This window comes from Pseudophryne corroboree, chromosome 12, assembly GCF_028390025.1.
Source record: "Pseudophryne corroboree isolate aPseCor3 chromosome 12, aPseCor3.hap2, whole genome shotgun sequence".
In the NCBI taxonomy this organism is placed as follows: Eukaryota; Metazoa; Chordata; class Amphibia; order Anura; family Myobatrachidae; genus Pseudophryne; species Pseudophryne corroboree.
Window position 1 is genome coordinate 19,848,314 of NC_086455.1, and position 61,987 is coordinate 19,910,300.

At 47.0% G+C, this 61,987-nt stretch overlaps 1 protein-coding gene across 2 annotated transcripts; it reads left to right on the forward strand.

Annotated features, from left to right (window-relative positions):
* The first annotated feature begins 6,564 nt into the window (after window positions 1-6,564).
* On the forward strand, window positions 6,565-31,752 carry ECM1 (extracellular matrix protein 1). Of its 2 annotated transcripts, none has more exons than XM_063947157.1 (7): window positions 6,565-6,700; window positions 20,733-20,813; window positions 21,770-22,059; window positions 23,120-23,590; window positions 24,391-24,608; window positions 25,330-25,417; window positions 30,578-31,752. In XM_063947157.1, the coding sequence occupies exons 1-7, from the start codon at window positions 6,631-6,633 to the stop codon at window positions 30,734-30,736; spliced, it is 1,377 nt and encodes a 458-aa protein (XP_063803227.1). In that variant the 5' UTR covers window positions 6,565-6,630; the 3' UTR covers window positions 30,737-31,752. The 2 variants fall into 2 exon arrangements, with proteins under 2 accessions (XP_063803227.1, XP_063803228.1); XM_063947158.1 differs by having other exon boundaries at window positions 20,736-20,813.
* The last annotated feature ends 30,235 nt before the right edge of the window (window positions 31,753-61,987 follow it).

Genomic DNA, 61,987 nt, shown 5'->3' on the forward strand with positions numbered 1-61,987 from the left:
GCCTGCACTGACACTCCCATAACACGCCCACTGACCGCACCGTGTCTGCGCACACCGCTAGTCACCACCCATCACTTTTCTGACACCGTCTGACCCAATCACAGCTCTGTAGCGCATGCCCTGTAGAGGCTTCCTGACATTATTGCACATGCGCCGCTGTAAATCGCACAAGCTATCAGCAACGCATGCAGCCCTGATTCATGCGCTAAGTGTCTGGATCCATTGTTTTATTGGTCACAGTGAAAGTGGTCGGATGTGTCGGTGGGCCGTGGTCTATAGAGCAGTGATCTACCACATGCAGCTAGCAATTGCCTGCAGGGCGGATACAGGGGGACCTGGGGCAGTAGCACTGCCTTATTATTCTGTCCTTAGTCTCCCTGTTCTGTCTGTCATTGGCCGGGGCGGAGCCACTGAGCGGTTACTGAGGTCAGTCTGGCAGGGAATGACTGAGTGCTGCCAGTCTGTGTGTACAACGGCTGCACTTAGACCTGTACGTACTGTGCGGGGACTCGGGGCCTGATTCTGAGATGTACAGAGACACGCCCACCAGCTGCCCCTCTAATCCGCTGCTTGCGCACAGAGACGCACCATCAATCTTCACAGCAGTCCTATGGGCCTGTGCAACTGCGAATGAAGATAGAGTCTCTGGCTGCGACACACCCAGAAAATGCTTGTGGTACGCCCACTTTTGACAGGCCACTCCCCCTTTTACCTCCACACAGTGACTGCAAATAAATCCTCTCTACCACTGATTAATGGCTGTGCGTGCGCTGTGTCACTCATACACGTGCAAAGTACAAAAGAACAACACTCACTCAGCTGGGCGAACGTTGGCATTGCGCCCGCCTCTGCGTCCGGCCCAGTGTTACGGGGGGGTGTAATTTTTTGCTTCCTGGGGAGGGTAGAATTATATTATTATCAAAGGCAGCGAAATGTGTAAGCCAGAGGTTCTCAAATGTGGTTCTCAAGGCACCCCAACAGTCCAGGTTTTAAGTTTATCCGTGCTTGGCCACAGGTGACTTAATTAGCATCTCAGTGAATTTGATTTAGCCTTTCGGGTGCCTTGAGGACTGTGTTTGACAACCTCTGGTGTAGACCTATATAAGCGACTAAGGACTAGATTCCGCATCTAGGCAGGATTGGCCAATCAAACTGGGGAAAAGACATTGCTGCAGTGCTGCTGGGAGAGGGGATTATGGGGAACGGTATATCCTTACTCTCAAATCCAGTCACATGATATATCCTGTGAATCGTATCGACTGAGATATTGTACTGGGAAATCAATTAGTTTAAAATAGAAATCTGTGCCCATCCCTACACCAGTTACAGTCATGACTAATACCAGGGGGAGACACGTCACCCGACTTACCAATGCAATACATGTCATGTCAGTGTAATTATTTCTTAAAGGCTTCCCCTGTTTTAATGAGCAATTTCCCCTTTTCAGTGATTCCGTGAGTGGATAGCTGCAATGTAATACATAACCTTGGACTTAACACTTTTTATTGAAATGTAACATTACTATTAAAAGCTCTATTGTGTTCCCCTGTTAGGATTATCAGTGCCAGCAGTGTGTGGAATTTGTGTGGTATGTATGTGTGTGTGTGTGTGTGTGTGTGTGTGTATATATATATATATATATATATATTATATAGAGAGAGAGAGAGCTTTGTTTTTCCCTCTAAAGTCTTGAACTTGTTCCACACTTAATTGGTTTTCATGCTCGCTAAGACTTGTCTACGCTGGTATTTGCCCACCATAGATCAGCCCCTGCAGCTAGTAACCCTGCTAAAATATGGCCAGCACAGGGATCACTTCTCCATGTTCCTTTCTGTACCTGTCTACAACACAAGCCCTGTGCCCCCTCATACAGTATGAGGCCATTGCAGTAATCCTATACAATACTCAGAAGCGTGAGACTTGGAACTGACCAGGACCCAACATAAACATTGTACCTGGCACCATGGCATAGGATGCCATTGGGTAAGATCCATTGTTACGGGTAATATGGCACAATGACCTGTCCTTCCTGGCATCTCATTACGTAGGATGTTATCCCGGGGTTCCTGGAAAGAATGTATCACAGCGGCTAAGGTTACAAACCTGTTCTGCGGTTACCTAGTACAGATGCCTGGCTACATACTCTGTTTGTATACAGACATATGTTTATATACACTGTATAATGAGACAATCATTGGCAAGTGAAGAGGATCTCTCCTACCTTTTGTGGCTGCTTTGTGTCATTTACCCAAACTAGCGATCTCTGGGAAATCCCAGCCATTGTCTGGTAAAGAGGCTCATCTGTTGTCTTGTCTGCTCTCCTGGATAACAGATGCAGTGTAACAGTGTGCTTTATTGTACAATGTTTTATACACATTGTGCTGCTGCTTGAGTTTTATTCCCTTTATATGTTTTCTTTCATAGTAAAATGCCCTGTAATTTTTTATAGACACAGCAGGGATGCAAATAGTCCCTTAAACAGTGTTCTTCAGCATATGTAATGGAAACTGCTACGTCTCTTGATAAATATCAACCAGATGCTGTAATAGACCAGCGCCACCTGGTGGCCCAAATATCATGAAGTGTCCGTTTGCTGGTGCTCGATAACGTCTGTACAGACAGCTTTCAGAAATGATTACATCTGGCCTTGCCATAAAGAGACATACAGATCCGTCCATTTGTGGCTTCATTTTCAGCTTAATGGGGGTCATTCTGACCCAATGGCACGTTGCAGTTTTTTGGGTCAGAACTGCGCATGCGCTGCAGTGCACCGGCGCATGGCCGCCCGTCGCTGCGCTACGATCACCTCTGCCTGATTGACAGGCAGGGGCAGGAGGGGGCGAAACGGTGGCGTTTGGCCCCCTCCTGGGGGGGGGGGGGGGCGGCACTGACATGTGGGGCGGACTATCCCTGTGCTGGGCGTCCCCCTGCATGTCAGTGTGACTGATCGTAGCTGGGCTAAATTTAGCACAGCTACTATCAACTCAGAATGACCCCCAATATCCATCGGGGAGCTACATGTGATATAATCAGACATAACTAGTCAATAAGCCAATGTGTGACAATGTGTGTGCCACGGCTGTACACCCGGGCACAACAGAAATTGTCATACAGTATGTTCTATCATAACTGGTCATGCTGTATACTGGAGGGTAGCAGGGTTTCCCAAACTCTGTCAGCAGGGCCGTAACCACGTGGCAACGCAAGGCAGGGGGCGCGGTTCTTCGGCACCTGTCAGTTTTCTGTTTTAATCAATCTCACCTGCAACTTCCTTCTCTCTAATCATCTGGCTTCCCCCATCTCCCCTCGCCCCTGAGCATCTTCAGTCACACCCTCCTTTGATCCTATATAAGCGGGTGTATGTCCATCTCCCTGTGAGCGTGTCTCTGTGGGATTGATGGTCTCCCTTCTCCATGTTTTTCTCCTCACTCCTGCCATGGGTTTGCTAACTAAACTGGCGGGCCGATGGCTGGGGGGGTGGGGTATAGTAGAGAGTGAGGGCTGCTGGGTAAAAACTTTAAACCGTTTGGTGCCCAGTCTCTCCTATCTCCAGCCTATGCCCAGCGTTTTGAATCCTGTGCCCCCTATGGACTCGAGGAAAAGGATTTAACCAGGTAAGACCATAAATGCTATTATTGTGATACCCGGCACTTGTCAATATAATATGACCCATTCATCACTAGGGGCCCGATGGGGCGGCCTCGTATCCTTGAAAACTGACTGTCCAAAACAAAACCAATCACTACAACCTCTGTGTTTGGGGGATTTCCCACGGGTCTGGGGCTCAGGGTTGACTTCACTTAGGTCGACACACCATAGGTCAGGCATGTCCAAACTGCGGCCCTCCAGCTGTTGTGAAACTACATATCCCAGCATGCCCTGACACAGTTTTGCTGTCAGAGAATACTAAAGCTGTGTCAGGGCATGCTTTGATGTGTAGTTTCTCAACAGCTGAAGGGCCGCAGTTTGGACATGCCTGCCTTAGGTCGACACCAGAAATATGTATACACTGACTATAGGTCGACGTGAACAAGGTCGGCGTGAGTTTTTTATGGGGGGTTTTGTGTTGTTTTCTTCGTAAAGTGACCAGGAACCCCAATTAGTGTACTGTGTCCCCTCGCATGGCTCGCTTCGCTCGGCACAGGTTACTATTCCCAATCGTAGTCCACGTGGATTGTAAAGTATGAAAAAGCTAAAAAAAATTGAAAAACTCACGTCGACCTTTCTCATACGTTCTAGAGGATGCTGGGGATGCTTCAAGAACCATGGGGTATAGACGGGATCCGCAGGAGACATGGGCACTCCAAGACTCTAAAAGGGGTGTGAACTGGCTTCTCCCTCTATGCCCCTCCTCCAGACCCCAGTTAGATTCTGTGCCCAGTGAGACTGGATGCACACTGAGGAGCTCTCCAGAGTTTCTCAGAAAAAGACTTTATGCAATCTCATTGGTTTTAACCTTTTACGTAAGGTTGAGTTGAAATTCCTTACTTGGAAAGTAGTCATGTGTTGGCCTTGGCATCCGCAAGGCGGGTATCTGAATTGGCGGCTTTGTCTCACAAAAGCCCCTATTTAATCTTCCATGCTTATAGAGCGGAGTTGAAAACTCGTCAGCAATTTCTGCCAAGAGTGGTTTCATCGTTTCACGTAAACCAGCCTATTGTGGTGCCAGTGGCTACTGACGCCTTGGCGGAATCGAAGTCTCTCGATGTGGTCAGAGCTTTAAAAATCTATGTCGCCAGAACGGCTCAAATTAGGAAAACAGAGGCTCTGTTTGTCCTATGGGCTCCCAACAAGATTGGGGCTCCTGCTTCTAAGCAGACTATTGCACGCTGGATCTGTAATACGATTCCGCAGGCTCATTCTATGGCAGGATTGCCGTTACCGAAATCTGTGAAGGCCCATTCTACCAGAAAGGTGGGCTCATCCTGAGCGGCTGCCCAAGGGGTCTCGGCATTACAGCTTTGCCGAGCTGCTACTTGGTCGGGATCAAACACTTTTGCGAAGTTTTACAAGTTTGATACCCTGGCTGAGGAAGACCTTGAGTTTCATCAATCGGTGCTGCAGAGTCATCCGCACTCTCCCGCCCGTTCTAGAGCTTTGGTATAAACCCCATGGTTCTTGAAACATCCCCAGCATCCTCTAGGACGTATGAGAAAATAGGATTTTAATACCTACCGGTAAATCCTTTTCTCTTACTCCCAGTGCGGGCTGTATCTGCAGTTTGGTTATGGTTACACTCAGGTTGAGTTGAGTTCAGTCAGTCTGTGGCTGATGTTGGTCATGCCGTTGCATGCGTTGTTGTTGGATGCCATGTTGTACGGCGTGTTTGAGATGTGAGCTGGTATGTATCTCACCTTAGTTTAAAAATGTATATAAATCTTTTTCCTTGAAATGTCCGTCTCCCTGGGCACAGTTCCTATAACTGGGGTCTGGAGGAGGGGCATAGAGGGAGGAGCCAGTTCACACCCCTTTTAGAGTCTTGGAGTGCCCATGTCTCCTGCGGATCCCGTCTATACCCCATGGTTCTTGAAGCATCCCCAGCATCCTCTACGGACTAAGAGAAAAGGATTTACAGGTAGGTATTAAAATCCTATTTTTTCCATGTCAACTTTGTTCGTGTCAACCTATTGGCCGGGTCGACCTATTTCTGGTGTCGACCTAAGTGGTGTCGACCCTGGAGTCCGGATACCATTTCCCACAGAATGAGTTACATAAGCATGACCCAGTAGGCCTGAATTAGAGATGGGCGCAATGCCAATGTTTGCGCAGTTGGACGATGTTTCCTCTACTGTACATGTGTCGCCATGGTTTACCGGCGGTGGTCGTACAGAGGGTTTGGACGCAGAGTGGTTGAAAGTCAGGGAGCGTTTAATGGGGGATGGCTTGAGAAACATGGGCGTGCGTCTTTGCATGCAGTTTTACCGCCATCTTACTTCCAATAGACATTCTGCGCAGCAAAAGGGTTGCCCAGAAGTTTGATGGTGCGACCAGTGTGCGCCTGATGCTGTCTTTTTCCGCAAGTGGCGGATTAGAGGCGCAGCCGGTTGGCGGTTGCAGCATTAGCATAACTTCTCCATATCGCAAGGTACAAGACGCAGTTGCAATGGCGTTACGCCCGCATCTGAATCAGGCGTGCGTCACCCTTTACTGTGGTGGTGCAGAGTATAACCACATCAAACTCCCCTCTGCTGCTGAGACTCTGCCCCGGTGGCTGCTGGGAAACACTCTGCAGCCTGGGGAAGGGACAGCAGCACCATGTAGCTAGTCCAAGAGGCCAGTTGTATCCTAGCCATTAGTGCCAGCTGAGGGTTTCTCATAGGGCCGCCATCTTGTGTTGGGCAATCGGATAGCGCAGAAGTGTGAGGCGCTCAGTGCTTCAGGTTTATGTGGTTTGGGCCTGAATAATCAGATTGCTGCACAGTTCTGTGTCATGTATTGAGAAATATTATCCTAATGCCTGTTCCCATGGCTGTAACCCTGATCACACAGCAGCAGGGAGCAGTGACCACAGACGGGCGCGTCACACAGGGAAGTGGGAGGTGCTGCTGAGTGCTTATATAGTGACACAGACACACAGTCATCCAGCAGGAGCAGTCGGGAAAGTGTTTCTCCAGCTGCAGCAGTGATATCATGATGGTGTACTCAGCGATGTGGATCCTGGCTGCCCAGCTCTCCGCGCTGCTCTGCCTGGGGCACACAGGTGAGCCTGGATCACCCTACCCGCTGTATATACAGATGTGTCCTCACTTACCCCTCCTGCTCGCCGGACATACTGTAACTTAACGGCATATGTTCTAAGCTTCAGAGAGTGATAAAGTACAACCAATCCGCTTAACTGTCATTTTTCCAACACAACCTGTAACGTAGCTGTTAGGAGCTAATTAGTACTTTATCTCTCCCCACTTTCTCTCTCTAAGGGGAACATTTACTAAGCAGTGATAAGAGGGGAGAAGTGAGCCAGTGGAGAAGTTGCCCCCATCAACCAATCAGCAGCTCTGTATTATTTTATAGTATGCAAATTTTAGATGTTACTTCAGTGCTGATTGATTGCCATGGGCAACTTCTCCACTGGCTCACTTCTCCACTCTTATCACTGCTTAGTAAATGTCCCCCTAAGGCTTGGCACATCTGCTGTTAGAACGGCATGGAATAATAAGGTGTCGCAATCAATTGCTCTATAGATCCCTACTGTCTAGCCCGTATTATTACACGTAGGGAGCAGGGGATCTCTGATTATTATGCTCCTAGTTTACTGTTAGACCATGGTTATTCAGGGGTAATCGGGGTTTTATTTTACTGATGTATTTGGGCTAAGGTTTATAGCCGTCAGTGCCGGATTAACAACAGGTTAATCGGGGATGTTGCCCAGGTGCCCGCACACCTAGCGACATGGGTGCACTGTGGCATAATGTGAACTGGGGTCTCTGTGTGGCATAATGTGAACTGGGGTCTCTATGTGGCATAATGTGAACTGGGGTCTCTGTGTGGCATAATGTGAACTGGGGTCTCTGTGTGGCATAATGTGAACTGGGGTCTCTGTGTGGCATAATGTGAACTGGGGTCTCTATGTGGCATAATGTGAACTGGGGGCACTACAGTGTGTTTAACACATTTGTGACGCTGGGAGTATTTACACATTATACTGTTATAATAGCATCGCCAATGTGTCCTGTTGACTATATTATTGGTAGTCGCCCCAGGGCACACCCAAACCTTAATCCGACCCTAATAGCCTCCTATAAGCATGCTTCCCTGTGTAAAGGGTACTGGAGGGGTTTGTCAGACACCAATAGTTTGGAGCAAAGGTCCGTGTGTACGCTGTCTTTTCTTTTTCTAAATAGTTCTCATTTTATTTTGTCTTTGTCTCTGGCACATTTTACAGCATGTGAATCATTGGGGCACAGGAATGTGTTTGGCTCGCAGACGGCATAACCTGATTAGATATCCATTAATAACACATCTTAGCCGTGTGTCGCTTATATTATGGCTGTCACTACACAAAGTGTTCTAAGTACTTGTGGTTCCATCCTTTCGCTGGCAGGGGCATAGCAGCCCTGGCCGGCTTAGAAGCAGTGTATACTGTAGCAGGGCAGTCACTACACACCCAGCACTGAGCTTTACAATGTGAACTCTAAAAGCCACGTTGACTGGACAGATAATTATCCTGCAGATCTGAGAAACACATTTTATGTTGCCGTGAATCACTGTCTCTACAAGAGCCTTGCGCAGCTGTCAGCCTCACGTCAGAAGTAATGCAGCCTCTCCAGTCATTATTGTCCGTGTAGATGTAAGTTGTTTTGTGACACAGTATGAAGGTTGATCGGAGTGACCAGACCAGCCCCTGTATTAGCAGCTCAATGCTATTCTTTAGGAAACGACATAAGGCAGGGATGGGGAACCTTCGGTCCTCCAGCTGTTGTTGAACTACACATCCCAGCATGCCATGCAACAGTTTCAGCATGGCCAAATAGCAAAACTGTAGCAAAGCATGCTGGTATGTGTAGTTCAACAACAGCTGGAGGACCGAAGGTTCCCCATCCCTGACATAAGGGATAGTTCTGCAAAAATATTAGTAAAAGTCCTGTTAATAATATCTATATAAACAATGAATTCAGATGTCCTCACTACAATTTCCTTTATTTTTATTCTGTCTATTGCAAACTATTAAAACGCAGTCATGGAACTTTCCTGTATAGATAGACCCGATACGTTATTCAGGGTCCTTGTGGCGCCTTGTGGCGCCCCGGGCAAAGTATAGGGGCGTGGCTTCAAATGGGGGCGTAGTCAGTTACGCCCCCATTTGTGCCCCCACTATGCTGTGCGGTGCGCGATGACGTCATCGCGCACCGCACAACAAAAGTCCTCTCCATGAAGGGAAACTAGACGCTACGCGTCTGGTTCCCTTCAAAGCGGGGGGCACAGTGGCGGATCTTGCCATGGTGCAGCGCCCTCCGGAAGGCGGCGCCTCGGGCAAAAGTCCTGCTTGCCCGTGGCAAGATCCGCTACTGAAGTTATTATTATTACAATGTAGACTAGGTGTATGTGATGCCATACATTGCTCTGTTCAGTGTAAAGCAGTTACTGATATTACGTTATAAATAACATTACACGTCGCATTGAAAGCGTATACTGTAGTATTCCAAAAAGTGTGCAGACTTACAGATAAAAGTTTTCTATCTGTACTCATTAATATTTAGTTAGTTAGAATGCCATATAAGGATCCATGGGATACAGCATGGCTGCAGGTCTGCCCTGAGCTATGTAATTACTGACGCTACCCTGTGCAGTAAGCCCCAGAGGGTACATTTGATGCAGGTTTTTTATATCAATGAGTGATATATTTCAATGTGAGTGATAAATTGCACCAGCCAATCAGCTCCTACCTGACATTTTTTCAAACACGGGTCTATTCATGAAGCAGTGAAAGTGTGCAGAAGTGAGCCTGTGGAGAAGTTGCCCATGGCAACCAATCAGCTGCTCTGTACAGTTGTACTACGGGTTCGGTGCAGGCACAGAATACCAACCGTCAGTACTATGTGCCGCCACATCTCCAACCACACATGAATCAGGGCTAGGGTGTGAGGCTCCGTGATACATGTGAGCTGCAACTTTCCCTAAATACGTTTTCTTTTTCTTTTCTTTTTTTCGTGATATTCTATGTTTTGGGGTTTTTGTGTATTTTGTTTCAGCCATGACTTTATATCATCTGACAATGTTATTTATTGTCGGTGCAAAAGAGCATCTCTTTGGCTAGAACTGTACACACTGCAGCTGTGTTGTATACATCGGGTTGCTACAATAAATGTCTTGTAGATAATGTTACTTGGCTGAAAAGCACAGATGACGTCCGAAAGATAAAGCAATTGGGGTCATTCTGAGTTGATTGCTCGCTAGCAACTTTTTGCAGCGCTGCGATCAGGTTAAAACTCGGCAAAACTGCGCATGCGTATGCACCATTGCGGTGCATTGCGCGCAGGCGCGTCGTATGGGTACAAAGAAGATCGGTGCTGGGCGATGGATTTAACGAAGAATCCATTCGCACAGCCGATCGCAAGGTGATTGACAGAAAGAGGGCGGTTATGGGTGTCAACTGACCGTTTTCTGGGAGTGTTTGGGAAAACGCAAGCGTTAGCAGGACGGGTATCTGACGTCAATTCTGGGACCAAAAAGACTGAAGTGATCGCAGCGGCTGAGTAAGTCAAGGGCTACTCAGAAACTGCAAAACTGTTTTTGTACCGCTCGGCTGCAAAGGCGTTCGCACACTTCCAAAGTGAAAATACACTCCCCCATAGGCGGCGACTATCTGATCGCAGCGCTGCAAAAATTTGCTAGCGAGCGATCAACTTGGAATGACTCCCAATGTATATAGCCGGAATCCACGCTCAGGCCAATTAATGTATCATCTGTCGGGGTACAAACACTTTAAATTGAAGTAGACAGACCGAATATATATTATAAACGTGTACTCGGCAACTGTGGCTCTCCAGCTGTTGTAGAACTACAGCTCCCAGCCTGTCCTACCAGCCTGAGCCTAGATGTTGTCCACTACTGCTATAGATACTGCAGATGTCCACAACGTTCCAGAGCCGTGTCAATCTAGATACACAGGATCTCCCATTGTAAGCCGCCATGCGGTGTTGTCCTCTTGTTGTCAGCATCTGTAAATAGATCTGGAAAGGTCCAGTGTGACTGTTCAGCATTCTGCTGATGTTGTGTGCTGTGTGTCTGCTGGTGCTTGTTTATGGTACAGAGGGGACAGAGGACGGTACAGCAAAGGGGGAAATGCAGAAGTGTTGCTCTAGTGACTGGAATGTAACAGGACAGAACACTGCTGCCTAAGGAGCTATGCATATATGGAATTATGACCTTGGATGAAGGCAATAGGGCTGTTTATAGGACAGTGGAGTACAAGGAGGGCGGCTTGCCAATATGAATGACACGATTGTTTTATTAAGTCTTACTTATGGCCTGCTTGGCCTGTCTTATTCTAAATAAAACAAATTAATAGTACCACATGGCACATGGCTGCTCCCTACGGGAGGGAGCACCAGGTAATACAACAGAGGGGGAGGGGTTTCCTGAATAGGGGGCGGTCCGTGGGCGTGGAGATGTGATTGCGTCCCCATTACAATGTCCATGTTACAGCCCTGTAGAGTGGGGGCAGGGCTACGACAAGTATATTAGTCGCATAATCGCCCCACCGACTTGTTCAGGGGGAGTGGGTGAAGGTCAGCTTAATTGCTGGAGATTTGCCAACTTTTCTGGGTGGCAGGACAATTTTTCGAGAGCCTCCCGGCAGTTCCAGGAGAGTATCCAAGTATGTAGTATCGTCTAGAATAAAGAGGTCCAGGAACCAAAAATAGCAAAACCATTGTCATGGTAAATTATATGTAAAATGTAGAACTATCGGAGGATGATATTTTGTTGCTATTTCGTGTTTTTACAGGATAGGCACAAATGTCATTTCCTGTGGTTATACACCCTTGTGACACACAACCCACTGACGCGGACTATAGGCCTGACTCAATTATAATGTAAATGTCACCATTACATCCCTTATTGTCAGTTTTCTGTAGTAGATCCTTCAATGGATTTTGACTGATGTGGTCTCTCCGGGATATAACAACATGTGGGAAAATATAAGAACAAGACACCAATGTGTAGTATGTTCCTTCTATTCAATCTTTTTATACAAGGACTAGTAGTGATTATGTGCGTACCCCACTCACACTATAGTCAGATATTTTTAAGCTCATCAAGGTTTCTTTTCTAGTACCAAGGCTTGATTCACTTGAACTACGCCTGGTACAGTAGATATAATCAAATGATATACTGATGGAGCGTACCCCAAAACTCACACTCGCAAGCGGGGTGGTAAACACATCAAGGTATCTTTTCAAGACTTATAAATGTCTAGGTGGAGCGTACCGAAAGACTCACACTCATAGGGGCGATGATACACACATCAAGGTATCTTTAAGGTAACAGGAAAAATCTATGGATCCATTCATGCGTACCCAAACTCACAGTTCTTAAAATCTTCGTACTCCCATCAAGGTATCTTTAAGGTTCAACTTCCCTGTCCAGTATTCTTAGTGGTGACGTTCTTGCCTCCCCAGGTAAAGGAACTCAATCTCCTCAGATTTTATATAGGGGGGTACAGAATTTTATTGACAGTCACGAACATAGACAGATTTGTCTTAAAACCATGAAGACACACAATGTACAAAAATAAAATAGTTCCTGAGCAGAACCGGCAAGAAGAAAGCATTGAAAAGATTCTTTATAAACACTGGAATCTAGTAAAAAATGACCCAGTGATTGGTCCTTTAGTTCCAAGTAAACCAGTACATATTTATCGCAGGGCTCCAAATTTAAAGTCCAAATTGGTGTCAAGCACTTGCAATACCAAAATATCCACATATGGAATCACTTCAAAGGGCTTCTTCAGATGTGGGAGTTGTATGGGTTGTAGGAACATCAAAAGCAACGGGTGTAACAAAATAGAAAAAGTGTCTATTAATGGGAAAGCCATTGAGATAAGGGATTTTATCACTTGCGATACAAAGAATATAGTATATGCTATCACATGCAAGTGTAATCTCACGTATATAGGGCGCACATCAAGACCGTTTAAAATCAGGCTGGGAGAACATATTAGAAATATTAAAAAAGGAATGGACTCCCATTCACTTTCTGCCCATTTTAAATTAGTACATGAGTGTCGCACCTCAGATATCAGTATGTTTTGTGGTCTAAGGCATATAAAAAGCTCTCAACGCAACAATAACACAGCAACAAGCCTGGCCAAAATGGAAATGAACTGCATTTTTAATTATAATACATTACACCCTACAGGTTTAAATAACGATTTTGAGCTTAAATGGTTTATGTGATTGGTTCGTTTTTGAGCTGCAAATTCGGAACAACAATATATAAAAGAACTTTTTTTGTAGAACTGCCTTTTCTCAATGTCCTTTCCATATGTAATATATTATGTATTTCTTATGTATTGCGTTTTTGTACTAAAAAACTCATTCAGTTTGTGTGTTACATCCATTTATAGTACAACTGAAACGGTGAAGTTCGGGACTTTCTAAACTACATTTCCCATGAATCCCGCCGGCGGAAGTGCGATACTTCCGGATATGACAGTTTCCGCCCGGGAGGAAAAAGCACATAAAGACTACGTTTCCCAGAAATCCCAGGAGCGGAAATAACCAACAGAGAGTCTGTTCAATACATATGATGCACTACAATCCCCATGATACTCAGCGGTGCCGCACTTCCGGTCCGGCGTGAACGGGGAAAAAAATGCTTTATTAATGGAAAATCTTTCATATTTTAAAAACATAAATCAACTGATGCTGTGTGTTAATGATATGGATCTTGTAATCCTCTGCGGAAACGGCAAGGAGGAGATATACAAAAAACAAAGATAAAAATAATATTTAATTATGACATCACTTCCTGCCATTTTTTGATTGGACAACTGTCCTTTAAATATCGAGTCACAACCACACTCCACCATGTCTCGATAAAGGCCCAGGCCAGGGCCGAAACGCGTTGACAGGCAGGAGTGTGAGTAGTGACAATTCTTTCCGGATTTTTATATTGAATTTTTATTTTTGATTTTATATTCTATCTAAAGGGGGTATCCCGTTGCTTTTTGGGAACCCCTCCAGCTTTCTTCTTGCCGGTTCTGCTCAGGAACTATTTTATTTTTGTACATTGTGTGTCTTCATGGTTTTAAGACAAATCTGTCTATGTTCGTGACTGTCAATAAAATTCTGTACCCCCCTATATAAAATCTGAGGAGATTGAGTTCCTTTACCTGGGGAGGCAAGAACGTCACCACTAAGAATACTGGACAGGGAAGTTGAACCTTAAAGATACCTTGATGGGAGTACGAAGATTTTAAGAACTGTGAGTTTGGGTACGCATGAATGGATCCATAGATTTTTCCTGTTACCTTAAAGATACCTTGATGTGTGTATCATCGCCCCTATGAGTGTGAGTCTTTCGGTACGCTCCACCTAGACATTTATAAGTCTTGAAAAGATACCTTGATGTGTTTACCACCCCGCTTGCGAGTGTGAGTTTTGGGGTACGCTCCATCAGTATATCATTTGATTATATCTACTGTACCAGGCGTAGTTCAAGTGAATCAAGCCTTGGTACTAGAAAAGAAACCTTGATGAGCTTAAAAATATCTGACTATAGTGTGAGTGGGGTACGCACATAATCACTACTAGTCCTTGTATAAAAAGATTGAATAGAAGGAACATACTACACATTGGTGTCTTGTTCTTATATTTTCCCACATGTTGTTATATCCCGGAGAGACCACATCAGTCAAAATCCATTGAAGGATCTACTACAGAAAACTGACAATAAGGGATGTAATGGTGACATTTACATTATAATTGATTTTTATTCTACAAAAGCGCTGTTGGTGTATATACAGATTTCAAATTTGTGTTTTTGAGAGTTGTTTTTGAGGTGTGGTGACACCTCTTGGTATCTGTTATATCAGTAGCTGCTTGGCGCCTGTCCTGGGACACTCCCAAAAAAATCTTTGTTCTATAGGCCTGACTCGTGTGCAAGTGAAGCAAAGTATCGAGCAACTGGGCAAAACCATGTGCACTGCAGGGGGGAGGGGGAGGGGGGGCAGATGTAACATGTGCAGAGAGAGTTAGATTTGGGTGGGGTGTGTTCAATCTGCAATCTGAATTGCAGTGTAAAAATAAAGCTGCCAGTATTTACCCTGCACAGAAACAGTATAACACACCCAAATCTAACTCTCTCTGCACATGTTATATCTGCCCCCCCTGCAGTGCACATGGTTTTGCCCAACTGCTAACAAAGTTCCTGCTGCGAACAACTCAGAATTTCCCCCCATGTGCACTGCAGGGGGAGGCAGATGTAACATGTGCAGAGGCAGTTAGATTTGAGTGGGTTACATTATTTCTGTGCAGGGTAAATACTGGCTGCTTTATTTTTACACTCAAAGGGGTTACTTCGGTAATTTCAGCTCGCCAACAATTGAATTGCTCCACTGGGCGCCATCTAGTGCTGGCCACGGGGAGAAACAATTGAATTGCCCCCAATGAGTGCAATTATTACTCTCCCTTTGAGTTGGGCCATTACCGGTTCACCACTGCTCAGCAGGCCTGACCGGGAAGGTAGGACAGAGCCCTTAGACCGTGAGTTTCCTCTGAACGTGGGACAGTTTGCACCTATGTGCCTGGATGGTTTGCTACTCTCCACTCCCAGGAGATGCTGTTATGTTGTTTGAGGGGTTTAATTTTGTGTTCTTGCAGCCCGCAGAGCCGCATACTCCTTTACAGTAGCGCTGGCGTTCCTATAGCAGAGGTGGTATGATAAAGCGTGTGCTGAAGAGCACAGAACAAGGGAGGGTTCCCCTGAATCAGTGTTTGTTTACGCAGTTCAGGCACATGTCAGGCAGCTCTCCTCCAGCAGTATAACCTCACCCTCCAGGCTGCACTTACACTAATCCTCCCAATGCAGAGTGATGCAGCAATGCTGACCTAGCACCACCCGGCAGCTCTTTGTTGTCTGACTGCTGTACAGTAAATCCCTTCTGCGGAGTTTACATCTCTGTGTATGGGCTGGCGTCCTGCTCCCTCATAATGCTGCCAGCCTCACCTATTATCCAGGTATGTGCTCATGTCCTAACCTGCGCTCCAGTCTAACGGCAGAGGCTAGGAGCGCTGTAAACATGGGGATGTTTGTCTGGTATAGGCACCAGTGTAGCATGGTGAGACAGTGCGGTATGAGGGGCTCAGTGTAGCATGGTGAGACAGTGCGGTATGAGGGGCTCAGTGTAGCATGGTGAGACAGTGCGGTATGAGGGGCTCAGTGTAGCATGCTGAGACAGTGCGGTATGAGGAACTCAGTGTAGCATGGTGAGACAGTGCGGTATGAGGGGCACAGTGTAGCATGCTGAGACAGGGTGGTATAGGCACCAGTGTAGCATGGTGAAACAGGGTGGTATGAGGGGCTCAGTGTAGCATGCTGAGACAGGGTGGTATGAGGGGCTCAGTGTAGCATGCTGAGACAGGGTGGTATGAGGGGCTCAGTGTAGCATGCTGAGACAGGGTGGTATGAGGGGCTCAGTGTAGCATGGTGAGACAGTGCGGTATGAGGGGCTCAGTGTAGCATGCTGAGACAGTGCGTTATAGGCACCAGTGTAGCATGCTGAGACAGTGCGGTATAGGCACCAGTGTAGCATGCTGAGACAGTGTGGTATGAGGGACTCAGTGTATTTTGCTGACATGATGAGAATATAAAAATAGTCGCAATGTCAGCATGCTTGGCGTTCATCATGTCTACACTGATGAGATGCTGACATGATTGGAATGTTGTCAAAAACGTTTCTGGTGGTACGGTGCTGACTTATCTGGTCTGGCGGTTCCAGTGTGTCTTCTAGGTCCGCTTCCTGCTGATCCAGCGGTGAGTTTCCCCAACCCCTAGCCCTCCCTTCCTGCAGCCTAACCCTAGTGCCTAACCTCTAACCTCCCCTCCTGCAGCCTAACCCTAGTGCCTAACCCCTAACCTCCCCTCCTGCAGCCTAAACCTACCCCTAGTGCCTAACCCCTAACCTCCCCTCCTGCAGCCTAACCCTAGTGCCTAACCCCTAACCTCCCCTCCTGCAGCCTAACCCTAACCTCCCCTGCTGCAGCCTAAACCTACCCCTAGTGCCTAACCTCCCCTCCTGCAGCCTAACCCTAGTGCCTAACCCCTAACCTCCCCTCCTGCAGCCTAACCCCTAACCTCCCCTCCTGCAGCCTAACCCCTAACCTCCCCTCCTGCAGCCTAACCCTAACCTCCCCTGCTGCAGCCTAACCCTAACCTCCTCTCCTGCAGCCTAACCCTAGTGCCTAACCCCTAACCTCCCCTCCTGCAGCCTAACCCTAGTGCCTAACCCCTAACCTCCCCTCCTGCAGACTAACCCTAACCTCCCCGGCTGCAGCCTAACCCTAACCTCCCCTCCTGCAGCCTAACCCTAGTGCCTAACCCCTAACCTCCCCTCCTGCAGCCTAACCCTAACCTCCCCTGCTGCAGCCTAACCCTAACCTCCCCTCCTGCAGCCTAAACCTACCCCTAGTGCCTAACCCTAACTTCCCCTCCTGCAGCCTAACCCTAGTGCCTAACCTCCCCTCCTGCAGCCTAACCCTAACCTCCCCTCCTGCAGCCTAACCCTAACCTCCCCTGCTGCAGCCTAAACCTACCCCTAGTGCCTAACCCTAACTTCCCCTCCTGCAGCCTAACCCTAGTGCCTAACCTCCCCTCCTGCAGCCTAACCCTAACCTCCCCTCCTGCAGCCTAACCCTAACCTCCCCTGCTGCAGCCTAAACCTACCCCTAGTGCCTAACCCTAACCTCCCCTCCTGCAGCCTATCCCCAACCTCCCCTCCTGCAGCCTAACCCTAACCTCCCCTCCTGCAGCCTAACCCTAACCTCCCCTCCTGCAGCCTAACCCTAACCTCCCCTCCTGCAGCCTAACCCTAGTGCCTAACCCCTAACCTTCCCTCCTGCAGCCTAACCCTAGTGCCTAACCCCTAACCTCCCCTCCTGCAGCCTAACCCTAGTGCCTAATTCCTAACCTCCCCTCCTGCAGCCTAACCCTAGTGCCTAACCCCTAACCTCCCCTCCTGCAGCCTAACCCTAACCTCCCCTGCTGCAGCCTACCCCCAACCTCCCCTCCTGCAGCCTACCCCCAACCTCCCCTCCTGCAGCCTACCCCCAACCTCCCCTCCTGCAGCCTACCCCCAACCTCCCCTCCTGCAGCCTAACCCTAACCTCCCCTCCTGCAGCCTAACCCTAGTGCCTAACCCCTAACCTCCCCTCCTGCAGCCTAACCCTAACCTCCCCTCCTGCAGCCTAACCCTAACCTCCCCTGCTGCAGCCTAACCCTAACCTCCCCTCCTGCAGCCTAAACCTACCCCTAGTGCCTAACCCTAACTTCCCCTCCTGCAGCCTAACCCTAGTGCCTAACCCCTAACCTCCCCTCCTGCAGCCTAACCCTAACCTCCCCTCCTGCAGCTTACCCCCAACCTCCACTCCTGCAGCCTAACCCTAGTGCCTAACCCCTAACCTCCCCTCCTGCAGCCTAACCCTCTCCCACAGCCTAATTCTAACCCTCTGGTCCTTGAAGAATGCCGGCATTTCACGTGATGACATTGTAAATAAGTCGACATTCTGCAGATGTCAACATGCTGCATATGTGATGCTGACGTTATGACTGCATCTCGTGCAGGAGAATGCAACTTACCTGTTCCATAGCATTGATTTCATGTATAGACATGAGGGATAGAGTAGTGCAGGAGGATTGGCCATTGTGCATGTCCTGTTAGGTAAGCAATGTCTGGTCAGTCACTGGGCTGTGTGGACTCTTGTAGCTGGCACTGCAGGCAGTTTCTCTCATTTATTCCCTCCCTTCTGGCACATGTTACTCTTCTGACATTGGATAATCCTTTTATTAATGATTATGGACCGTGCTGCATGACATAAGGCAGACGTCCCACCCAAGCAGCACACACAGGTGTCTGTGGGAGGGGAAACAGCGCCACACAGAGGCCAGAGCATGTCAATGACTGTAATGCAGATTTTATAGGATCATTGTTTATTTATTAACAGTTTCTTATACAGCGCAGCATATTCCATTACGCTTTACAATTGGAAACGACCGTAATAGAACAAATTGGGTAAAAACAGACAGACATAGAGGTAGGAGGGCCCTGCTCGCAAGCCTACAATCTATAGGTTACACTATATATTTTACTCCGTCCTCAGAACATTCTTTTGGCGCTCACAGTCTACGTCTGGCACTCACTGGGGGCTACTTGTGACCTCCTTTAATTTAACCCCCCAGCAGGTTTCTAACTGTGAGGAAATTCATGCAGGCATCCACAATAAATTGATCACTGCTGATCTGTATAACTGAGCTGCAGAGAGCAGGCAGGGGTGTACGGCTTTAAAAGGAAGAGGGTATGTGTGGGGTCCAGTCCTGGCCACTATCCTGATGGGCCAGATGTACTAAGCCTGAAAAGTGATAAATATCACAGTGATAAAGTACCAGCCAATCGGCTCCTAACTGTCATTTTTCAAACACAGCCTGTAACATGGCAGTTAGGAGCCGATTGGCTGGTGCTTTATCACAGTGATATTTATCACTTTTCAGGCTTAGTACATCTCCCCAGATATGTGGCCAAGCCTCCTTATCATTCTTGTGTCGCAGTGCCCTGACCTTTTTCCTATCGATGGCAGGCCACCAATGCCACCTCATCAGGGGCAGTAGCCTGATGTTGTCGGCCTGCGCATACGCAGAACTCAGCTCTCAATGGCTAAACCATCTATGGGTTTGTGCCGATGGTTTAAACCCATCGGCCAGTGATGGTAGAGGCATCGACTACCATCAGTACCTGATTCCGACGGGCGAGCGGAATGCCTTTGGGTGCAGTAGCAATGTTTACCTGCCCTGTACAGATACAGAAAGCGAGAGAGAACTGGCTACAGTCATTCCCCTCACATAGGTCAGCAGACATTTTGGGGAAGTGCAGAGGCCCAGGGGGCATGGCTGTGTCCTGAGCAGACTGTGAGAATGACTCGGTGTCATACCCGGTGTCTTATGACACAGTAGCAGGGCATGCTGGGTAGTTGTATAGCAGAGGACACAAACTGTCACGTGTTATACAGTTTTTGGCCTTTATTTTTGCGGTCTGGCACCTATAGTATAAAGATACTGGTGCGGTGACTTTCCCTGAGTGCTAACACCTGAGAGGAGATGTTTTACTTTCTCACCCTACGTTCATGAAAACCCACGGCGCTGGTCATGGCGATTATTTTAATACTTACAACCTTTTTTTCTTTTTCTTTTTACATCAACTTTTTGTTTTCTAACCGGAAGTATCTCTGTTTTTGTTTTGATATGCCTATATTTAGCTAATAATCCCATTACAACATTAACATAATAGAGTACAGTTATGTTGTCACGCCTTGCTGACAGGAATGTGAGCATTATCCGTGTCACCGTTGTCACCTAGAATGTACTGGATAAATGACAACTAGAAGCTCAATGGTTGCTACAGTATTTTCTGCTTCCCCCTCTTCCTGCCGATGCACTGTAGCACACCTGCCAGGTGAGTGGCTAACATTGTCTGTGTGCAGGAAGGTCCGCTTTACACCAGGCCTTGTCATCATCTGGCGGTGCTGACCATCCGCAACGTATTCTGGTTTGACGGGTCCAGGGTCTGCATTGTTGGATGCAGACTTACTGGATCCAGATGTCAAACCATAGCGACCACTCAGACACTTGGTTTCATTGCCTAATTTGCAGCAGTCAGATAAAAGCTGCTTTCTGATTAGTTGATGTAACTATAATGTCCGTATAGCATTCCCCTACTTTCTCCCAACCAAATACAGTATCCAAGTAACACACAACGTGAAAATGCCGCCTGTCGTTCTGCACAGAACAAAGATGTGACAATATCAGGATGGTGATTACCTGTGTAATAGGGAGGAGGGAGGGAGGAACGTACTTGGTAATATTGCTTCCTACCTCCTATTAGATAAATATCTCCTTTTATGTGTCCGTATGTTTTATTTAAGTTATGAGTAGTAATATCTTATTTGATACATATGCTTATGTTCTAATCTATGCCCTTACTCATTGGATGAGGAGATAAACAAATGTGTATTTATTTTCAGCAGAGGAGATTCCTATAGCGGATGACTTCAACATGTTCCAAAGAGAGGTCATACCCAGTTTTCCAGTGGGTCAAAGAATAGGTACTTATCTATTATTATTCTTATTGATATATATTTCTGCAGATAGTTTAAAACCATCAACCATCGATGCTACAGTCATTGATGGTCATCACTAAGCTGAGCGCACAAAGTGTCCTAAGGAGGCTCGAGACGGCAGCTTTGTAGGTTGCAGGATGCCATTCCAGGAAACTTGCATGCCCAGTGCATGTGCCACAGGGCTGTGACGATGATGACCGCCCCTAGTTACCACCCTGGCTGTATAAACTGGTGGTTACATCCTTGAAATGTCTAAAACAGGCATTCCCAACCTCGGTCCTCAAGGCACACTAACGGTCCTGGTTTTAGTGATATCCAGGCTTGAACACAGGTGACTTAATTGGTACCTCAGTTATGTTGATTTAACCATCTCTGCTGAAGCCTGGATATCACTAAAACCTGCACTGTTGGTGTGCCTTGAGGACCGCGGTTGGGAATGCCTGATCTAAAAGGTGGCGTAAAACGTGTCCCGCTAGCTCAGAGAGACATCTCCTCTTTGGTGGTCTTCGTAAAATGAGTGCAGTGCAATCATACGATCTTTGTAGCCGATCGGTCCCTAATGGAGGGGTCTTCTCTCTACCCCTGCTACCCACATCAGCAGCTTAATAGCTCTACTACTGGCTATGCTGCTATGAGGTTTGGTACAATGTCTGACAGGCACAACTGTTGCCTCCTGCTGTCTCCATGCTGGTTTTATAATGTGATTGACCAAGTTACGGAGTCTGTAGCTTGGATAATGTAAGCTCCTTTATTCAGAGGTCTCTAACGTAGCACACGAATGATCAGATAAACCAGGTGTCCTCAAGAAAAGAGTTTGGGAAGAGCTGTCCCTGAGAGGTGGAGATAAGGCACTCGGATGCTGGTTATGCTTGTGTCCGTATCTGTATAGCATGAAGCTTCTCTCTCTGAGCTTAGTACTTTTTGTGTTTGTTTTCTTCTAGTTCAGCGGCCTCTTCTGAGACAGGGTGAGCAGGTGCTGAGCCCACGTGGCAGGAGACCGGTGTCCTCTTCTACCAACAACCTAAAAGATTTCCCTCCGGGGCGGCCATCCAATTCCAACATTGACAGCATCTGTTGGAGTAGCAGGGTCAAAGTCTCATATGGTCTCCACAACATTCCCCAGACCGGATTCTCACACCTGAGCAGACAAGGGAATGCCATCAATGAGTTGGAAGAAGGGTTTACAAGGTGCTGTCTTCAATCTGATCAACTTCGCTGTGCGGTGGAAGTGGTACGTGTGTAATGCCATACTGGTTTACTCTGATCCCCGACCCACAGAACGCAGTAACTGTTGGCCTCTCTTGGCTTGTGTTAGTCCTCAAAGACCCCTAACAGTCTGTGCTTGAGTATAGGCAGAGCCATCTTAAAGTATAGGCACACTGGGCAGCTGCCCAGGGCCCCACAATTTCAGGAGCCTTCGAACAAGGGCAGGTGATGGTCAAACAATCAGTGTGGCCAGGTAGCATTCTCTACGTGCCTCCCAGCCTGCAGCTAGACAGTGAATGTCTGTCAGCATGCTGATTGGTGGACGGCTGGAGCTATCCACCAATCAGAGTGCAATAGCCGGGAACTGTATGGAAGTATGTAGAGAAACTGCATAGGTCCACGGGGGGATGCAGTCAGCATACCGAAGGATGGGATCCCGGCGCTCAAAAGACCGACGCCGGAATCCCGTCTGCACCAGGAGCAACCGCATCGAAATCCAGACAGGACTCGGGATCCCGGCTTCTAAATACCAATGTCCAGAATCCCAATCCTACTTTCAGAGCCACGTGGGTGGGGTTAGGTTTAGCCGTTAGAAGGGGGTTAGGGTTCGGTAATAGGAAGGTTAGGGTTAGGTGCCGTGGAGGAGGGGTTAGAGTTAAGCACTTAATAGGGAAGGCTAGGCTTAGGCACCTAGCGGGGAGGGTTAGGTTTAGATAGTGGGGAAGGGAGGGTTAGGGTTAGGCACCTACAAGGGAGGGTTAGGGTAGGGAAAAAGGTGAGGGTTAGAGGGCTGTCGGGATTCTGATGGACGGGACTGCCGGCATCCTGTCCATCGGCAAATTATACTGAATCCGACCGCGGGAAGTGCAAGTTAATATTTTTTGTAATTGGTTCTTGTGAACAGGTAGTTCGGGGCCCCAGCTCTAGAAGATCATAGCTGGAATCTGATTGCTTGCTATGGGCAATAGCTCCACATTTATAAACCGGCACCTTAGTAAATATACCCCTTATACAGCGTTTGAGCACCAGTTTGGGAACCATCACTGTACTGTATATGTCTGAGTTTAATATGTGATCTCTTCTAGTGGAAGAATTCTATGGATAATTTCTGCACTGCAGAGTTTACAGTGAAGACGCGCCACTACCACTGCTGCAAGTGGTACGGATCCGAGAGGGAAGCCTGCTTCAGTAACGAGGCCCCAAACCCCAGCTATGACACTCCCACCATGGGCATGCTACAGGAAGCCCGAGACGTACCTGACCTCGGTGACTTAGGTGTCCTGGAAGCCATTGAGCCCTGTCCTCCTAACTCGCCCACGTGCCAGGACATCAAGAAGAAGCCAGGCCTGGCATTTCCTCCAGGAAAACCTAAATCCAGCAATATACAGAACATCTGCAAGCTGGGCAAATACCGTCTGCACACTGACAAAGCACTGTCCCAGAGAGGCTATGGCTTCCCTACATACTCTCCGCGCCAGACCAAGGCCATCAACCGCTTGGAGAAAGAGTACAAGAAATGCTGCAAGAGGAACGATGAGGCCTGCACGCAGTCTGCGGTCAGTGAGCTACCTGTTCATATAGAGGAAGGATTTAAAAAAAAAAAAAAATCAAAAAATATTTTTATAGTTGAGGGTGAAATTCACAATGTAATCTTCCTCTGGTTGTCATAGAAACATAGAATTTGATGGCGTATAAGAACTATTTGGCCCATCTAGTCTGTCTTTTAAGAGTGCGGTTATTAGCGTTAGGGGTTTGGTTAGGTTTGATAATGATCAATGCTTTTGTGGTGGCATTTCTCGGCTTGCCATATGTCTAGTACATCCATCTGCCTCTTCAGTTTGTCATGGCAGCTTCCATATGTTATACATGTAATAACACAACCACTACCCTAGATACAAAAAACAAACAAACCTATTATGATCATAACCAGTGGATGGGTCATGTTGGAATATGGTAGAACTGTAATTTGGCTGGTGGCCAGGTCATGTCTGTATAGAGTGTTCTAGATGAGTATCATGGTTATATCCAGTGGTCAGGTCATGTTGAGTAGGTGTAGTAACACATTTGTGTAGAATGTAATAGAATAAAATTGTGATCATGTGCATTGGTCAAGGGCCATGCCAACACGCAACGGCCGCTCCTGCTCTGTATCTGGGACAAGCTGATGATCTTTTCTAATGGTGACCATACCGGTGGTCTGGTCATGTTGGATGGTGCTGCGTCCTGTGTCTATGTAGACTGTTATATGGCCAGTCACATAGGGGGGGGGGGATGTAATAGCCTGTGAGATGCAGGCATTTGTCTTGTTGATATCTTCTGTTCCTCTCTTTGTGATGTTTTCCTCCTTATTACACAGTGGGAGAAAGTCCTGGCCAGGTTCTGCGCAGAAGAGATGGCAGTGAAGACGGTTCCCCATGTCTGCTGCAGCGATGACGACCAAGTTATGTATCACTGCTTTGCCAAGGAGGCCCCATACCCGGAGTACGACAGAGAGGTGGAGGCACTGGACCTTGGCACCATGACGGAGGACATCCTAGAGAAGCTGTGCGGAGAGTTCAAGCTCTTCACTAAGAAGTAAGTCCTTCAGGTGCACAGCCTACCAGAGTAGCTACTGCACCGGCCCACATTCTGTCCCATTTGCCTTATACCGCCGCCCTTATAAGTTAGATTTATGTGGGGAAGACATATGGCTTCCATGCTGGTAAATGATCTGCAGCAATGTTACTTTCAAAGTGACCTCTTTCCGTCCTTATAGGGATTTCTGAGAAACAAGAATGATTGTCGTTGGGAAATGTATCAAAGCTTGGAGTGAGAGATAAAGTACTGTACCAGCCAATCAACTCCTGTCATTGTTTAAACACAGCCTGTAAGATGACAGGAGCTGATTGGTTGATCATTTATCTGTCTCAAAGATTTGATACATCTCTCCATATTCAGTCACAGGCTGGTGCTTTTCATTAAATTGCATAGAATACATGTATTGTGCAATTCAGTGTTACATGAAATGTAAATGTGAATATTGTCCTTTCTTAGGGGTCTATTTACTAAGCCTTCAATGGAGATAAAGTACTCTCCAATCAGCTTTAGCTGCCATGTTACAGGCTGGGTTTGAAAAGTGACAGGAGCTGATTGACTGGTACTCTCTCTCCGTCCACTTTATCTCCATCAAGTCTTAGTAAATATACCCCTTAGTATTCTGAATGCAGACATTGCTGCCACAAGAGCTGCATTGTAGCAAGGGTTTCATCTGAATGTTGCATTTTGCTGGGGGCTAAATGTGTTTCTCTCTCTCCAGGAGACGGCTCCCCCTGCTGGTGACCAACCTCAAGGATCTGTGCTGCAGTCTCCCCCAGGACAGGAAGCTGGGGTGCGCAGGAGAGCAGGTGAGGATTTATGTGGTAGGACACAGTATATTACTCTATGGTAAGTACAGTCAGGGCCGGTTCCGGGGCTTCTGGCGACCCGGGCTGCATTAGGGGGCGTGGCTTCGTACAGGGGCGTGGTCATTTACGCCCCCTGTACAGACTGAAATGATGTGCGGTGCGCAATGACGTCATCGCGCACCGCACAGTAAAGGACCTCTCCACGAAGGGAAATTAGACGCGTATGCGTCTAGTTTCCCTTCCCAGCGGCAGCGGCCAGCGGCAGCAGGGGGGCAGCGAGGGGCACACAGCAGCAGCGGATCTTGCCCTGGTGCTGTGCCCTCCGGATGGCGCCCTGCGCCCTCCGGAAGGCGGCGCCCCGGGCAAAAGTCCTGCTTGCCCGTGGCAAGATCCGCTACTGAGTACAGTCCAAGGTATTGCCAGGGTTAGAGAGACACGGGGGCACATACACGTACCCACATTTAACCGATTTATTATCGCGGCTGGCTGCAAAGTTTCTGGTATCCGATCAGCCGCTGAATTTTAGCTGCAGTGATTTTCAATAGGATTTAATGCAGCTTTTTTCTCGCAGCCCCAGAGCAGGTGCAAAGTCGGGGGAAGTCGCTATTTTAAGGTAAAAATGTTGGGACTTGGTTCCAGGGCTGGATTTAGGCTTGTGGGGGCCCCAGGGCAACTAAGTTGTGTGCCCCCCTCCGGTAAAATGGCCCCTTTTTTTTGCCCCCTTCCCCAATTTGGCCACAGTGCCCCCTGTATGCTGTAAAGTGCACTAATACCGCTTAATGATTAATTAGGTGGTTAGAAGTTTTTAATTCGCTTAATTTGGTTAATAATTGTCTGACATTTATGGGGTGAAATTCTGCAAAGTGCAGAATAATGGTTTAAAAGATGTGGGACAGGTACTAAATAGGGAGGTGCTGTATGGATAGGACAGGTGTTTTTTAACATTGCAGGTGGGATTTACAGGTGTTTTTTAAACAATGTTTAAAAGTGTCTTTAAAATTACTCTAAAATGAGATTTTAAAGACACTCCTAATGTAACTAGAGCTTTTATTTGCAACCTGGCTTTCTATCATTTTTTCAATGCTGTTAAAAAGGGGAATTTAATACCTACCGGTAATTCCTTTTCTCGTAGTCCGTAGTGGATACTGTGAATTGAAGATTACCATGGGGTATAGATCGGGTCCATTGGAGCCTGGTACTTTAAGAAATTAATAGTGTGTGCTGGCTCCTCCCCTCTATGCCCCACCTAGCAGACTCAGTCTAGGAAAACTGTGCCCGAGGAGACAGACATACTTTGAGGGAAGGATATAACACAAACAGCGGTGAGGTAACGAACCAACACACAACAATAACAAGGACAGCAGAGCTAACCAGAACAGCGGAAAGCAACGCTAACTATAGAAGGATAGCAACGCTAATCAAACATGGCACAGGGAAAGCAACAGCAAACCCAACCAAGAACACTTACAACCAGGTAAGCAGGAAACGAAGCACTGAGGCGGGCGCCCAGTATCCATTACGTACCACGAGAAAAGGAATTACCGGTAGGTATTAAATTCCCCTCACAGCGGTAGAACCGCTGACTGTGCTCCCCCTTCACTATAACCCCCTGGTACCAGATATCATTGGTGATTCAGTGGGTCCTGTGGAGGAGCAGTCTCCGCATGCAGCAGGAAATGGTGCCTCTGGTCCCGCTCTCCGGGAAGCCCCGCCCCCTTAATGGCGCACGGTTCCTCTAAATTATTTATACTGGCATCTCCATTATATAAAAAAAGCGAGTGCGCAACCCGCTTTTTTTAGTATATTGCCAGTGTGGGTAACCAGCGGGCACCGCAGCCCGTAGCTGGGTGATCGCTCTCCCTTCATGCCGCTAACTCGGACCCCGGCGTATTACTCACCGCACCGCATCCTTTGGCATCTGTTAGGGGTGGCGGCATGGCGCCGGCGTGGGCTCACACCCGAGGGGTATGAGAAACATCACCTCAGGAGCTCAGTGTCCTGTCAGTGGGGATACGAAACATTAACTCTGAGGAAGTTGGTTCGGTCCCACCCCCCCCCCCCCACCACCTAAGTCCCACGACGCAGGCGGAATGTTTGCCAACCAGTGCTGCCTGAAAATAACAAACTAAAATGCATTTCTGAAGAAAACTCTCTGGAGAGCAACAGAATGCACCTGGCTCCTTGGGCACATTTTCTAAACCAAGTCTGCTAGGAGGGGCATAGAGGAGAGGAGCCAGCACAGTATTAATTTATTAAAGTGCCAGGCTCCAATGGACCCAATCTATACCCCATGGTAATCTAGTATTCCCCAGTATCCAATAGGACGTTAGAGAAAAATAGAAAATCAGCCCTTTGAAAGCTTTAAAGAGCCCCTTATCCAAATAACTGGCATGTCATGGTGGACACATCTGGCCCGCCAGTTTCCTGGGAATTTTGGTGCACTTGGGCTTTGCTTTCCCTCTCATTTCTACAGTTGAAATTCCCTGCACAACCCCTCAGCTCCTTCCAATACTACCAGATACGGCACTTCCTACACACTGTGCCACAACAATCACTTCTTTTTTTTTTTTTTATAGAATATTTTATTAGGTAAGGCAGAATCAGGTTACATCAAGATAAGCATCATGGATGCTGGAAAACCCCAATCAATACAATGTTAGCAATTGTAAACAGTAAACTGAGGTTGAGGTCCAGTGGATATCGTCAAACAATCAGTACAGATGTAACATGTTAAGTTACTGAAGCGAAACATAATACTTTGTCTATGTGAAGAAGAATACACTAGTCAACATTTTAAACAGTATATAACAGAATATAAAAGTAAATACACTGAGCTGTAAAGAACATTCAAAGAGGGAAACGAGAGTAGAGAGGAAATAAGGAGGGAGAGAGAAAGGGGGGAAGAAAAAGAAAATGGGGGGGGGGGGGGGGGTCAGAAAATATGGAATCAGAGAAGCAGAAGTAAGATAAAAGTATAGGGGGGGGGGGGGTTTGCCAGTCGAGGTGTGTGCACCCCATCAAGATGGCGTAGAAGTCCATAATATAAGATCAGATGGTTGACAAGGGAGGTTCAGCGTCATTGTGGGCGGTCCAAGGTGACCAGACGCGAACAAATTGAATCGGGGTGTCATGGATAACTGAGGAGATCCGCTCCAGTCTGTATGTCGACCATATGGCATTAATGACAGCAGGGAGGGGAGGAGGGGCAGTAGATTTCCAATGTGCTGCTATTCGACATTTAGCGGTGTTGAGTATATGATTAACAATCACTTCTTAGTACCTTCACCATCTATGAACGCCTTTGTAGGTTCCTCCCCGCGTCCAAAGGAATGATCTCCCAAGTTTACGGTATCCTTATTGATGTTGCTCCTCCCAGTAGTAGCCCTCACGATTCCTTTTGGGAGGCGGTCTTCAGCCCCCCATCATATGAGGAACCTTGGGATGACATGAGACACAACTTAAGGACACCTCATACAAATTATGCTACCGCTGGTACTATACCCCGGTAAGGCTCTCGCAAATGTTTCCTTCTGCCTCACCCCTTTCCTGGAGATACTGTGGCCTCCTAGGTTTACTCTTACCCATGTCTGGTGGACCTGTCCAGTCCATAACCTTATAAATAGCTTATTTGAAATCCCAATCCCACGGGATCCGTGGATCTTTCCCCTCTTCTGATCTCTCCAAGCTCTCTGTGAAGCTATTACCGTCCCACATTCTAGTAGCTGCCAAATAATTAATAGCTCGTAATTGGAAAAACCCTCTCCCGCCATCCTCTCTGCCTTACAATTGCTAATTTGGCATATTGCCGAAATGGAAAATAACACTTATTATGTCAACGAGAGGGGCCATATGTTCACTCAAGTGTGGGCTCTGTGGCTCTCCCACAAAGGACCCCCCTATACCTATCTCCTTCACTGGACCCATGCGTGAAAGGGAGGCCAATAAATCATCTCTTCTCCTTTCCTCGCTCTCTTACCTTGAATAGGTAGTCTTCTTCGTCTCTATAATGATACTTTCGGCATATCATATGATACTTTATCTCCTCAAGTAGTCCTGTAAACCCCCCCCCCACCCACCCACCCACCACCACCACCACCACCACCACCACCACCACCACCACCACCACCCTTACTCCTCTCCATCCCCCCTACCCGGTCCATCTCCCTCCCTATACGTTATTTTCCTTTGGTTCCATTTACATGTTCTGATCACAGTCACTATGGGGGAGACGTACAGTATCAAACCTTCTACAGGAGGGGTTGGGGGGAGTGGACAAGTTGCTCGTAGCAACCAACTTCTAGCTAGCATTTATCAAATACTTCCTATAGAATGCTAGCTAGAAACTCTGCTATGGGCTGCTTTGTCCACTTTCTCACTTCTGCACTCTTTAGAAGATTTTGATAAATCTTCCCCTTTATGAATACATATTATTTTACTTTTAAAGATGATGTGTGTCTGGCTAACCAAGGTGGCATCTGCAGTGTCCTATAGACCCTAAATGTCTAGTCTACGCTTGAAAATTATATAGTTAGTGAAGCAAGACAGTGATGATGCAAGTAATGTGATTTGTAAACCTCCAGTCATGCTGATCGGCCACTAGATGGCGCTCTGTTATCAGGTTACTAGATGCTCAGATGATGGCGTCATGTTTGTACAAAGACTGGAATGAAAAGCCTCAGAGTTCATTAGCAGTACATTTCTCTTACACTAGAAGCAGGGGCGCCAGGATGGTCGGGAGTGGGTACTGATTACCTGGGCCCAGGCCTGGTATTACCCCACCATGCATAGTATTTTGCCGTTTGTGTGACACAGGTGAGGAAGTGTCCAACCTTGGAGAGAGAGAAAGTACCAATCAGCTCCCAATTGTAATTTCTCAAACACAGCCTGTCTCACGGCAGTTAGATGCTGATTGGTTAGTACTTTATCTCTCTGCACGCTTTTATACATCTCACACACATGAACAGAGTATTCAAATAAGTTAAAACAAAATGTGAAATATGTACAAGATGGCTGGAGTCCCCGCGCACAATGTCAGTGACGTCTTATGTGCCGCAGTTTTGTTTGGCTAAGTAGCATAGTAATGTGTTGATTCCGAAACGTGTATCCTTTGAATGCAGTGTGTGAGAGCACCTGGATTTAGTTTGTCTGTCATCCTTCCAGAAAAAGAAGCACATAAAGACTCTGTGCGGTGCCAGGAAGGACTCCTGGAAAGACACTGAGAACTGCTGCAGCAAGGACGAGCAGGAGCGAGACGAATGCTTCAGCTCCTACATGCAGAACGTCTCTGTGGCCGTCATGGGAGGGAATGAGGCGGAATAGGATCATTGCACCATTCCTGCTGGACACAAACCCAGGCGGTGGCAGTCTCCTACATCCGCGCCCACATGGAGGAGTCACCGCCGTTCCCGAGATCAGATGTGCATGGATGAAGATCTGGGACAATATTTGCCACTAATCTCATTTCGCCCGCAGTATAGTATCCATATCCACCGCAGACGTAGTGGTCCAGATTTGCAAGCGGAATCTTTATAATAGCCTGTAGCAAACGCATAAGTACTGAAACAGCACGAGGGACGGGTGCAGCTATTATGGGCCCACAAATGTCTAGCTTTGCCCATGCCTACCATTGTCTTGGTCTTCTCGATTCCCTAACAGCGGGTGGCACAGTTGTAGTTTTATGGTAGAACTGACGTCACTGGCTGCACAACAAAAGTGGGAAAAACACTGGTGGGGAGGGATAGTATAAACAATGTTAGAGACAATTGGTGAAGCGCGGGGTGTGACTCTTGTAAGACGGGCGAGATCAGACCCCCAGTAGCGCCATACTCGTCCAGAGCCATACCTTTGCCTAGGCAGCCGGTTAGATGATGGTCACACTGCCTTTGTGTGTTATAGAGCAATATCTGGGCTGTCCTACTCTCCCACAAGATATGCGCTGGCAGTTTTACCGTGACATATTGATTGACCAGTAGATCATTCTTCCATCATGGAATGACACAACTCTGTAACTAATGAATGGGAAGAAGACCCCTGGCTAATACATAACTGCGTCTATAAGCTCTGCCACTCATACAGAGAACAGTCACCGGTGTCTCTGGCCAGAGATGAGATCTATATGCACAAACCTCTCCGCGCTTTCTTATAACCGCCTTACGGAGCAGCTTCTGCTATAGGTCACATTTGCGCGCTGTTTAGATAGCAAAGCCGGTAAAGAGCGCGTTCGTTAGTGGTCAATTAAGGCTTTTTTTTTATCTTCGTTTTTGTATATGTAAATGCCCATTTGGCAGACGTTCTATTTGGGAATCTTTGAATAAAAACCTTTAAGTGAGGTGTAACTCTGTGTGTGCTTCATGCCATCATTAGACTGTAATACTGGGCTCTTGGGAAGTGACCAGGGCATAGGCCATACTCTCAGTATGAGGGGCAGAGAATGTCGCCCCCCCAGTATCGCCTTCCAGGATAGGCAGCGTCTCTTCTGCTGCTGCTTGTGAGTGGGAGCTGCCAGCTAGGGTGCCACTAAGCCTATGATGGGCGTGAGTCAAGAAAATGAAAGCATAGCTCCCCCATGTGGACAAATGGATAATATCGACACCTGTGAATTACTTCTATTACACTGTTGTACAGGTTTCTTTGTTTAAATTACAGTATGTAGTACGAGTATGATGAGACAGTAATACTGCCGTGTGACAACCATAGTCAGACGGACGGTGGACAGGAATATGATGAGACCATAGTACTGATTAGTGACAATCATCCTGAGACAGACGATGGACAGGAATATGATGAGACCATAGTACTGACATGTGACAGTCATCCTCAGACGGACGATGGGGATGAACATTTACTCTTCTCAATGGTGGTCTGATCATGATGACAATTTATCTCAGAGCGATGAACATAAATCTGCCATGTGTAATAGTCAACAAATCTGATCACACTTCCCCATGTTGGGGGTCATTCCGAGTTGATTGCACGGCTGCTAAAACTAGCTAGCGAGCAAACGCTATGCCGCCGCCCACTGGGAGTGTATTTTAGCTTAGCAGAAGTGCGAACGGTTGTATTGCAGAGCGCCTGCAAAAAAAAAATTGTGCAGTTTCAGAGTAGCTCAAACCCTACTCGGCGCCTGCGATCACTTCAGACCATTCAGTTCCTGATTTGACGTTACAAACCCGTCCAGCGTTTTCCCAGCCACACCAGCGTTTTTATCTGGCACGCCTGCGTTTTTCCGCACACACCCTGAAAACGATCAGTTACCACCCAGAAACGCCCACTTCATATCAATCAGTCTGTGGCCAGCAGTGCGACTGAAATGCATCGCTAGACCCTGTGCAAAATGACATCGTTCGTTGTGCCCGTACGTCGCGCGTGCACATTGTGCCGCATACGCAGAATTGCAGTTTTTAGCCTGATCGCTGCGCTGCAAACAAATTCAGCTAGCGATCAACTCGGAATGACCCCCTTTGTTCCATCGTACAAGAAAAGAGGCAGGGCCTGTGCAAGTGTTACTGAAGAAAAGAAGGATTGATCCAAATCCTCATCACACTTGTTCTGTTAGTTGTGCACACAGCAAGTAATCTGTATCCGCAGATCCAGTGACATTGCCTTGTAGAATTAAATGATTACACGGGATCTAGGAGGGATCCCCGCTGTCAAAGTACCAAAGCCGGGATCCCGAATGAGATCACAATGCCGGCCTCAGGGCAGCCGAAATCCTGAGCGAGTGACTGCCGGGCCACCGTAGAGGTAAGCCACGGGGGAAGGGGACTTTGGGGAGGTTTGGTTTAGGCGGCAGGGGTAGGTTTAGGCTGCGGTAAGGTGGGGTTAGGGTTTGGTACCCCCAGGGAGGGTTAAGGTTATTCTGCGTGTGTGTGTGTGTGTGGGGGGGGGGGGTGTTAGGTTTAGGCACCACCAGGGGTTAGGCTGCGGGAGGGGGAGGGTTAGGCTGTGGTAAGGAAGGGTTAGGTAGGGGGTGAGGGGTCTCTAAACAGTGGGATGCCGCTGCTGGTATTCTGACCGCCAGCATTTCAGCCCCAACCAGTGCGCAACCTGTTAGCAGAAGTGGCTGATAAAGCGGTCTCTAACGTCTTAATGATGAAGAGGAAACACATAACGGGATGCAGCGGCCATTCAGCAGCCGTGATACAAGCGTAGGAACCGGAGCAGCAGAACAGCTCGTCATTGGATGAATGTGGAATGTACATCGTCCTTATTCACCTTCTGCTTTGTTTTGCGGGTTTCATCTAATGTCATTTCTTTTCTCTGACCACGGACTTGTCTCCCGGTATAACCAATAAAAAGAATATTAGAATAAAAATGAGTAGTAAATGCAGTAATTACAGGGTCTTTTATATACAGTGTCTTTTATTATTTAAAAATGTTTTATTCAAACCGAATAGCGAATGCTTGTTTACACATTTTTTGGTGTAGATGTAACGGATACATGCTTGACGCAAATCTGGCGCAATGCTATTGGTGGAGAGCTGCACATATCGCGCAATTCATCCAACTTTGTACATTTGGAAAGATCTGGGTGTTTTTTTGAGAACTCCTTTTACGTCTGATTTTGTTCATACCAATGCGTGAGCCCCAATGTACAGTATATTGGTTCCACAGAATCATTTTTATGTTATTATGTTGTGTTTTTAGTGCATTTTGGATCAACGTTTTTAATTAATTTTCAAAATATGGAAACCTATAACCTCACATTTTCAGGAGTATTCATCAATGTGTTGGAATGAAGTAATGAAAATAAATAAATAAATAAATAAAACATGGGCAGATCAGACAGACGGAACAGTGCACGTTTCAGTACAGACACCAGACAATGGGAGGATATTCCCTGAATGTATTTCTACCCATTTATTTTGGCTCTGCCTCTGTCTCTAACACCAGGGACTGCTTCTGATTCGCACGCAGCCGCGTCTATTGGCGGCGCCCCGTCTGCAAGGTTATGCAAATGGCCTTCAGTCTCCATCCCTTGTGCACATCCATACAAGTGAATGTGCAAGGACTGAGGCGCACACTATTAGTGCCCGTGCACACAGTAATATGGAATGGTGCATCCTTATATGCCACCATCGTCCGCTCCATTGCATCTTGCACCAGCCATCTGATCGTGGCCTCCTATGCTTGTGGTTGTGCGATTGGGAACGCAACCCCTTGCACTGACACCCCCATAACACGCCCACTGACTGTCCACGGCTCGTTTCTGCGTGCGCTGCTGGCCACCTCCCAGTCACCGACCCATCACTTTAATGCAACATTTCTGATACAATCGGTCCCAATCGCAGCAGCGCCTTTGTGCAGACATTCTCTTTTCCCTGCATGCGCAGTTGCAAATAATTGCGTGACCATCGCCTTTGCGTGCAGATTGGGTGGAATCCGCTCAGAATACGGACCCAGAACTGCAAACCTGATGCAACTGATGAAGTGGCCTGAGTCCATACCGTCCAATCAGAGATGAGCACAGCTTATTGCAGAATGTTGTTGGAATCGTTTCACTGTTGTGCAAAGTTCCGGCAGAGCAGTCTACGAGTTCCACACTCGGAATTGTGCGTTCCATGAATACTCCTCTAGGGGATGACCATCATTCTGCCATATGGAGTGCTTGGAAATTGCATGTAGGGATATACCCCTTCATTTCCAGAGGGCCTGTTGTGTACCTGTCTGTATAACATGAGTCTCCGGCATTATAGTGTAACCATATTAAGGGAATAAGAATCCAGAAAACCATATTGTATCTGCGCACACACAGTTTTTCACATGAAAATTTGGAACTTGAGTTCCATGGAGACCCCTATTAGATTACTGGTGTTTACCATTCGTTATGGGGGTGCTATCAACTACAGCTGTGGTAGGTACAATAAAGAAAAAGAGAAAGGGTTGTATTGTCGATGCACATAAGGGAGAGTCACCTAATTGTCACATCCACCTGTATATTCATAAAATGTAACTTTTATTATTGTATACTTAAAATGGTGCGGAAATAACTAACACACAAACTTACGAGTATAAGCAAAACATCGAGGTTAAAATTCTGACATATACAAAACATTCAAAAAGTGCAATAAGAATAATAAGTGTGAATAAAGATTAAAATATGTGTCTGCGTGTTTATTCTAATGCCCAAATAAATATAATATTGTTCTTGATTTAAGCCAGTGTCTTAGTTAGTCGCATTGCGATTGTGGTGTGTTTGCAATGCTACAGTGAAGCGATGGCACAGTAATTGACAGGAAGTGAGTTTAGGGGCGGTAACATGGCGTTTGGTGGGCGTGGTGAGATAAAAACGCAGGCGTGTCTCTGAGACGTCATCTGTGGTCACTTGCATGCAACAGCGTGTGCAGATCTGTGGATGCTCGGTCTTGGCACAGATTGAATTGACCCTTTTGATGTTCCCGATTGTGCTGCATCTGCATATACATCGCTAACACTGCAGTGCGCCTCTCTTTCCATTTCTGGGCGGGAACTACCTGTGCGATCCTTTGCAATTGAGTTTGCAAAAAAAATCACACTTTTAGTAGCAATAGCGATCCGTGGTGAATCCGGCCCAATGTACGGTTAATGTAGTTGCTCTATGGTATCCTGTATATATCCTAACAGGATTATTCTATATATTCGTTGTATTTCCTTTTCTGAATGTTATTCTAGAATAATTCTGTCAGACAGTACTGGCCTATGGAGCTTTATAGGTTTACATATGAGATAAGCTGTGATTTGATGCGATTGGTACTGGAACACTTTATATTACAGCACTGTTGGTGTCATGCTGACATGTTTAGGCTGCTCGGCTTCTGGAATATTTTGTATGTTCCTGATCGGTCCCTATACAGATGCTCAGAGTCTTGCGGGCGTGTTGCTTTCACACTCAGACGCTTCACCACGTACATTGGAGGCTGTACTGTGACGGAGAGTCTGCGCCTAGTGTGGGGCCTGATGGTGCTTTCCACGGATATGACTGCAGCTGCTCACAGTGGACGTCACAGTTCTGGCGCAGTCAGCTGTAACCACAGCAAGGACAGATACTGGTAGCCGCAAAAAGCTGCAGATACGATTAAAGCAAAAGATTAACGCGGTCACAGCAGCATCTGACTTATATGAGCCCCTTTATCATGGAGAACCTTGTCTCTTTGGAAGTCTCTATGTATTTCACTAATTAGATTACAATAGATAGAGAGAGAGTTAGTTGAACCCAGGGCAAAAGTTTCCATTGGCGCTTCCCCTCCCCTTCACAAAAAAACATTGCCCTGTCATTACCCTATGTGTACATCTCGGTCGCCCTCGCTGCCCTGCGCGTACAGCCCGGTCGCCCTCACTGCCCTGTGCGTACAGCCCGGTCGCCCTCACTGCCCTGCGCGTACAGCCCGGTCGCCCTCACTGCCCTGCGCGTACAGCCCGGTCGCTCTCACTGCCCTGCGCCTACAGCCCGGTCGCTCTCACTGGCCTGCGCCTACAGCCCGGTCGCTCTCACTGGCCTGCGCCTACAGCCCGGTCGCTCTCAGTGGCCTGCGCCTACAGCCCGGTCGCTCTCACTGGCCTGCGCCTACAGCCCGGTCGCTCTCACTGGCCTGCGCCTACAGCCCGGTCGATTTTCGGGAGCCCACTGCCATTCTGGTAGGGTAGGCAAGCATGCTGTGGGGGTGTGGTCAGTACCAGTTGGGGGGGGGGGGGGTCACCAGTGATGTGTGGGTGTGACCAGTGCCATGGGGTGTGTACAGAACCTGCCCAATCAGGCCTAATATCGCAGATATACTAAACCTTGGTGAGAGATAAAGAGGAGAGAGAGATAAAATACCCAATCGGCTGCTGTCATTTTTTAAACACTGCGTGTAACATGGCAGTAAGGCATAGGCGTATCTATAATGGGTGCAAGGTGTTCAAAGGTTCCAAATCAAGTTTTTTCCTTAAAATAGGATTTTAATTACCTACCTGTAAATCCTTTTCCCGTAGTCCATAAGGGATATTGGGGAATCTAGTACGATGGGGTATAGACGGCGTCTAAAGGAGCCAGTGCACTTTAAATTTCTTCAAATTGCTAGCTCCTCCCCTCTATGCCCCCTCCCACAGGCAGTTATAGGTAAAAACGTGCCCGAAGGAGATAGGACATATATGAGAAAAGGAACATAAGAACAAAGAGTGGTGAGATTTACATACCAGCACACCACTAACATATAAAAACCAGAAATAGCTGGCAACAGCAACAGCTGAACAGGTAACTACATAACAAGAACCTGCAGAAAAGTCAACGCACTGAGGCGGGCGCCCAATATCCCTTATGGACTACGAGAAAAGGATTTACCGGTAGGTAACTAAAATCCTATTTTCTCCAGCATCCATAAGGGATATTGGGTAATCTAGTACAATGGGGACGTCCCAAAGTTTCCAGAACAGGCGAGAACACGCAGAGATTTCTGCAGCACCGAATGCCCAAACTGGGTATTCTCTTTGGCCAGGTATCAAACTTGTAGAACTTCACAAAAATGTTCTTCCCCCGACCAGGTAGCAGCTCGGCAAAGTTGTAAGGCTGGTACTCCACGGGCAGCTACCCAGGAAGAACCCACTGATCTTGTAGAGTGGGCCTTCAGAGACTTAGGAACAGGTAAGGCTGCCGACACATAGGCTGGTTGAATAGTAAGACCAATCCAACGAGCAATGGACTGCTTTGAAGCAGGACCACCCTTTTTCTATGCATCATAGAGCACGAAAAAATAATCCGTCTTTCTGATCCGAGCCGTTCTCTTGACATAGATCTTCAAGGCTCGCACAGCATCCAACGCCCTCGGAGAAGCATAAAGTCAGAACTGGACGGAATCACAGTAGGCTGATTCAAGTGAACGCAGAGACAACCTTCGTCAGGAAATGCTGTCTAGTCCGGAGCTCTGCTCTGTCCTCGTAAAAGACCAAGGCCCTCATTCCGAGTTGTTCGCTCTGTAAAAATCTTCGCATTGCAGCGATTTTCCGCTTAATGCGCATGCGCAATGTCCGCACTGCGACTGCGCCAAGTAAATTTGCTATGCACTTAGGAATTTTACTCACAGCTTTTTCATCGGTCTGGCGATCGTAATGTGATTGACAGGAAATGGGTGTTACTGGGCGGAAACAGGCCGTTTTATGGGCGTGTGGGAAAAAACGCTACCGTTTCCGGAAAAAAACGCAGGAGTGGCTGGAGAAACGGGGGAGTATCTGGGCGAACGCTGGGAGTGTTTGTGACGTCAAACCAGGAACGACAAGCACTGAACTGATCGCAGATGCCGAGTAAGTCTGAAGCTACTCAGAAACTGCTACGAGGTGTGTAATCGCAATATTGCGAATACATCGTTCGCAATTTTAAGATGCTAAGATTCACTCCCAGTAGGCGGCGGCATAGCATGAGCAAATCTGCTAAAATCCGCTTGCGAGCGAACAACTCGGAATGACCTCCCAAGTACGGACTTTTACACGACAAGGCTCCCAATTCTGAGACACGGCGAGCAGAAGCCAGGGCCAGTAACATCAACATGGAAGACCCATGTGAGGTACTTGTCTTCCACCATCATCAGAGGTTCAAACCAGGAGGACTGTAGAAAATCCAATACTACATTCAGATCTCAGGGTGCCGTAGGTGGCACAAAAGGAAGTTGGATGTGGAGTACCCCTTGCAAGAACGTCTGAACTCCTGGCAACACTGCCAATTTCCTCTGAAAGAAAATGAAGAGGGCTGAAATCTGGACCTTAATGAAACCCACACGTAAGCCTTTATCCACACCGGCCCAAGTGAAACTCAGCAGGCGGATACTTCCGTTCAGCTATATGAGCTATTGAAGCCACTTCCCCTACATCGTCACCAGGCTTTCTTCCATTGGTGGACAGTGGTAGCCCAGCGGCTGGTTTATAGTGGCTTACCCAGTGTAGGAATGGCCATCTGTGTGTTTGCCATTGATGGTTGCCATCAATGGCAAAACTGAGAGTGGCCATCAATGATCACTAACTATGCTATAGGAGACCACTGATGGTTTATCTCATCGATGGCCATCCCTGTTATTTATGTGAAAGGCCTGCGGGCCAATCACAGCCTGGGGGCAGGGCTTTGTGGGTATTGGGGTGGAGCTATGCTCAGTGTCGCGGCATCTTGTAAAAATAAAGTAAAGAAATATATCTATTTGTTTAGGCCTAGCCATCAATGGAGGGAAACCATCTGATTCTCCCCCATCGATGCTAAAAGTATGCAACATCGTTCATAGACCATCAATGATTTGGAATTATTGATGGTTAATGGCCATCTCTAACCCATCGCAGCTGCCACTGGCTCGGTCAAGTGACCTGTGCCCCTCCTTCCGGCTTTGTGTTCCAGTAGTCACCGGCCGCATGGCACCTCAGTGAGGCAATCACCGCTCTTCCTCATGGCTGCCTCCTGCACTCAGCAGCAGAAGCACTGGCATGCCGTCATGGGCTGCACTATCCCAGACGCTCCCGCTACCAGTTTACAGCTCCGTTTATAGCCCCTGGGTGGCTAATGACTCCAGGAGGTGAGTGCTGGAAGGGGAAACGCCAGCCTGAGAAAGAGCAGTGGCTGATTCCCCTATTATACACCTAGCCTTGGTCGCGTGACTCCACAACTGGCATGAGACCTTTGTTTTCCCGCTGTGAGCTCATTCTCCCAGCGCGTGAAGCTACCAGCAGCTTCTAAACTGGCTCATGCCTATAGGCTAGCGCATAACAAATAAACCTTTACTATGCAACAACCCATACAGTACACACTATTTTTAGTAATTCCAATACCTCCTAAACCATACGATATAGCCCTTAAGTTGCTATACAGTTATACATATTAATACGTTTTGTAAATAAATGTACAAAATGTATATCCCTGTAAATGTCATTACTAATGTATATATCTTAATGAAACAAACTATTACTAAGTGTCTCTCTGGTCTATTGTAAATATATGTATTATCTATATTTTACCTCATAAACTACACCTTGTACTTATGCTTGTGAATGGATATACTGTAGCTTCATGTTATATTTGAGACATTAACCCTTACCAGGGTGACAGTTAGTTTGGAAGTCTCCATGTATTTCACTAGATCACAGGTTCTCAAACTCGGTCCTCAGGGCCCCACACAGTGCATGTTTTGCAGGTCACCTCACAGATTTACAAGTGAAATAATTAGCTCCTCCTGTGGACCTTTTAAAATGTGTCAGTGAGTAATTAATACACCTGTGCACTTGCTGGGTTACCTGCAAAACATGCACTGTGTGGGGTCCTGTGGACCGAGTTTGAGAACCACTGCACTAGATCATAGGTTCTCAAACTCGGTCCTCAGGACCCCACACAGTGTATGTTTTGCAGGTCTCCTCACAGAATCACAAGTGAAATAATTAGCTCCAACTGTGGACCTTTTACAATGTGTCAGGAAGTAATTAATACACCTGTGCACCTACTGGGTTACCTGCAAAACATGCACTGTGTGGGGTCCTGAGGACCGAGTTTGAGAATCACTGCACTAGATCAATAAAGTACTTGATAAATCTTCATGGAGTTTTCTCCCTGTATCAGGTCCTGAGCTGGATCACAGGGCTGGTAGCCAATTAGTGCTGAAGAGTCCCGGGTTCTATTCCACATGCAGATGTGTTTTTTTAGTACTAACACTTAAAAATCAATATAAAAATGTCATGTTCGGAAATGAATGATTAAGCACCTGAAACACAACATCAATTTAAAATCAATTAAAATCGATCTTTAGTAAATTGACCCCATATTACTGTTGCATTAGACTGGGAGAAGACATTGAGACATATAGCCGAGTTGTCCAAAAGCAAAAGCTGAAACACAACATCAATTTAAAATCAATTAAAATCGATCTTTAGTAAATTGACCCCATATTACTGTTGCATTAGACTGGGAGAAGACATTGAGAAATATAGCCGAGTTGTCCAAAAGCAAAAGCTGACTCAGTTGTGTATGTTACACCAGGCTTCTTGGTAATTACTGCTTGGTTGATGCATGATCTGACACAGCTGACCAGTAGCCATGTACTGACCTGCCAACAAAGGGTTCTCCTTTGTATCTGGGATGTTGCACCAGTGATAGAGGTCACTACTTACCTGATGCAGGATCTGGCACAGTGCACTAGTAGAAAGGACACCGGCTGGTAGCAATGATGTAGTCCCAAGAAGGATTCTCTTGGTACCTTGGATGCTGCAGATGAGTCATCTTCTCTTCCCAAGGCATAGGTCAGATTGGTGGGCTAGCAGCAAGGTGCTCTAGGGACAGGCATGGTGACTTCACTGTTGCTACCTTCTATGGCAGATGGATGATGCTGATAAAATGCCCCCAGTCAGTGGGGAGATCACCTGTGAAAGCAGATGGTGGTGTGTAGTCCTGCAGAAGGCTGTCCCTTAGTGTTGATGTTGCACTTTAATAAATAATAAACACAGTGCAACATCCAACTCAGGACACAACCATCATCCACTAGCCCAGGGTGTCCCATGCCATGTGGAAGCATTCTCAAGGAGATCAAGCCTGGTTGAAGATTTGAACTCAGACCTCCAGCAGAACACCAGGCAGCCTTTCAGCTGAGCCACCACATGGATAAGCATAGTTTAAGACTGTTACCAATACCAATAACCAGCTAGGCGGAAAATGACCAATACTATAAAAACAGGTCCCTGGATTTGAACCTGTGACCCTGCCATATCTGTGTGCAGGGAACTTAGCCACTCGACCACAGAGCTTGCACATGTTTCTGTTCAGCAGAGACTTTCCTCAATATGTATTCTGTGTTTCTTGCGCTAGATCACTTTTTTTTTAATTGATAAAACTTCAAAGAATCTCTCCTCTCTGTCATTTATACCCCTTTTACACTCGCAGAAAAATCCCGGGATATTGCACGTGAACGCGCATCATCCCGGGATTCTTCTCAGTGTAAATGGGTACAGGGACAATTTCCCGGGACGAGCATCCCGGGATTTCATCCCAGGTCAAAAGCAGGGTTGAACCCGGGACCGTCCCGAGAAGCTGGGTAGTGTGAAAGGGCCCGTCCCGGGATTCACTACCCGGGACTGTTAAAAGGCCTCCGATTGGAGCTTTCATGGGCTCAGAAAAGATGATGTCATCATTCAGAGCCCTGGGGAGCGTCCTTGATGCGTGTGAGGAAGGCAGCATGGCGACCTGGACAGACCAGGAGGTGAGAGAGTTGCTGAGCATTAGGGGAGAGGAGGAAATTATGAGGCAGATCACAGGCACAGTCAAAGATGCAGTCATTTATAAAAACATCTCCAAGATGCTGCAAGCCAGGGGAATCATCCGCACCCAGCAGCAAGTGTTAAACAAAATGAAAACTCTTAAAAAGCATTTCCTTAAGGTGGATGACAACAACAGGAAAAAGAGCGGTGTTGGCCGTATCGACTGGCAGTACTATGACATGTGCGCCAATATCTTTGGAAACACAGCTATATGCAGTCCGGTGAGTCTGTCTTCCAGTTCACAGTACACTGCTACAGAAGGCACTCCAGAAGAGACACAGACAAGCAGTGACGTCTGTCCATCATCACCGTTGTTAATTGACGACACACCAATATTTGTGGTCCACAACAGCCTGTAATATGATGGAGTGCCAGCCCTTCCTATTAAAATAGTCAGCATGGTTGTCACGTGGGGCAATAATGGGGATGTGTGTCCCATCAATCGCTCCTCCACACTGCGGATAGCCTCGCTTCACAAATCCAATGATGGTATCCTGTAAGCGCTGTCCTTGTGGTAGAGATATGAAGCGCTTGTATAAGGTAGATACAATTGCTTTAGTCACCTGGTGGACTATGACACAGCAGGTGGAGATTGCAACACCGAACAAGCATGAGACTGAGCGGTACTCTCTTGGGGTAGCATACCACCACAATGCAATAGCTAATCTCCTGCGTGCCTCGATGGGTCTCCTAAGCCTGGTGGTCTGCATGTCAAGTGCTGGTGTAAGTAATTCCAGGATGTAGTTAAAGGTTGCACGAGACACACGGAAGTTAGCCATCCACTCCTCATCCTGGTAAGCTTCCACGGTCCTCATAAAGGCTTCTCCGTGCCGGCGATCTCTGGACCAAAATGAGCGGTTAGGGCCCATACTCACGCTCAGTATGATACTCATCCTGGATGATATGAAGGCTCTCCTCCTGCGCAAATATTGGCGGCGACTAGCAGCCCTATCCAGCATAAATTGCGCCCTCCTCCTCCTCATAAAATATATGTGCAGTATACTGCACAGTGTGATAAGCTGCATCATGCTGTCAGTGGCTGTATGAAACATCTGCAAAGCAGAAAGAATCATGAGCTCAGGCATACACACTGGTACTCTGTCGGCCATGACTGCAGCAATGGTGTGAGCAGGCACCACCCCTCCCTTTGTTGACTAGTGTGACCTCATCAATGTGAGCCAGAAAAGGCCATTTCTAATGACATACATGTGCATTTGCAGGGATATCCCGGGATCAGTGTAAATGGGGCTGTCCCGGGTCGATCCCAGGTCTTAGTGCAGTGTGAAAGGGGTCAGTCCCGGGAAGGCATCCCGGGAAGCATCCCGGGAGTGACCCGGGAGTGCGAGTGTAAAAGTGGTATTACTGTGCTGGCTCAGAGATCTAGTAACCCAGTACTGTAGTGTTTAGGCATGGTGGAGCACAGGTTCAATTCCACCCATGGCTTTTTTTTTTTTTAAGTTAGTTTGGAAGTCTCCATGTATTTCACTCTAATGATTGCATGATAACATTTCAAGGAGTCTTCTGTATGTGTCAAGTTCTGTGGTGGCTCACAGGGCAAATATCCTGATGTTATACTGTGATTGGGAGGTCCAGGTTAAATTCCTACTGCAGCTGCCTTTTAGGTTAGTTTGGAAGCCTCCATGTATTTGACTAGGTCGATTGCATGATAAATATTCAAGGAGTCCTCTTTCAGTCTCAGGTACTGTGCTGGCTCACTAAGCTAGTAGCTGGGACTGTCCTGTATAGTAACATAGAATACCTGGTTCAATTCCCACTGCTGCCTTTCTTTTAGGTTAGTTTGGAAGCTTCCTTGTATTTGACTAGTTTGCATGATAAATATTCAAGGAGTCCTTCATCTGCATCAGGTACTGTGTTGGCTCACTGAGCTAATAGCTGGTACTGTAGTGATGTGGAATCCCTGGTTCAATTCCCGCTGCTGCCTTTTTTTAAGCTAGTTTGGAATCCTTCATGTAGTTGATGAGATTGATTAGATGATAAAACTTCTAGTAGTCTTTGCTCTGTATCTGTCACCGTGCTGGCTTACACGGCAAATATCCTGATACTGTAATAGTTAGTGATGGGGAGACACTGGTTCAATTCCCCTGCAGCTTTCTTTTGAGTACTAAAAAATAAAAATCTATTTAAAAATGTCATTAGTAAATACGCAATTTAGCACCAAAAACACCGATTAAAATCTATCTTTAGTAAACTTACCCCTTATTGTTTATTACTGTTATATTAGAATAATGACATTGAGAAATACAGCTGAGTTGACCAGAAGGAAAAGCTGACTCAGTTGTTCCTTGGGATGTTACACCAGGCTTCTTGGTAATGACATGATCTGACACAGCTGGCCAGTAGCCATGTGCTCACCTGTTCTTCTTGGTATCTGGGATGTTGCACCATGTGGAATACTGTGATAGAGATCACTACTTACCTGGATCAGGACCTGGCACAGTGCATACCTCTCACCAGGACCCATTACAGGAGGGATAGAATGCTCTGGACTTCGCTCTTAATTAAAGATTGCATCTTAATTAATGATTGCCATCATCTGTGGTGAAACACTTTTTTTTATTAATTAACTAGTGCAACACAGGTGACGGCAATCATAAATTAAGAGGAAAGTCTAGGAGTAGAGCATTTTGTCCCTCCTGGAATGGGTCATGTTGGGAAGTATGACAGTGCACTAGAGAAGGGTCACCTACTGGTGTAGCAATGATGGTGTCCCAGGTAGGATTCTTTTAGATACCTTGGATGCTGCCTGATGAGATGCCTTCTTTTTCCTTTAGGCATGCCATGTGGGCAAGCAGCACGGTGCTCTAGGGACAGTGATGATCCTCTGCGTAGGGTCCGCCCAGTCATGGCCTCGCTGTTACTGCTCTGTGAAAGATGGATGACATGGGCAAAATGCCCCCAGTTAGTGGGGAGATCACCTGTGAAAGCAGATGGTGGTGTGTGGTCCTGCAGAAGGCTGTCCCTTAGTGTTGATGTTGCACTTTAATAAATAATAAACACAGTGCAACATCCAACTCAGGACACCTGACTGAGGACACAACCATCATCCACTAGTCCAGTGTGCTCCATGCCATGTGGAAGCATTCTCAAGGTGCTCAAGCCTGGTTGGAGATTTGAACTCAGACCTCCAGCAACTGATAGGCAGCAGAACACCAGGCAGCCTTTCAGCTGAGCCACCACACAGCCAAGCATAGTCTGAGGCTGTTACCAATATCAGTAACCAGCCAGGTGGAAAATTACCAATACTATAAACACAGGTCCCTGGATTTGAACCAGTGACCCTACTATATCTGTATGCAGGGAACTTAACCACTAGACCACAGAGCTTGCACATGCTTTTGCTCAGCAGAGAGACTTTTCTCAATATGTATTCTGTGTTTCTTGCACTAGATCATTTTTTTTTAATTGCTAAAACGTCAAAGAATATCTCCTCTCTGTCATTTACTGTGCTGGCTCACAGATCTAGTAACCCAATACTGTAGTGTTTAGGCATGGTGGAGCACAGGTTCAATTCCACCCATGGCTTTTTTTTTTTAGTTAGTTTGGAAGTCTTCATGTATTTCACTCTAATGATTGCATGATCAAATTTCAAGGGGTATTCTGTATGTGTCAAGTTCTGTGGTGGCTCACAGGGCAAATACCCTGATGTTATACTGTGATTGGGAGGTCTAGGTTCAATTCCTACTGCAGCTTTTCTTTTAGATTAGTTTGGAAGCCTCCATGTATTTGACAAGGTCGATTGCATGATAAATATTCAAGGAGTCCTCTTTCAGTCTCAGGTACTGTGCTGGCTCACTGAGCTAGTAGCTGGGATTGTCCTGCATGACGACATGGAATCCCTGGTTCAATTCCCACTGCTGGTTTTATTTTAGGTTAGTTTGGAAGCTTCCTTGTATTTGACTAGTTTGATTGAATGATAAATATTCAAGGAGTCCTCAATCTGCATCAGATACTGTGTTGGCTCACTGATCTAGTAGCTGGTACTGTCCTGAGTAGTGATGTAGAATCTCCTGGTTCAATCCACACTGCTGCCTTTTTTTAAGCTAGTTTGGAATCCTCCATGTAGTTGATGAGATTGATTAGATGATAAAACTTCCAGTAGTCTTTGCTTTGTATTTGTCACCCTGCTGGCTTACAGGGCAAATATCCTCATACTGTAATAGTTAGTGATGGGAGACACTGGTTCAATTCCCCCTGCAGTTTTCTTTTGAGTACTAACAAATAAAAATCTATTTAAAAATGTCATTAGTAAATACGCAATTTAGCCCCAGAAACACATCGATTAAAATCTACCTTTAGTAAACTTACCTCTTATTGTTTATTACTGTTACATTAGAGTCATGACATTGAGAAATATAGCTGAGTTGACCAAAAGGAAAAGCTGACTCAGTTGTTCCTTGGGATGTTACACCAGGCTTCCTGGTAATGACATGATCTGACACAGCTGGCCAGTAGCCATGTGCTCACCTGTTCTTCTTGGTATCTGGGATGTTGCACCATGTGGAATACTGTGATAGAGATCACTACTTACTTGGATCAGGACCTGGCACAGTGTATACCTCTCACCAGGACCCATTAGAGGAGGGACAGAATGCTCTGGACTTCCCTCTTAATTAATGATTGCCATTATCTGTGGTGAAACACCTTTTTTTATTAATTAACTGGTGCAACACAGGTGGCGCCAATCATAAATTACTAGGAGCAGAGCATTTTCGTTCCTCCTGGAATGGGTCATGTTGGGAAGTATGACAGTGCACTAGAGAAGGGTCACCTACTGGTGTAGCATTGATGGTATCCCAGGTAGGATTCTTTCAGGTACCTTGGATGCTGCCTGATGAGATGCCTTCTTTTTCCTTTAGGCAAGCCATGTGGGCAAGCAGCAAGGTGCTCCAGGGACAGTGATGGTCCCTGCTTAGGGTCCCCCAGGCATGGTGGCCTCACTGTTAGTGCTCTATGGAAGATGGATGACATGGACAAAATGCCCCCAGTCAGTGGGGAGATCACCTGTGAAAGCAGATGGTGGTGTGTAATCCTGCAGAAGGCTGTCCCTTAGTGTTGATGTTGCACTTTAATAAATAATAAACACAGTGCAACATCCAACTCAGGACACCTGACTGAGGACACAACCATCATCCACTAGCCCAGGGTGCTCCATACCATGTGGAAGCATTCTCAAGGTGCTCAAGCCTGGTTGGAGATTTGAACTCAGACCTCCAGCAACTGATATGCAGCAGAACACCAGGCAGCCTTTCAGCTGAGCCACCACACGGACAAGCATAACCTGAGACTGTTACCAATATCAGTAATCAGCCAGGCGGAAAATGACCAATACTATAAACACAGGTCCCTGGATTTGAACCAGTGACCCTACCATATCTGTATGCAGGGAACTTAACCACTAGACCACAGAGCTTGCACATGGTTTTGCTCAGCAGAGACTTTTCTCAATATGTATTGTGTTTCTTGCACTAGATCATTTTTTTTATTGCTAAAACGTCAAAGAATATCTCCTCTCTGTCATTTACTGTGCTGGCTCACAGATCTAGTAACCCAGTACTGTAGTGTTTAGGCATGGTGGAGCACAGGTTCAATTCCACCCATGGCTTTTTTGTTTTTGTAGTTAGTTTGGAAGTCTTCATGTATTTCACTCGAACGATTGCATGATCAAATTTCTAGGAGTATTCTGTATGTGTCAAGTTCTGTGGTGGCTCACAGGGCAAATATCCTGATGTTATGCTGTGATTGGGAGGTCCAGATTCAATTCCTACTGCAGCTTTTTCTTTTAGATTAGTTTGGAAGCCTCCATGTATTTGACAAGGTCGATTGCATGATAAATATTCAAGGAGTCCCCTTTCAATCACAGGTACTGTGTTGGCTCGCTGGGATTGTCCTGCATGACGACATGGAATCTCTGGTTCAATTCCCACTGCTGGTTTTATTTTAGGTTAGTTTGGAAGCCTCATTGTATTTGACTAGTTTGATGGCATTATAAATATTCAAGGAGTCCTTTCTCAATCTCAGGTACTGAGCTAATAGCTGGAACTGTCCTGAGTCATGTTGTGGAAACCCTGGTTCAATTCCCACTGCTGCCTTTCCTTTAAGTTAATTTGGAAGCCTCCTTGTATTTGACTAGATCCATTGCATGATAAACCTTCAAGGAGTCTTCACTTTCTGTCAGGTACTGTGTTGGCTCACTGGGTTAATAGCTGGGACTGTTCTGAATAGTGATGTGGATTCCCTGGTTCAATACCCACTGCTGCCTTTCTTTTAAGTTAGTTTGGAAGCCCCATGTATTTTACTAGATCGATTACATGATAAAACTTCAAGGACTCTTTCCTCTGTATCTGATACTGTGATAGCTCACAGGGCAACTATCCTGATACTGCATTGGTTAGTGATGGGGAGACACTGGTTCAATTCCCAGTGCAGCTTTCTTTTGAGTACTAACAATTAAAAATCTATTTAAAAATGTAATTAGTAAATACGCAATTTATCCCCAGAAACACATCGATTAAAATCTATCTTTATAAACTTACCTCTTATTGTTTATTACTGTTGCATTAGAGTCATGACATTGAGAAATATAGCTGAGTTGACCAGAAGGAAAACCTGGCTCCGTTGTTCCTTGGTATGTTACGCCAGGCTTCCTGGTAATGACATGATCTGACACAGCTGGCCAGTAGCCATGTACTCACCTGTTCTTCTTGGTATCTGGGATGTTGCACCAGGTGGAATACTGTGATAGATCTCACTACTTACTTGGATCAGGACCTGGCACAGTGTATACCTCTCACTATGGCCCATTACAGGAGGGACTAGAGAAGGGTCACCTACTGGTGTAGCAATGATGGTGTCCCAGGTAGGATTCTTTCAGGTACCGTGGATGCTGCCTGATGAGAAGCCTTCTTTTTCCCTTAGGCATGCCATGTGGGCAAGCAGCAAGGTGCTCTAGGGACAGTGATGGTCCCTGCTTAGGGTCCCCAGTCTTGGTGGCCTCTCTGTTACTGGTCTAAGGAAGATGGATGACATGGACAAAATGCCCCCAGTCAGTGGGGAGATCACCTGTGAAAGCAGATGGTGGTGTGTAGTCCTGCAGAAGGCTGTCCCTTAGTGTTGATGTTTCACTTTAATAAATAATAAACACAGTGCAACATCCAACTCAGGACACCTGACTGAGGATACAACCATCATCCACTAGCCAAGGGTGCTCCATGCCATGTGGAAGGATTCTCAAGGTGCTCAAGCCTGGTTGGAGACATGAACCAAGACCTCCAGCGACTGATAGGCAGAAGAACACCAGGCAGCTTTCCAGCTGAGCCACCACATGGCCAAGCATAGTCTGAGACGGTTACCAATATCAACAAGAAGCCAGGAGGAAATTTACAGGTAATATAAATAACACTGGTCCAGGGATTCAAACCTGTGACCCCACCATAACTATGTACAGGGTACTTTTCCACTAGGCCACCAAGCCTGCACGTGTGGCTTCTCAGCAGAGAGAATTTTTTCAATGTGATAACTCACCCAGCTTTAACTTTCACAGCACTAAGATTAAGAAACCTTAAACCAGAGAAGATTCAAACCAGGACCTTCACTATGCAGCATATAGAGTACTGGGCTGTTAGATCACTGAGCCAACTTGCCATGTGTGTGCCTTGTGATACTTTTTCCATTGATTACAACCATCCTGCTGCAGCATTCAAGGTTCTAAAATGAACTATAGCCTTGGCCTCCACTATCAGCAGAGCTATATCAGGTTCTGTGCTGGCTCAGAGGGCTAGTAGTCTGATACTGTACTGGTTAGTGATGGGGAGGCGCAGGTTCTATTCCCCCTGCAGCTTTATCTTAAGTATTGTTTCAGAATGATTGATGAACCTGATAAGAGAGTTACCTGGGTTGCTCAGCGGACAAGCTGGCTCAGTGTGCTAGTGTCCAAGTTCTCCACTTACTGTCGAGGAAGAGTCTTGTGTTTGAGTCAAACAGGTTACTTTGTGTTATTTTAGTTGCTGTACTAGACTTATTGCAGACACTGATACAATTAGCCAGGCTTGTTGTTGATACGGAGTATAGTCTCTCTGCTTGTTGCTAGGCATCTGGTGCCAGGCTCAGTGGGCTAGTGGCTATGGCTGGTGCATGTGGGGATCCTGGTTCAATTCCTCCTGCAGACACTTATTACCTTATTTTCAGGATGATTGATGTCATTGACAAAAATCATCTCTACTGCTTAGGAACCAAACTGGCCCAGCACCCCAACACCCATGTGCCTTATTCACTGCAACTGAGGGGCCTGGATCCCAACACAGACCTAGGGGTACATCTACAAAACAATCTAAATTGATGTTATGTCTCAGGGGCTGAAATGCCCATTTAAAAATAGATATTTATTAAATGGTAGTAAATTCAATTTTAGCCCCTAAAACATATTAAATTGATTAAAATCAACCTTAGTAAATTTCCTAGTAGTGTCTTAGTACTTTACACCAGGCTCCTTGGTAATCCCGGCTTGGTTACTGCACAATCTGACACAGCTGACCAGTAATGATGTGCTCACCTGTTCTCCTCGGGATCTGGGATATTGCACCACGTAGTGATAGAGATCACTACTTACCTGAAGCCACAGGATCTAGCACAGTGCACTTGTAGACAGGTCATACATCTAGGCCACAGAGCCACCACACAACCAAGCAAATACTGATGTTACCAGGCAGCCAGGAGGAACATTACGGGTAATAGGAATAGCACTTGCTATGCTAGTAAGCGCTGGCTCAGTGTACAAGTTGGGTCGTTCAGCATTTACAGAGCTGGTGCGGGATCATGTTCATTACCAGAAAGCCAGAGTCCTTTTCATCAGTGTCAGTTTTCCATCAGCAGCAGCAGAGGACCTGGTTACTGTCTGACTGTGCCAGCTCATGTCTTGTATAATAGAGGAGACTGTAATAACATCATCATGCAGCGTTGGTCATCACAGAGAAGTATAACATGGGATCCAGAAGCAGGAACCACACCAATACTGCTGATGGTAGAGTGTAAGCTCAGCAGACAAAATCCTAAATTGGAGGGAGTATTTTCTCAGTATTAACTTGGTACAAAAAGTAGGGATCTGAACGGAAAGGCCAGATGGGAATTTTAAATTAGGACAAAGTAGACAGGGGCATAATCAGAACTTTGGGGGCCCCGTAGCAACATAGGGGCCCCTGTCCCAATGATTTTTGAGACACCTCTTCGCAGCTCTTATTCAGACGTGGATTTGCTTTTCATGCAGCAAAGTATGGACTATCGGTACATTGCACATGCGCAGGACGTGTCCCGTGAAGTCGGATGGTTATCAGCATAGGACTGTCAGTCTGATGACGAGTGGAGATGGGGAGGGGGGTGGCAGCGGCCTCTGTGAAAACGGAGGTGTGTTGCCGCAGTTTAGGAGGAGGGAAGAGACCAGGGATCTCCATTGTTGGAAGATATTTCCTAACCTCTGCGAGGCGCGGCACCATAGATGCCACAAGGCACCCAATGGTAAGTGACCTGATGCTGTGCCCCAGAACGCAAGTTGGATCACTACCGCAGCCGGAGACACCTGCGTGTAACAGACGCCTCCTGCTGCTTCCAAGGAAGTGACAGAAACTCTAACCGCACCTGAATGACCATTATGCCACACAGTATCCACAATTATCATTATGACATATTATGCCACATTACAGTGCCCTCCACATTACAATGAGCAGATCAGATTATGACACATTACAGCGCCCCCTTACCATTATACCATCCGCTAAACTCTCCTCGCACTGACAATGTAATGTCACAGTTCAGGCTGGGCAATAGATCAGACCCAATTGCTTAGCAGGCAAATCTAGGAAATTGGCATGCACCTTTATATCCTGGATTCAGGCCCCCTTAGCCTCTGGGCCCCATAGCAATGGCACAGCACTTACACCCACTATAGTTACATCCATGTCAGTAGATATAACCACAAGCTGGCTGAGCCGTTGCAGGATTGTGCAGGTGGTTCAGCATTTCTCAGTCACTGGCCGGCTGGTGATGGTTACACTGTCACGTGGCGGCCTGGAGCTGTAGTCCATCTGGCCCTGCTAGAGTTCTGTGTATAGTATTTAGTGATGCTGCTTTTAGTCTATGTTTGTGAGTGTGCTAAGATGTGTGTGTTTCCTATAACACCTATAGATGGAGCACTCAGATAGACGTGTACGTGTGTGTGTGTGTGTGTGTGTGTGTGTGTGTGCGCGCGCGCGTTTCTATACAGCCTTAATGAATTTTCATTTGCAAACCTCGTCACCTTTGCAGCGCTGCTGAGGGAGACTAATGTACAGGTGTGTGTATAGTGATCAGTGTGAATCAGGTGTGTGATGTCACTGGTCTGTGTATATAGTGATATTACACACTGATCACTATACACAGGCCACAGTGACACCACACACCTGATACACACTGGTCACTGTGGCCTGTGTATAGTGATCAGTGTGTATCAGGTGTGTGATATCACTGTGGCCTATGTATAGTGATCAGTGTGTGTGATATAGGTGTGATGTGTGTGCTGTGTATAGTGATCAGTGTGTGATATAGGTGTGATGTGTGTGCTGTGTATAGTGATCAGTGTGTGATATAGGTGTGATGTGTGTGCTGTGTATAGAGATCAGTGTGTGATATAGGTGTGATGTGTGTGCTGTGTATAGTGATTAGTGTGTGTGATATAGGTGTGATGTGTGTGCTGTGTATAGAGATCAGTGTGTGATATAGGTGTGATGTGTGTGCTGTGTATAGTGATCAGTGTGTGTGATATAGGTGTGATGTGTGTGCTGTGTATAGTGATCAGTGTGTGATATAGGTGTGATGTGTGTGCTGTGTATAGTGATCAGTGTGTGTAAGGTGTGTGATATAGGTGTGATGTGTGTGCTGTGTATAGAGATCAGTGTGTGTGATATAGGTGTGATGTGTGTGCTGTGTATAGTGATCATTGTGTGTAAGGTGTGTGATATAGGTGTGATGTGTGTGCTGTGTATAGAGATCAGTGTGCTTAGGGTACAGTATAAAGGATGGGCAGATGTGCGCAACCAACAACATCCTGCCACGGGTGCTTACTCAGTCTCTGATCGAACGTAATACATTATCATGGCAGCCATCTAGTCACATGACTTCGTACCGCCTTCCTGCACTAGCGATCTGTAAACGGCGATGCAATCGCAGTTCTGGATGAACATTGTGGTTCCTCTGCAACTGCAGGCTGAGTAAGCCAAGGAAACTGCGCTTGGGATGCAGCCCTTTGTCTCGCCACTCCTGGAAAATGGGGGCGATACGTCCCCGTTTTCCCCAATGCTGGCCGCCCCCGTCCTACCCCCCCTCTGCCTGTCGATCAGACTGAGGCATTTGGATTTTAGCGATGAGACCTCAGGACTCGCTCTGCTCAAGCGCAAAACAGGTCCTGCACATGCAAAGGTTCTTCCAAGTTAACGGCAGAAGCGTCTGACACTGAATTAGGCCATAAGGTGCAAAATGGAGGAAAAAGTACACAGTCTAGGGGGAAAAGGCAAAAGACTGGTCCGAAAGGAGTGACCCACGCCATGCATAATATATATATATATATATATATATAAATAAGATTTTACTTACCGATAAATCTATTTCTCATAGTCCGTAGTGGATGCTGGGACTCCGTAAGGACCATGGGGAATAGCGGCTCCGCAGGAGACAGGGCACAAGAATAAAAGCTTTAGGATCAGGTGGTGTGCACTGGCTCCTCCCCCTATGACCCTCCTCCAAGCCTCAGTTAGGATACTGTGCCCGGACGAGCGTACATAATAAGGAAGGATATTGAATCCCGGGTAAGACTCATACCAGCCACACCAATCACACCGTACAACTCGTGATCTGAACCCAGTTAACAGTATGATAACAACGAAGGAGCCTCTGAAAAGATGGCTCACAACAACAATAACCCGATTTTGTTAACAATAACTATGTACAAGTATTGCAGACAATCCGCACTTGGGATGGGCGCCCAGCATCCACTACGGACTATGAGAAATAGATTTATCGGTAAGTAAAATCTTATTTTCTCTGACGTCCTAGTGGATGCTGGGACTCCGTAAGGACCATGGGGATTATACCAAAGCTCCCAAACGGGCGGGAGAGTGCGGATGACTCTGCAGCACCGAATGAGAAAACTCCAGGTCCTCCTCAGCCAGGGTATCAAATTTGTAGAATTTAGCAAACGTGTTTGCCCCTGACCAAGTAGCTGCTCGGCAAAGTTGTAAAGCCGAGACCCCTCGGGCAGCCGCCCAAGATGAGCCCACCTTCCTTGTGGAATGGGCTTTTACAGATTTAGGCTGTGGCAGGCCTGCCACAGAATGTGCAAGCTGAATTGTACTACAAATCCAACGAGCAATAGTCTGCTTAGAAGCAGGAGCACCCAGCTTGTTGGGTGCATACAGGATAAACAGCGAGTCAGACTTTCTGACTCCAGCCGTCCTGGAAACATATATTTTCAGGGCCCTGACAACGTCAAGTAACTTGGAGTCCTCCAAGTCCCTAGTAGCCGCAGGCACCACAATAGGTTGGTTCATGTGAAAAGCAGAAACCACCTTAGGGCAGAATTGAGGACTCGTCAATTTCTCCCTGTCAGAATGAAAAATTAAGTAAGGGCTTTTATATGATAAAGCCGCCAATTCTGACACACGCCTGGCTGAAGCCAGGGCTAACAGCATCGTCACCTTCCATGTGAGATATTTTAAGTCCACAGTGGTGAGTGGTTCAAACCAATGTGACTTAAGGAACCTCAAAACAACATTGAGATCCCAAGGTGCCACTGGAGGCACAAAAGGAGGTTGTATATGCAGTACCCCTTTTACAAATGTCTGAACTTCAGGTACTGAAGCCAGTTCTTTCTGGAAGAAAATCGACAGGGCCGAAATTTGAACCTTAATGGACCCTAATTTTAGGCCCATAGACAGTCCTGTTTGCAGGAAATGGAGGAAACGACCCAGTTGAAATTCCTCTGTAGGGGCCTTCTTGGCCTCACACCACGCAACATATTTTCGCCAAATGCGGTGATAATGTTTTGCGGTTACATCCTTCCTGGCTTTGACCAGGGTAGGGATGACTTCATCTGGAATGCCTTTTTCCTTCAGGATCCGGCGTTCAACCGCCATGCCGTCAAACGCAGCCACGGTAAGTCTTGGAACAGACAAGGCCCCTGCTGGAGCAGGTCCTTTCTTAGAGGTAGAGGCCACGGGTCGTCCGTGAGCATCTCCTGAAGTTCCGGGTACCAAGTCCTTCTTGGCCAATCCGGAACCACGAGTATCGTTCTTACTCCTCTCCTTCTTATGATTCTCAGTACTTTTGGTATGAGAGGCAGAGGAGGGAACACATACACTGACTGGTACACCCACGGTGTCACCAGAGCGTCCACCGCTATTGCCTGAGGGTCCCTTGACCTGGCGCAATATCTGTCTAATTTTTTGTTTAGACGTGACGCCATCATGTCCACCTTTGGTTTTTCCCAACAGTTTACAATCAGGTGGAAGACTTCTGGGTGAAGTCCCCACTCTCCCGGGTGAAGGTCGTGTCTGCTGAGGAAGTCTGCTTCCCAGTTGTCCACTCCCGGAATGAACACTGCTGACAGAGCTATCACATGATTTTCCGCCCAGCGAAGAATCCTTGCAGCCTCTGCCATTGCCCTCCTGCTTCTCGTGCCGCCCTGTCTGTTTACGTGGGCGACTGACGTGATGTTGTCCGATTGGATCAATACCGCCTGACCCTGAAGCAGGGGTTTCGCTTGACTTAGGGCATTGTAAATGGCCCGTAGTTCCAGAATGTTTATATGAAGAGATGTTTCCATGCTTGACCACAAGCCCTGGAAGTTTTTTCCCTGTGTGACTGCTCCCCAGCCTCTCAGGCTTGCATCCGTGGTCACCAGGATCCAATCCTGAATGCCGAATCTGCGGCCCTCTAGAAGATGAGCACTCTGCAACCACCACAGGAGAGACACCCTTGTCTTTGGTGACAGGGTTATCCGCTGCTGCATCTGAAGATGCGAACCGGACCATTTGTCCAGTAGATCCCACTGAAACGTTCTTCTCTTCTGGCTCTGTAAGGAGGACGGCGGCGCGGCTCCGGTGACCCATCCAGGCTGTACCTGTGATCGTCCCTCTGGAGCTAATGTCCAGTAGCCTAAGAAGCCCAATCCACTCTGCACGCAGGTGAGTTCGCTTCTTCTCCCCTTAGTCCCACGATGCAGTGAGCCTGTTGCCAGCAGGACTCACTGAAAATAAAAAAACCTAAATTAAACTTTTATTCTAAGCAGCTCAGGAGAGCCACCTAGCATGCACCCTTCTCGGCCGGGCACAAAAATCTAACTGAGGCTTGGAGGAGGGTCATAGGGGGAGGAGCCAGTGCACACCACCTGATCCTAAAGCTTTTATTCTTGTGCCCCGTCTCCTGCGGAGCCCCTATTCCCCATGGTCCTTACGGAGTCCCAGCATCCACTAGGACGTCAGAGAAATATATATATATATATATATATATATATATATATATACACACACACACACACACACACACACACTGAGGGGTCTATTTACTAAGCCTTAGGTGCAGATAACGTGGACGGAGATACAGCACCAGCCAATCAGCTCCTGACATTTTTCAAACACAGCCTGTGACGTGGCAGTTAGCAGCTGATTGGCTATTTACCACATAATGCAAGTTAGTTGCTGTAATGTTAGCTCTGGGCCTGCGTCTGCGCCCATTTACACCTAGGCTATAGATGCTGCCCGAGTGCCCCATGCCAAAACAACTACCATATAAAAGGTATGAGTGACCCGAGATAGGCAGGTGACAGTCCAGTCTAGAGAGATGCATTCCTCACATGTACCTGAGGTTGTAATCAGTGCTGTGTTATGATCTAAGTGTTCCTGTGTGTTAACGAGTTATACACGGGCCTATCACATTATTAGGCCCACCTCCTACATGCAACGTCGGCAGCGCGTAGTCCGCGTGTCGTGCGCTGGCTTGGTGGGTATATAAGGTGTGTGATAGGCCGTCTGCTCACATCACTCGTTGCTGTCATGGGTAAAAGGGGCGATTTATCAGAGTTGGAAAATAAGAATTTACTTACCGATAATTCTATTTCTCGGAGTCCGTAGTGGATGCTGGGGTTCCTGAAAGGACCATGGGGAATAGCGGCTCCGCAGGAGACAGGGCACAAAAGTAAAGCTTTCCGATCAGGTGGTGTGCACTGGCTCCTCCCCCTATGACCCTCCTCCAAGCCAGTTAGGTACTGTGCCCGGACGAGCGTACACAATAAGGGAGGAATTTTGAATCCCGGGTAAGACTCATACCAGCCACACCAATCACACCGTACAACTTGTGATCTAAACCCAGTTAACAGTATGATAACAGCGGAGCCTCTGAAAAGATGGCTCACAACAATAATAACCCGATTTTTGTAACTATGTACAAGTATTGCAGATAATCCGCACTTGGGATGGGCGCCCAGCATCCACTACGGACTCCGAGAAATAGAATTATCGGTAAGTAAATTCTTATTTTCTCTATCGTCCTAGTGGATGCTGGGGTTCCTGAAAGGACCATGGGGATTATACCAAAGCTCCCAAACGGGCGGGAGAGTGCGGATGACTCTGCAGCACCGAATGAGAGAACTCCAGGTCCTCCTTAGCCAGGGTATCAAATTTGTAGAATTTAGCAAACGTGTTTGCCCCTGACCAAGTAGCTGCTCGGCAAAGTTGTAAAGCCGAGACCCCTCGGGCAGCCGCCCAAGATGAGCCCACCTTCCTTGTGGAATGGGCATTTACATATTTTGGCTGTGGCAGGCCTGCCACAGAATGTGCAAGCTGAATTGTATTACACATCCAACTAGCAATAGTCTGCTTAGAAGCAAGAGCACCCAGTTTGTTGGGTGCATACAGGATAACAGCAAGTCAGTTTTCCTGACTCCAGCCGTCCTGGAACATATTTTCAGGGCCCTGACAACATCTAGCAACTTGGAGTCCTCCAAGTCCCTAGTAGGTGCAAGGCACCACAATAAGCTGGTTCAGGTGAAACACTGACACCACCTTAGGGAGAGAACTGGGGACGAGTCCGCAGCTCTGCCCTGTCCGAATGGACAAACAGATATGGGCTTTTTTGAGAAAAAACCACCAATTTGACACTCGCCTGGTCCAGGCCAGGGCCAAGAGCATGGTCACTGTTCATGTGAGATGCTTCAAATCCACAGATTTGACTGGTTTTAAACCAATGTGATTTGAGGAATCCCAGAACTACGTTGAGATCCCACAGTGCCACTGGAGGCACAAAAGGGGGTTGTATATGCAATACTCCCTTGACAAACTTCTGGACTTCAGGAACTGAAGCCAATTCTTTCTGGAAGAAAATCGACAGGGCCGAAATTTGAACCTTAATGGACCCCAATTTGAGGCCCATAGACACTCCTGTTTGCAGGAAATGCAGGAAACGACCGAGTTGAAATTTCTTTGTGGGGCCTTCCTGGCCTCACACCACGCAACATATTTTCGCCACATGTGGTGATAATGTTGTGCGGTCACCTCCTTTCTGGCTTTGACCAGGGTAGGAATGACCTCTTCCGGAATGCCTTTTTCCCTTAGGATCCGGCTTTCCACCGCCATGCCGACAAACGCAGCTGCGGTAAGTCTTGGAACAGACATGGTACTTGCTGAAGCAAGTCCCTTCTTAGCGGCAGAGGCCATAAGACCTCTGTAAGCATCACTTGAAGTTCCGGGTACCAAGTCCTTCTTGGCCAATCCGGAGCCATGAGTATAGTTCTTACTCCTCTACGTCTTATAAGTCTCAGCACCTTAGGTATGAGAAGCAGAGGAGGGAACACATACACCGACTGGTACACCCACGGTGTTACCAGAACGTCCACAGCTATTGCCTGAGGGTCTCTTGACCTGGCGCAATACCTGTCCCGTTTTTTGTTCAGACGGGACGCCATCATGTCCACCTTTGGTATTTCCCAACGGTTTACAATCATGTGGAAAAAACTTCCCGATGAAGTTTCCACTCTCCCGGGTGGAGGTCGTGCCTGCTGAGGAAGTCTGCTTCCCAGTTTCCATTCCCGGGATGAAACACTGCTGACAGTGCTATCACATGATTTTCCGCCCAGCGAAAAGTCCTTGCAGTTTTTGCCATTGCCCTCCTGCTTCTTGTGTCGCCCTGTCTGTTTACGTGGGCGACTGCCGTGATGTTTTTCCCACTGGATCAATACCGGCTGACCTTGAAGCAGAGGTCTTGCTAAGCTTAGAGCATTATAAATTTACCCTTAGCTCCAGTATATTTATGTGGAGAAAAGTCTCCAGACTTGATCACACTCCCTGGAAATTTTTTCCTTGTGTGACTGCTCCCCAGCCTCTCGGGCTGGGCTCCGTGGTCACCAGCATCCAATCCTGAATGCCGAATCTGCGGCCCTCTAGAAGATGAGCACTCTATAACCACCACAGGAGAGACACCCTTGTCCTTGGATATAGGGTTATCCGCTGATGCATCTGAAGATGCGATCCGGGCCATTTGTCCAGCAGATCCCACTGAAAAGTTCTTGCGTGAAATCTGCCGAATGGAATTGCTTCGTAGGAAGCCACCATTTTTACCAGGACCCTTGTGCAATGATGCACTGTTTTTAGGAGGTTCCTGACTAGCTCGGATAACTCCCTGGCTTTCTCTTCCGGGAGAAACACCTTCTTCTGGACTGTGTCCAGAATCATCCCTAGGCACAGCAGACGTGTCGTCGGATCAGCTGCGATTTTGGAATATTTAGAATCCACCCGTGCTGTTGTAGCAGTATCCGAGATAGTGCTACTCCGTGGACTATGCCCTTATCAGGAGATCATCCAAGTAAGGGATACTTAAGACGCCTTTTCTTCGAAGAAGAATCATCATTTCGGCCATTACCTTGGTAAAGACCCGGGGTGCCGTGGACAATCCAAACGGCAGCGTCTGAAACGGATAGTGACAGTTCTGCACCACGAACCTGAGGTACCCTTAGTGAGAAGGGCAAATTTGGGACATAGAGGTAAGCATCCCTGATGTCCCGGGACACTATATAGTCCTCTTCTTCCTGGTTCGTTATCACTGCTCTGAGTGACTCCATCTTGATTTGAACCTTTGTAAGTGTTCAAAAAATTTTTTAGAATAAGTCTCACCTAGCCTTCTGGCTTCAGTACCACAATATAGTGTGGAATAATACCCCTTTTCTTGTAGTGGGAGGGGTAATTTAGTTATCACCTGCTGGGAATACAGCTTGTGAATTTTTTTCCATACTGCCTCCTTGTCGGAGGGAGACCTTGGTAAAGCAGACTTCAGGAGCCTGCGAAGGGGAAACGTCTCGACCTTCCAATCTGTACCCCTGGGATACTACTTGTAGGATCCAGGGGTCCTGTACGGTCTCAGCGCCATGCTGAGAACTTGTCAGAAGCGGTGGAACGCTTCTGTTCCTGGGAATGGGCTGCCTGCTGCAGTCTTCTTCCCTTTCCTCTATCCCTGGGCAGATATGATCTTATAGGGACGAGAGGACTGAGGCTGAAAAGACGGTGTCTTTTTCTGCAGAGATGTGACTTAGGGTAAAAAACGGTGGATTTTCCAGCAGTTGCCGTGGCCACCAGGTCCGATGGACCGACCCCAAATAACTCCTCTTCCTTTATACGGCAATACACCTTTGTGCCGTTTGGAATCTGCATCACCTGACCACTGTCGTGTCCGTAACATCTTTTGGCAGTTATGGACATCGCATTTACTCATGATGCCAGAGTGCAAATATCCCTCTGTGCATCTCGCATATATAGAAATGCATCCTTTAAATGCTCTATAGTCAATAAAATACTGTCCCTGTCAAGGGTATCAATATTTTTAGTCAGGGAATCCGACCAAGCCACCCCAGCTCTGCACATCCAGGCTGAGGCGATCGCTGGTCGCAGTATAACACCAGTATGTGTGTATATACTTTTTATGATATTTTTCCAGCCTACTGTCAGCTGGTCCTTGAGGACGGCCCTATCTATAGACGGTACCGCCACTTGTTTTGATAAGCGTGTGAGCGCCTTATCCACCTTAAGGGGTGTTTCCCAACGCGCCCTAACTTCTGGCGGGAAAGGGTATACCGCCCATAATTTTCTATCGGGGGGAACCCACGCATCATCACACACTTTATTTAATTTATCTGATTCAGGAAAAACTATGGTAGTTTTTTCACATCCCACATAATACCCTCTTTTGTGGTACTTGTAGTATCAGAAATCTGTAACACCTCCTTCATTGCCTTTAACATGTGGCCCTAATAAGGAATAC

Bases quoted from the DNA above. Each gene is read 5' to 3' on its own strand.
- ECM1 (XM_063947157.1), top strand. From the start codon at position 6,631: ATGATGGTGTACTCAGCGATGTGGATCCTGGCTGCCCAGCTCTCCGCG. The intron at 23,591-24,390 runs GTCAGTGAGCTA...CTTATTACACAG, and splicing joins AGGCCTGCACGCAGTCTGCG to TGGGAGAAAGTCCTGGCCAG. The intron at 24,609-25,329 runs GTAAGTCCTTCA...CTCTCTCTCCAG, and splicing joins TTCAAGCTCTTCACTAAGAA to GAGACGGCTCCCCCTGCTGG.